Source organism: Orcinus orca, chromosome 2 (assembly GCF_937001465.1).
Source record: "Orcinus orca chromosome 2, mOrcOrc1.1, whole genome shotgun sequence".
Taxonomy (NCBI): domain Eukaryota; kingdom Metazoa; phylum Chordata; class Mammalia; order Artiodactyla; family Delphinidae; genus Orcinus; species Orcinus orca.
In genome coordinates, this window is record NC_064560.1 from 104,989,078 (window position 1) to 105,061,166 (window position 72,089).

Below are 72,089 nucleotides of genomic sequence, written 5' to 3' on the forward strand. Positions count from 1 at the left end.
TTACTCCCACTGTAAGCATACTTTGAACTAAGGCATTAGGCTTTCCCAGAAATGTCCTGCTGCCACTCTAGAAGCTCTTGGCATGTAAATGCCCTTCTCTTTCTCTGTCTCATGAATACACACACACACAAGTGTGAGCGCGTGTGTATAAGTCATCTGGGAGTAACTACTGGTTTGTAGGTCAGAGGAGATAAGAGAACCCTAAGTCCTTAGCCTAAGGCCTTAATGGCCTGATAATTGTCTACTCAGGGGCTAGCAAAATTTGCAGGTTGCTACCCTTCTCAGCTTAGCTTTGGAACTGTAACAACCACTGAGTTCAAAGGAGACCCTGGCCTCAGAGGAATTAAGGGGTGCCATTAGGAAGCTGATGACCTCGGCAGCTGTCAGAGGTGAAAATTGGCTGCCTTGTGCCTCTTGGCCAGCCCCCTTCACATCTGTGAAAGAAACTAGTCACGCTTGAATCACTCCTCTTTTGTCTTCATGGATTTGAAGCTTTCCTCCAAGCCTAGGGGTGTTTATCAGGGTATCAGAGAAAGGAAAGGAAAATATGATCTGTACCTCCTCGCCCACATATCTCACTCCTATATTCTACTAACAAATAAGGCAGCCAAAGCGGAAAGCTGAAATCAAGTATTTTCTATGTCTAGAGTCTGTCACCCTCAAAACACTGACTTACCAGTAAAAAGTTTTTGCTACTGATAGCCAAGAATATTTCTAATCCAAAATTAAGAGGTGGTACAGCCATTTTAAAGAGAATGCTTTGCTTCACTGGGTAATTCTGAGCATCCTCTCTTTTCTGACCAACTCTTTCTGCAACGCCAGGGCCCTTGTTCTCCCATGTAACTTACCAAGTGCTCCCTTCACCTAAACGGCTCGAGCCTCTGTTGAGCATCTGCACACTACATCCACTTCCCTTCCAGTTCATAAAGACTCTAGAGCAGCTGCAGAACACTCACCTCCACCATAAGCCTTACCAGGTGGATTAGAAGGGAGCCTGGTAGAGGACAAGGAGGCCCAGACTCAAATGTAGGTCCAGGAGTTTTCTCCGCATTTAACTATTTGTGCCTCTTCCACAAGTCTCTCTAATGCCGCCACCCATAAAATGAGAGGTTTGAACCCCAAAGACCTTTCCAGCCCTAAAAGCTCATGCTCTATGGCACCACTCTAAATATGTATTTCCCACTGACTGTTCTACAAATTTTGAAAAATTATCTATCTGGCGCTCACACCTAGTTTACATACACTTTGCCTCATTTTAGGGTTTTATCTCTGTGGCCTTTTAAAACTCTATTGTTAATATATTTTTAATCAAATAAAAATATGACTAGAGCAGCTGCTTTCACTGGCATCTATATGACGTCCTGATGACTTCTGGACATTTTAGCCAAAGAGCATCTCTAAGGCTGAGCATGTGGACATACCTAAATATCTGGTTATTTTACCATGGGGAAGCAAAACATTCAGAGCATGACCCATTTGGAGGTTTTGCCATCAAGGAGGTCCCTGAAGAAACTTTGAACATCTGCCCACCACAGTATTTGCTGCTGCTGAAAAAAATCTGAATGGCAAATATTCTGGATTATGATGAATTGTCCCTTTGCCCTCAGAGAGGGCTCAATTTTGGAAAACCATCGAGACCCTACTGAAATAGTAAACTATGTTGCTATCATCTTTGTCTTCCAGATCCTGAAATTGAAATTTTCCAAGCTTTATTCTGTGATCTTAGCACATCCAAAAATTTGCCGTTTTTTTCATAAAATGCAAAGCTTATCTTTGTATGGTAAAAATTAGACAAGATAATGATTAGCTAAGTCAAGAACGCAAACTGAATACCAAGTACAAAATGTTTAAAGGAAATATCTCTTTTTAGATATCTAAAGTTATATATCTTTTTTTTAAGTTAATTCTTTTTTTTAACTGGGATATAGTTGTTCCTCTAAAGTTTTATTTCTAATTTTTCTTTATGCTATCCTTTCTTACAGACAGATTTTAAGCAAATAAAAGAAAGCAAAGCTATGTACTAAATTAGCTATCAGGTTTGCTTGTGGAATTCAGAATCCATAACTCAGTTTTCTTTTTTTAAATACTGTTGGCTTTTTCCACTATCCTGCCTTGTATGCCTGTAGGATAGGAAAAACCTTGGCAAGCATCCTCAAATCGCCAGGGGGTAGGCAGCAGAACGTGCTTCCAACCACTGAAATACTCTCATTGTTCACACACTAGCCACACCAAAGAGAGTGACCTCTTTCCAACACTGACAAGTGAACATGAACAGCCCTGCTGACTTTGATTGGCAGGTCACTGGGTCTCTGACCTTGAATGACATTGCTGGCAGATTTTGACTGGCAGGCTGCAGCACAGCAGAGCACCTCCAGTACACATGCCCCCTCTCCAGAAATTAGTCCTTATCTTTTCAAAAACGCTCTCGTGTTCCCAAAACATGGACTAAACATGAACCAAAATGTGACTGAGGGCGTCAAACACATGAAAAAAAAAATGCTCATTAATTTACAACCCTCAGATCCCACTGTAATTGACACATCCAGTGATGCAGTTAGTCAGTCTTTGGCTGCATTTCCATGAGGCCAAATACCAAAATTAGGTGAGAGAAATTCAGGCAGTCATACAGATACGTTGTCAACAGCACACCAAATATTCAGATACTTAAGCATCTCCGGATGGTTCTTGACATGCAAACAAAACATCTGGGTGACTGAACAAAGGTTCCATTTTTCTCTGGATACTTAGGCATATTGAAGGGAAGTCTTCAGACACTAGGGCTAATGAAGCCCTTCCCACTATTCTGGCGAATGAAAATATGGTGACTTTAACCCACTACTCCACATAGCATCCAAATCAAATTTTTCCCTTAATAAATAAAAATATTTTTTCAAATAAAAATGCCACAAATGTCTTAAGAAACCACTGCCTTACTTATAAAATAAAATCAAGATGTTCCAAAACTGGCAAAAAACCATGAACCTCCCATACTCCTGGTTAAACAGGGCATGTTTTACACCTGTGCTCAACACTGGTTCCTCCAGAAGCTCCACTAAAATGAGAGTGAAAGAATGTAAAATTTTTAAAACTTTCAAGTATAAAGAAAATGAGAAGGAGACAACACAAGTGAGGGACAGGAAAAAACTGGGGAAGTTGGAAACTAACTGGAGGAGTTAACAGAGGTGAACATTTTGACAACTAAATACCTACAGAGAATAAGAAATAAGCTAGTTCTCCCAACAGAACCTGGGAAGTTTCAGGAATTAGAGACCCCAGGTGCCATGGAATAAAGGGGGACTGAAAACAGGACAAGTAGATGAATGTTAGTATAGAGACATTCAGATTCCCAGGTTCCCTCCCAAACCACCAAGTTACCAGCCTTCTCTTACCCCACAGAGAAGTTTATTCTATGGAGAAAATGAACCAAAGAAAGTCCAATCTTGTGACACAGAGGCAGGGCAAGAGCACTGTAGTGAAAACAGAAGAATAAGAAAAAGCCCACATCCTAAACAGTAACCTCCCAACCTCCTGCTGCCACTCAGCTGAGATACTGCTGTCAGCCAGGTGTAGACCTCCTTGTCATAGGTCAGGGTCCCTGGGAAATAAATGCTGAAAGGAAGATTTGTGTGTGGAAAGTGTATTGGAAATGCTCTGAAGATCAGCACCTGTGGAGGAGGGCAGGAAGCATAACTAGACAGAGGAGAAAGTGTAAGAGCAATGCAGCAACAACAAACGACTCCATCAATCACATGAGGAGCTCTGGAGTTGGGATGGCCCTTCAGAGCTACCCCATATTGAAGCAAGGAACCAGACCTTCGTAATGCCTATATTGGCCAGTCACTGGATGCAGGCTGCTCTCTTCAGCTAGAGGCAATTCAAGAAAAGAGACCCAGGGGCTTCCCTGGTGGCGCAGTGGTTGAGAGTCCACCTGCCAATGCAGGGTACACGGGTTCGTGCCCCGGTCCAGGAGGATCCCACATGCCGTGGAGCGGCTGGGCCCGTGGGTCATGGCCGCTGAGCCTGCGAGTCCGGAGCCTGTGCTCTGCGACGGGAGAGGCCACAGCAGTGAGAGGCCCGCGTACCGCAAAAAAAAAAAAAAAGAAAAGAGACCCAGCTGAGAACTGTCAATCACAAACACCCCTAGCAAAGGGAGGAATGATTGATTTAGTCCTCAGGGGGAAAGGAAGAGATCTGGAGGTACAATTCATGGATGAGTAGGATGCCATCCCTGTCCTAATCAAATTCACATTTGCCAGCAATTCAGAATTAAAATTTTACACCATCAGGAAGACAAGCTGGTAACTAAATATTAATACAATGAGTCAAATGCTCACTAAAGTTATGGGACAAACGTTTAGTTCTACGAGGGGAAAATAAAAGTGTGGAGGTTCTGGGCTGTTTTTCCAGGTTAAAAAATATATGAACTGGATGTGGAAGGATGCATTGAAATGAATCAGTGGGGTAGTCAGGTAGTTACAACTGCACCAGATGTAAGGAAGACCCTGAATCAAGGAATGGAAATATGTACAAAAAACTAAGTGCAATGGGGGTAAGTAGTGAAGCAGAAAGGGGTGAGAGATATGTCTGTTAGGGAGCCTTGACTGAAATTAATTTCTCTGTGCAATGTGGAGCCACTGAAGATTTTTGAGCAGGGAAAGAAACTGACAAATGTCATGTTTCTAGATTTTACTGTCAGTGATTATAGAAATTATTGGAACTGGGAATGATTCCAGGCAGAAACGTGAATTGAAAGAAATATTAGAAAGTGCAGAGAGGCACTATAAAAGAGTTTTTAAGAATGTATGCTGTGGTCAGAAAGAGAAATACAAATATCATATGATATCACTTATATGTGGAATCTAAATTATGGCACAAATGAACCTACCTACAAAACAGAAACAGACTTACAGACACAGAGATCAGACTTGTGGTTGTCAAGGGGGAGTGGGGGAGGGAGAAGGATGAACTAGGAGTTTGGGGCTGGTAGATGCAAAGTATTACATTTAGAATGCATAAACAACAAGGTCCTACTGTATAGCACAGGGAACAACATCCAATCTCCTGGGATAAACCATACTGGAAAAGAATATTAAAAAAAGAATGTCTATATGAGTATAACTAAGTCACTTTGCTGTGCAGCAGAGATTGGCACAACATTGTAAATCAACTGTACTTCAATTTTTTTAAAAAATGCATGCTGTGGACTCGGGTAGGCTACGGTTTCAATTCTCATTCTGCTACTTAAGCTAGGAAACCTCACACAGATCACTTAAACTCCCTAAACCTCAGCTTCTCAACTGTAAAATATGGGATAATAATACCTGCTTTATAGGATTTGGGGGGACAAATAAATGAGATGATGTATGCAAACTGCTTAGTACAGCCCTAGCACAGAAGGAAGAGCTTATTACATAAAATCTGATTGGGAGCAGCAGCAACAGCACCATGCTATGGGATGGAATTATCATGTAGGCAGAAGGAAGGGAGCACTGTAAGAAAAACTTTTGAAGAAGAATCAAGGAGAGTTGGTTTTTTCTATGAAAAGGAAAAAAAAGGGTGGATTCAATGATGCCTTCATGGTTTTGAGCCTGGGTTCCTGGACCAATGGTGACACCACTGCAAGAATCATGGACATCTAAAGGGTGGGAAATTTGGTACGATTTTGAGATTTTTTATTTTAATAGGGCTAAGTTTTACTTACTCAGTGTCAGATTATGGATGGGGATGGAGCTGAAGATGTGTGAGGGAAAGAGCGTGTCAAGGAACTGTTTAGAGAGGAAGAATAGAGGCTCTGAAGGATTTCCACATTTAGGGATAAGAATAAAACTAAAGTTGTAGGGAAAATAAGCAGAAAAGCAGATAAGACAAATGTTATGGTTAATTTTATGTGTCAACTGGAGTAGGTTCTAACGTACCCAGATATTTAGTCAAACACTATTCTAGGTGGGTCTGTGAGGGTATTTCTGGATGAGATTAACATTTGAATTGGTAGACTGAATAAAGCAGATTGCCCATCCTAATGGTGGTGGCCCAATTTATTAAAGGCTTGAATAGAAAAAAAAAAAAGACTGATCCTCTCGCAAGTAAGAGGGAACTCCTCTTGCCTGAATGCCTTAGCTAGGATGGGTTCTTTGCCACCCTCAAATGCAAACTGAAACATCAGCTCTTTCTGGGTCTGCCAGCATTCAGAATGGATTTATACCATCAGCTCACCTGGGTCCCCAGCTAGCCAACTCTAGGTCTTGGAAATTGTCAACCTCTACAATCACGTAAGCCAATTTCTTATAATAAACATACATATTTAAATCATATATACATAACTAAATTACATAGATAGATAGATAGATAGACAGATAATCCTTTAGTTCTGTTTCTCTAGAGAACCCTGACAAAGAATGCAGTTCCAAGGAAGGAGATAATTTCGAGAAGGAGCAGGTACGTGATATACTAAGTGTCCATGTAGTTAAATGATAATGAGAGTTAATAAGTAACCTCAGGGTGGGATGACCTTGATATTAAAAGTTTTAACAGTCCAAGGAAGCTGGATTGCTATGTAGCAGGTTTATAAATTCTTTCATTTTTAACCTAACAAACCTCATCAAGTATTTTCAAACAATATCTCAGATTAAGGTTGAAGGTCAAAAATCACATTCAAAATTAAACTTGAAAATATAAAAATAGACACATACATGAAGGATAGTATAGCTGCAGTCCATCTGCCTGCAAGGTACATTTCTCAGAACCAGGGATTTAGTCCTGGCAGGGATGGTCTTGTTTGATATATAAGTTTCCTATGGTTGCTGTAATAAATTACCTCAAATTTGATACAACAGAATTTATTCTTTCACTATTCTGGAGGCCAGAAGTCCAAAATCACTTTTACTGGTGCTGCCAGAGCCACAATCCCTTCCGAGGTTCTTGGGAAGAACCTGTTCCCTTGCCTTTTCTAGCTTCTTAAACTGTGTTCCTTGGTTCATGACCCCTTCCTCCATCTTCAAAGCCAGTGGCCTAACATCTGCTTTCTCAGGCTCTTCCCTCTGCTTCCTCTACCTGGCTTTCTTTCTGTGTGTGTCGGTATCAAATCTCTCTCTTAAAAGGATACATGTAATTTCATTTAGGGCCCACTTGGACAATCCAGGATAATCTCCACGTTTCAAGATCCTTAGGTTAATCACATCCTCAAAGTCTTTTTTTGCCATATAAGGTTCAAGAGATTAAAATGTGAATATCTGTGAGGGGCACCATGATTCAACCTGCCACAGTTGATAATCCCAACACTGCATCCAGATGTGCACCCTGGCAACCCAGCTTATTTCATTCAGCCTACGTCCTAACCCCAAACATCTGAACTCAAGTACTTAAAAGAGAAGCTCTCTAAAACCCAAGCCTAAGCATAACCAGAAAAAAATACAGGCATTTTAAAGGGAGAACAGGAGATAAGATCCCTTTAAGAAAGATAATCTACAGTTGTGGAAGGCCTGTCACTTAGCGAGAGCTGCGAGCCAATCAGATGCTCTGTCAGGAGACGAAGCAACAGAAAACCTGCCTAATTGGATTGGCTGCCTTAATGGGCCAGAAGTCAACAAGTCAGAATGAAAAATATACTCAATTCAGCCACCTGGAATTGGTTGTAAAAAGGATGAAATAAAATAGGTCAATTTTCTGGAACTAGTAAGAAGGTCCATACCCAAATGGACTGAATGCTTCTGTCTTTATGCACCTGTTTGTCACTTTGTGACTATAGCTTTAAACCACTCAAGATGTGTGAATCTATCTTGTTTTTAAAGGGTTAAAAACAGTCAATGAATTTATTCATTTTGAGTTTCCTTCCCAACTACTGCCAGTCAACTAAATTTGTTATGAGTTTAACTAATTGTACCAGTTCTCCTCCTGCTCAATGACACAGCTCATCCTTTTTAATGCATTAACACTGTTTCAGTGCACGTCTTCACCAAGGTACATCTGGATGTTCCCTCTTCTCAGAACACTACCACACTGCATGCAATTCTGTTTTTATCTGCCTCCAACAGAGAAATTGTTTTTGTAGTGGATTAAATATTTGTGATCCAAATGGTTCACATAACCACAAAAGTCGACTCACAGTTTTGACTATTCATAGCACAGTAAAATGGCCATGAAAGAAGTGGAAATGGATATTTCTGAGAATAGCTTCAAACTCAAGGTCCTTCTCTTACTCCTGACCTGCCATCTCTGGTTTACTCTTTCAGAAAATATTTACTAAACTGCCATGCAAGCCTCTCTACACAAGTCCCTGCTCTGAAGGCTCTCACAGTAGAATGAACAGAGGCAGGAAGAGAGCCTCACACTGCCCTGATTCTGGATTTTCAGCATATGTTAGAGCTGTATTAAGCCTGCTAGCCCTGTGTGCTATAAAGGGTTGGTTGAACAGTGTCCCCACAACATTCATGTCCACTCAGAACATCAGAATGTGACCTCATTGGGAAAAAGGGTCTTGGAAGATATAATTAGTTAAGGATCTTCACATGAAATCATTCTAGATTTAGGTTAGTCCCTAAATCCAATGACCTACTGAGAGTATCATCTCCCTTTCTAATATAATGTAAGAGCATATCGCTTTATCTACACCTTATAGTAAACATATTTCCGGGATATTTTTCTAGTTCTCCATTGGGTTCTTTGAAAGTTGACAGTTCATTCCTGGTTTAATGGTATTGACCTTATTCCTACAAGCCTTTGCTTTGTGTCTTGTGTTAGTGGCAGTCCCACATGGTACCTGCTTATAAGACCAGCATTCTTCTACTTTCCTTTGGCCAACAGGTCTTTAGGTCTATTAAAGCTAAAGACCATGTTTATAGAAAACTACCATTTGGACAGAACTGACCAAATAGATGATACGACACTTCCCTATACTCACAACTGATCATGTGCCTGAGTGAAGAGATCAAGGTGAACAACTATTTTGACATTAGTTTAATTCAATGCCTTCAGTTTCACATAAATCACAGCTTTGAGCATCTAGCCAGGTGTAGGTATTAAGAATAAAAAAATGTTGCTGGCCAATTACAAGCTGATATATCTGCTAACTTGAGCTGGTTAGCTGATTCGTCCTCTGTGGGTCAGGTCACGGGAGCACCTGGCTCTTAGTTACTGACAGGTGGATGGAACAGGCAAGAAATGCCAACATTAGGAACCAAATCACGGTTGAGGAAAGAGATGCTTTAGCTGCAGACAGAGGAGAGATATGGCTCCAGCATTACTAGATCCAAAGTCCTGCAGGCCAAGGAAAGGCAAAGGGAACTCAAGTCTGCAAAGCTGCCCAAAGACCCAGCCCAGATGTGGGAATGCCACTAAGATGTCGTTGAGGACAGATAACTAAAAGAAAGAGCCAACGGTTGTAGGAATAAGGTCAACCTTATCTAGACAGGAACGTTTTTACAAGGGGATAGTAAGAGCAGGTGCCATTCAGACAGGAAATCAAAAACAGGCATGACTGAGGAAGAAGTTAAGACAAATTAATTCCAAGAGTGTACAATTCTCTGGAGTCCAAGAGAGCAAATAGAACCAGGGAAGGGGATGGGAATTTTATCATTTACGTAGCACATCCTACATATCAGGCACTGTGCTAAATACTTTCAATATATTATTAGTTCACTGTGTATTTCACAGTTGAGGCTCAGAGACATTAAATGACTTGCCCACATAGCATAACTGATGAGCAAATTCAAACCCAAGTCTGTCCGTGTCCAGAGCCCAAGCTCTTTCTACTGTATCAACATTTCTCAAAGTGTAGACGGAGACCACCTGCATCCAAGTCACCTGAGACACTTGTTAAATACACAGGCCCAGCAGTCCTGGATCAGGTTCTCTGTAGGTGATTCTATATACATTGAAGTTCTAGAACCACTGTACTCACCACAGTGTTCCTCTCTGAGGGAGGCCTGTCCTCTGGGTGTTAAGTATTCTGGGCCTCAGGTTGAATGATGGTCCTAGGTTCTGAGTGGGACTGAGCCCTAAGTGAGGGTAAAGTGCCACCGCCACACAAAGGCAAGACCAAAAATACAAACTGATTTTGCACAGAGCAGGGTGAGTCCAGCAGCCCCACCTCAAGTTTCATCCAAGAGCCAATACAAGAAGGAACCGACCAAGTGGTTGAGGCCAAATGGTCAGAACTGTGGCAGCAATCAGGAAGTCAGCTGTGGCACTGGACCCCAAATCCCTGATTCTGAGAGTCGGTTTTTTCTTTCTTCCTCTGTGTGAACTTCTCTGTGTTTCTTAACCACCCACCCCCCGGCCCCGACACACACCAGTCTCAGCTTCCTTGTCAATAATCATAGCAATAGCTGACATTTACTGAAAACTTCCAGTGTACTAGGCCCTGTTCTAGGACTTTTATATATGTTTATTCATGTGAAGCTACAACCACTTGATGAAATAGATAAGAATTTCTATCCCATTTTACAGATGAAAAAAACTCAGGCACTAAGAGATTAGGTAACTTTCTCAGGGCCACCCAGCTGGCAAGCACTAAGCCTGGGATTCTAATAGAAAGAAGCCATAATCCCAGTCACAACACTGTTCTTCCTCTCCAACAATGTCTACGGCGTCACCTTCCACGCAACTGGTGTTCATTAAGAAGTTTTATGTGCCATTTTAGGACTCAGATTAGGAGTCAAACACTACCCTGAGCACGTGTGTCTGAGCAGCTGTGATGGGGAGATGGGAGACTTCAGAACATTTGATCCAGTCACATCGGATTCTGTTGTGACATTGTGAATGGACATGATCCAAGACTGTAAGCCAACTGGGCAGAGTGGCCAAACCCAGCAGACACATGAATCCTGTTTTGTTTACCATGAGTTCAGAAAGCATGATGACATCACCAAGAGGCCTAATTTGGAACCCTAAAAAGAAAAAAAAAAAATACTCTGCCTTGGAAACAGAGAGATAAAATCAATAGGAAGGTGGATCATTCAGGAATTCCTGGGAACCAAAAAAAAAAAAAAAAAAAAAGACAGCTGCAGCAGGACATGCTAGAGTGTTGTCTTCAGTGGCTGAAGTGTCTACAACTGCCCAACAAGGTAAATCAAATCTGCTGCCAATACATTCTTCTGCTGTTCAGATAAAACGGCAGACTAAGCTGGTGAACTTTCACCCTTCACCCGTGCTCTTCAAGCCAAAGTACAGATTAAAAAAAATCAATAACCCCAATCGATGGGAAAATATTTTTAGTCTCTAACTGAACGATATGTTTTGACAAGGCCAAAGAGGAGCACAAAAGAATGGCAAAAGATAAAAGACAGAAAATTAGGAATTTGTTTTACTGGAGGAGGTGGAATCACCAATCACTTTCTTTTTCCCTTGCTGACATTCATCTAAATTACCTTGCAGCAAGGAAATAAAGTGTAAGGAGATGAATTTATAAAATGGCATGATTCACTGCCAAGCAACTTAAAACCTATTATTGCTGCTATTTTCTGTTGCCATTTCCAAGAAAGCAATCTAGAGAAATGCCCGTGTTCAGAATAGAGTCAGAGGAAGGAGCATTTCCCCAAAGTGGATAGAGCAGTCAATGGGACACAGCCTCTGCCCCCACCCGACCTGGAGATCACATCCAATACTAAACAAGTTGGAAAGTGTTTAAAATCCACCCAATCTGGCTCCACTTTCTCTCAAAATAACCACTGTTTTTCATAACCTAATACCCTGCAGGTCCTTTCATAACTGAGCAAATTAACCACATAATATCACCTTGTCTTCTGGCCCTTTAAGCAGTCATTTATTTTTGTACATAGAGCCAAGCCTAGTAGAGTTCCAAAGTTTATTTCTTTTTTTTTCTATATTGAATAAAGATGATGAAGAAACATGAGACCCTGAATAAAATAAACAGAAATTATCCAGCATTTGTTTGCTTTTTTTGTCCAAGGAAATTCTGAACATAGAGAATCATCTTACCAACCAATTAATATTTTCAACTGTTTATAGCAATAACAATTGGTGAACAGATAGATTTATGGGATTCAAAAATCTGTATAAATCCAATAGACTGACAGTTGGAATAGCAGCAACCTTTTTTACTTATTAATGTATTTCCTTCTCTTCCCCCCCACCAATATCAATCCCTTGTCTTTTATTTGACAAGCATTTGGCATGAATTTAATAACTATTGTTTTGCTATAATTTCTTATTTGTCCCTCTACCATAAGTTAAATATACACATTTCTCATATATATATATACCAGGCTGACGGCTACATCTATGTAATAGCAGCCAATTCAACCCACAAAAATCAGTCAATTAAGTTAAAAAATGGTTGCCAAACCAATGGCTTGGCATCATATATTTTGGCAGTCAAAGCATCTATTTAATAGTTGATTAGCCAACTTTTTACACTGTTAGTAAGTTGTTTTCTGTTGAGATTGACATAGACTCTATAATGGCAATCATTCTGGCAGGATGAAAAGATTTGGACAGTCCTGCTCCCTGGGACTCTTCCATACGATCAGGTGACCAGTCTTGAACACTTATGTTCTATTTATGCAAGTGATAGAAACATTCACAGACTGTTGCTACCCTCACTTCACAGACGCCCCAGCATACTTTGATCTACTCATACTTTTGTAATACGAACAATGTACTTCTCTGTCTCTAGTAATAAAGATCATATAACACTTGCTTCTCTTCCCTGAGCATTTACTACATGCCATGCTCTCTGTGCTTAGCATTTTTTACAAACCTGATCTCATTTATCTTCAGAATAAACCTACAACTTAGGTAATATTATCCCTACATTACAGAAGAGAAAAAAGTCTTAGGGAAATGAGATAATTGCACAAGGCTACAACAGCAAAGAGGTAGAGCCAGGGAATAAACCCATTTCTGTCTGATTCTGATATCTATACCTCTAGCTCATTCAGCTGACGGTACCACCACCTAGATGGAATGGAGCTGATAAGATTCATTAACAATAGTAGTTGGAATGATCAGAAAACTACACTTGATCAAGGCTTTAGTTCACAAACCATTCTGTCATATTCACATGGGCCTGAAAATCCCTTTTATTTATTAAGTACTTAGTTATAATACATTTATTAAGCATCTTTAATTCTGGCTTATTTATGTAGATACAGTTCATTAATAAATTTCCAGTAGGTCACCTTGTTAAGGAATACTACACAGTGAAAGATCAATAAATCATAAGCACATTATAAATACATTATAAGTGCATTCTGTGTGTACTTCAAAGACAGGTGGTTTGCCAAAGAGTGTAAGGTATATTACCCATGAAGACTCATTTCCTTAGACTCTTCAAAGATAATTTTGCAATGTCGAATTCCCATATTTCACAGATTTCCCCCAAGTGGGTGTCAATAAAATGCCATGCTTTGGGTTGCCCATTTGTCCACTTCATTTTTCACACAATGCCCAGAGGGCTTAGGACCATTGCTCCCTCTTTTAAAAATTCCCTTTAAGTAGTTACCATGGTGGTTGTTGAAGCACTAGAGATTAAAATGAGTGAGTAATTATGATGTTGAAAGCATTCAAAATGCCCAGGGAAGTGTGATGACTACTTGAATTAGCTGACAAAAACATGCCAAGTCACTACCAAAAGATCTGTCACAAAAATCCATTCTTTGCAGTTGGGAAGTTACCAACACTGTGAAAACCCAGAATGACCCTTTATAACTTTGACTAGATAATCTGTGACTCCATCATTTAAAAATAAAGTTGAGTGTACATGTGAATCCCAAAATTTTCAGAATGGGGAGACATGCAGGACTCAGTGATTCAAAACATTACAATGTTCAAAACATTCATTTCCAATGGGGCTGACATTTCCTTAGTGCAATTAATTTATTAGCTCTTTTTCTCTTTCCCATAAACCCCAATGCTTGTTTCAGATTAATAAATAACATTAATAATAATCAAGATGCTAACATTGTACAAGGCACTTTGTTAAGTGCTTTATATTTATTATATTAATTCACTTAATTCTCACCAAAATCTTATCAATTAGCTACTATTATTCTCCCCATTTTAAAGATGAGCACTGAGATTAAGTAATTTGCCCGAAGGCATAAAGCTAGTAAGCAATGTAGCCAGGGTTCATTTACTTATGCATCATCAGCCACATACCAGGCACTGGGGCAGGCCCTCCAGAAGAGCCAAAATGAACAAGGAAGACACAGCTCTATTCTTGTGAAGCTTACAAATTAAACCCAACACTAGATCGGACTTCAAAGTCCAAGTTGTTAATCACCATATCAACCCATCAGCAGGTGTATATTGATGGCTCTCTGTAGGGAAGGCAGTATAATGCATGCAGTGTTTCTTGGGCCTGGAGTACTTCCTTAGCAAGAGATAAGAAGCCACTCACAGCCTATGCTGGGCTTATCACGTTGTGTGGGAGCAGTATTCCCTGTTCAGCCTCCATGTGTGTTCCTTTGTTCTGCTTAAAGGTGTGTCTCGGGCTTCCCTGGTGGCGCAGTGGCTGAGAGTCCGCCTGCCGATGCAGGGGACACGGGTTCATGCCCCGGTCTGGGAAGATCCCACATGCTGCGGAGTGGCTGGGCCCGTGAGCCGTGGCTGCTGAGCCTGCGTGTCCGGAGCCCATGCTCTGCAACGGGAGAGGCCACAACAGTGAGAGGCATGCGTAATGCCAAAAAAATAAAAATAAATTTAAAAAAAAAAAAAAAAAGGTGTGTCTCATATGGCACCTGACCAGCCCACTCCTGCAGGGAAGGGATGGGGTTCTTTATATATATATATATTTTTATATATATATATTTATTTATTTATTTATTTATTTATTTATTTAATGTTGGCTGTGTTGGGTCTTCGATGCTGTGTGCAGGCTTTCTCTAGTTGCGGTGAGTGGGGGCTACTCTTCGTTGCAGTGCATGGGCTTCTCATTGCGGTGGCTTCTCTTGTTGTGGAGCATGGGCTCTAAGTGTGCAGGCTTCCATAGTTGTGGCTCTCAGGCTCTAAAGCACAGGCTCAGTAGTTGCGGCGCACAGGTTTAGTTGCTCCACGGCATGTGGGATCTTCCCAGACCAGTGATCAAACCACTGTCCCCTGCACTGGCAGGCGGATTCTTAACCACTGCACAACCAGGGAAGTCCCTGGGATAGGGTTCTTTTACTACAGAACAGGAGGGGTGCATACAGGCCAATGGCCCTGCATCAGGTGCCAGGATGAACTTGCTGACTACAGGGGACTGACACCCACTACTGAAGTCGATCTTGTTCTGTCTTTTTTCTATGTGAGTAAAGCATTGTTCCATCCAGTGCTTAACTGTGTTGTGTTTTCCTTGGCGACTCTAATACCAAGATGCAGTGAGCAGAAGTGCTCAGACTTCTACCCCTGGTGATAAGTAATAGATGCCACCTGCTCAATAAACTTCGTTCAGACACTTTAAATATGTTCTTTCTCTCAATCCTCAAAACAGCCCGGTGAGTGGCAGAACTAGGATCTGCAACCACAAGTAAATCACACCAACATCCTCAGGGGCAGTGAAGGCTCCCTTTGGCGTGGGAGGCCATCCAATGCTCTGTCCCCTCTCTGTGCCTTCCCCTCCCATTCCCACCACTTCCCCTGAGAACTCATTACCTGAAGCCCAAATTGTGAAAAATCCCTCCTGGCTTCTCTCACACATACTGGCTTCTCTCTTTCGTTCTTGAGGTCCTCAAGGATCAGCTCAAGCTTCCTATGTGCTTCATCATCACTCAGAAATCCCCATTGGTTCTCCTTGCTGCCTACCCACTAAATTCCCACTCCATATCCCAGCATTCACAGCCCTCTGCCATATGGGCCCAGCTCCCTCTCCAGCCATATAACTTCTGCTCCTGGGCATGAACTGCCCCCTTGGGCACACTCTTACCCCACTGCCCTTCACCTGCCCCACTCACACACAACATGCTCAGTAGGGACAGGAGCCTCTGCTCACCTGGAGCTCCTACCTGGAGTGTTCCCCTCTCAACTCCAGGGGCAAACCCAAGTACCTTTGTCCATGAGGCTCTCCTCCACTCACCAGTCCATGTCCATGTTGCCTCCCATTCACAAGTCAGTGCCACACAGCTAGCATTCACTCATTCAACACACACAGGTTTGAATGCCCATTTTGTTCACCTAGGGCACGGGGGAGACAAAAGGATAGTCTCTGACACGGGAGCTCTTTAATTTAAAAACTCACACCATCAAATATGTGAAGAATTCATGCAGTAAAAATGTGTATGCAAGGTAGAGTGATATCTTGGGGTGGAGCTAGTGAATAGGGGTAAGGGCCAGACAGGAATGGCTTCCTGATGAATCAGTAGAAGTACCCAAGGCAATCATGTAGGAAGAAGAATAAGATGAGAATCAAGGACTGATTTGTATAAATAATGTATAGTTTCCTTATCTGTCCTGCTCAGTTCGGAGGATGTTTCGAGATTCAAATATGTTAGAAAAGAGAGTTCATCAAAAACTCTAAGGCAAACCTAACTGTATTATTATTGTGCACAGGTTTGACCTCTCCAGTTAAATCCTAAATTCTTGAGAGGTAGAGACTGATACCAGAAGTTGATGCTCCAAGTCTAGCTTTCTGTCTATTTTCCTTAAACCTTCCAATACTTCTAATGGGACTGGAATAAAATCTAGATTTCTTTCCATGGCCTGAGGGTCCTGGCACCTGTGTGGCTACTGCCTGGGATACTCATAGACATTTACATGGCCTGCTCTTATGGTCATCATGAAAGTTTCATGTTTCAGGTCTCAGCAGAAAGTCAACCCCTCAGAGACACACCTCTGTTTCACCATCCCTCACTTCCTCTTTATTATTTTGCTTTCTATCCTTCATAGTATTTGTCATTATCAGAAGTTATCCTACTAGACCTCAAGTTTCATGTCCACCATTAGCTCTCCACTGTCTGGATCATAGCTTAACAAAGGGAAAGTATTTAGTATTTGTGGAATGAATGTCTCCAGTGCAATGATGGACAACTTGGACTGAATCAAATTTTGTATTAAGCCAGTTTGTCTGTGTTTAATCTACATACTCAGATCCCTTTACTCCAGGAACAATGTTTCCTCCTTAGAAATTCTTGCTTTAAGGACTTCTGCAAAATCCCAAAATGTGGGAAGACAATGGCTCTTCCCTTCTATGCCAAAATCCTCAACTCATCAAAGTGATAATGCACTGAACCTTTGAGGGCAACCAAAGGTAGAGAGAAATATTTCCCTCCAGAAACAATGTTGGGAGGGGAGAATAGAGGTCCACACCCTGTAGGGGAGCATCCAAGGAAGGCAGCAAGATACCAGGGGTCTTGAAGGTACATTTAAGGAAGTGAAACCACAAAGATGGATACCTTAAAAGTGGCAGCAGGAAGAGACCTTCAAGATGGAGGAGGAGCAAGACATGGAGATCACCTTCCTTCCCACAAATACATCAGAAATACATCTACGTGTGAAACAACTCCTACAGAACACCTACTGAACGCTGGCAGAAGACCTCAGACTTCCCAAAAGATGCCCTCAGGCGGCCTACATGCAGAGGCGGGGCCCATGAAAGCTGAACCCCAGGAGCTGTGCAAACAAAGAAGAGAAAGGGAAATTTCTCCCAGCAGCCTCAGGAGCAGCGGAATAAACCTCCACAATCAACTTGATGTACGCTGCATCTGTGGAATACCTGAATAGACAACGAATCATCCCAAAATTGAAGCAGTGGACTTTGGGAGCAACTGTAGACTTGGGGTTGGCGGTATGTGACCAACTGGTTTCTGGTTTTATGTTGATCTTAGTTTAGTATTTAGAGTTTATGATCACTGGTAGATTTCTTTATTGACTTGGTTGCTCTCTTCCTTTTCTTTCTTTTCTTTTATATATAGATTTTTTTTTCCTTTTTTTCTTTTTGTGAGTGCTATATGTGTATGCTCCTTTGTGTTATTTTGTCTGTATAGCTTTGCTTTTACCATTTGTCCTAGGGATCTGTCTGTCCTTTTTGTTGTTGTTGTTAGTATAGTATTTAGCACTTTTTATCATTGGGGGATTTGTTTTTCAGTCTGGTTGCTATCACCTTTCTTCCTTTTTTCTTTTTTTTTATTACTTTTTAATTTTTAGTAATTTTTTTTATTTTAAAAATTTTATTTCCTATTTTTTTCTTTCTTTCTTTTTTCTTTTTATTTTATTTAATAACTTTATTTTAATAACTTTTTTCTTTCTATTTTCTTTTTATTTTCTTTCTCCCTTTTCCTCTGAGCCATGTGGCTGACAGGGTCTTGGTGCTCCGGCCAGGTGTCAGGCCTGTTCCTCTGAGGTGGGAGAGCCGAGTTCAGGCCATTGGTCCACCAGAGACCTCCTGGCTCCATGTAATATCAAATGGCAAAAGTACTCCCAGAGAGCTCCATCTGAACACTAAGACCCAGCTCCACTCAATGACCAGCAAGCTACAGTGCTAGACACCCTATGCCAAACAAGAAGCAAGACAGGAATACAACCCCACCCATTAGCTGCCTAAAATCATAATAAGGTCACAAACACCCCAAAACACAAAACCAGATGCAGACCTGCCCACCAAAAAGACAAGATCCAGGCTCATCCACCAGAACACAGGCACCAGTCCCCTCCACCAGGAAGCCTACACAATCCACTGAACAAACCTTAGCTACAGGGGTCAGACACAAAAAACAAATGGAACTACGAAACTGCAGCCTGTGAAAAGGAGACCCCAAACACAATAAGTTAATAAGCAAAATGAGAACACAGAGAAACACACAGCAGATGAAGGAGCAAGGTAAAAACCCACCAGACCAAACAAATGAAGAGGAAATAGGCAGTCTACCTGAAAAAGACTTCAGAGTAATTATAGTAAAGATGATCCAAAATCTTGGAAATAGAATGGAGAAAATACAAGAAACATTTAACAAGGACCTAGAAGAACTAAAGAGCAAACAAACAATGATGAACAACACCATTAATAAAATTAAAAATTCTCTAGAAGGAATCAATATCAAAATAACTGAGACAGAAGAACTGATAAGTGACCTGGAAGATAAAATAGTGGAAATAACTACTGCAGAGAAGAATAAAGAAAAAAGAATGAAAAGAATTGAGGACAGTCTTACAGACCTCTGGGACAATATTAAACACACCAACATTCGAATTATAGGGGTTCCAGAAGAAGAAGAGGAAAGAAAAGGTTTGAGAAAATATTTGAAGAGATTATTGTAGAAAACTTCCCTAATACGGGAAAGGAAAAAGTCGATCAAGTGCAGGAAGCACAGAGAGTCCCATACAGGATAAATCCAAGGAGAAACACGCCAAGACACATATTAATGAAACTATCAAAAATTAAATACAAACAAAAAATATTAAAAGCAGCAAGGGAAAAACAACAAATAACATACAAGGGAATCCCCATAAGGTTAACAGCTGATCTTTCAGCAGAAACTCTGCAAGCCAGAAGGGACTGGCAGGACATACTTAAAGTGATGAAAGGGAAAAACCTACAACCAAGACTACCCAGAAAGGATTTCATTCAGATTGGACAGAGAAATTAAAACTTTTACAGACAAGCAAAAGCTAAGAGAATTCAGCACCACTGAATCAGCTTTACAACAAATGCTAAAGGAACTTCTCTAGGCAGGAAACACAAGAGAAGGAAAAGACTTATAATAACAAACCGAAAACAATTAAGGAAATGGTAATAGGAATATACATATCAATAATTACCTTTAATGTAAATGGATTAAATGCTCCAACCAAAAAAAAAATAGACTGGCTGAATGGATACAACACAAGAACAGTATATATGCTCTCTGCAAGAGACCCACTTCAGACCTAAGGACACATACAAACTGAAAGTGAGGGGGTGGAAAAAGATATTCCATGCAAATGGAAATCAAAAGAAAGCTGGAGTAGCAATTCTCATATCAGACAAAATAGACTTTAAACAGAGTATTACAAGAGACAAAGAAGGACACTACATAATGATCAAGGGATCAATCCAAGAAGATGATATAACAATTGTAAATATTTATGCATCCAACATAGAAGCACCTCAAAACATAAGGTAAATGCTAACAGCCATAAAAGGGGAAATAGACAGTAACACAATCATAGTAGGGGACTTTAACACCTCACTTTCACCAATGGACAGATCATCTAAAATGAAAATAAATAAGGAAACACAAGCTTTAAAAGATACATTAAACAAGATGGAATTAATTGATATTTATATGACATTACATCCAAAAACAACAAAATACACTTTCTTCTCAAGTACTCATGGAACATTCTCCAGGATAGATCATATCTTGGGTCACAAATCAAGCCTTGGCAAGTTTAAGAAATTTGAAATAGTATCAAGTATCTTTTCTGACCACAATGCTATGAGACTAGATATCAATTACAGGAAAAAATCTGTAACAAATACAAACACATGGAGGCTAAACAATACACTACTTAATAACCAAGAGATCACTGAAGAAATCAAAGAGGAAATCAAAAAATACCTAGAAACAAATGACAATGAAAACAAGACGACCCAAAACCTATGGGATGCAGCAAAAGCAGTTCTAAGAGGGAAGTTTATAGCAATACAACCCTACCTCAAGAAACAAGAAACACCTCAAATAAACAACCTAACCTTACACCTAAAGTAATTAGAGAAAGAAGAACAAAAAAACCTCAAAGTTAGCAGAAGGAAAGAAATCATAAAGATCAGATAAGAAATAAATGAAAAAGAAATGAAGGAAACGATAGCAAAGAGCAATAAAACTAAAAGGTGGTTCTTTGAGAAGGTAAACAAAATTGATAAATCATTAGCCAGACTCACCAAGAAAAAAAGGGAGAAGACTCAAATCAATAGAATTAGAAGTGAAAAAGAAGTAACAACAGGCACTGCAGAAATACAAAGGATCATGAGAGATTACTACAAGCAACTATATGCCAATAAAATGGACAACCTGGAAGAAATGGACACATTCTTAGAAAAGCACACCCTTCCAAGACTGAACCAGGAAGAAATAGAAAATATAGACAGACCAATCACAAGCACTGAAATCAAGACTGTGATTAAAAATCATCCAACAAACAAAAGGCCAGGAACAGATGGTTTCACAGCCGAATTCTATCAAACACTTACAGAAGAGCTAACACCTATCCTCCTCAAATTCTTCCAAAATATAGCAGAGGAAGAAACATTCCCAAACTCATTCTACGAGACCACCAAAACCCTGATACCGAACCAGACAAAGATGTCACAAAGAAAGAAAACTACAGGCCAATATCACTGAAAAACATAGATGCAAAAATCCTCAACAAAATACTAACAAACAGAATCCAACAGCACATTAAAAGGATCATAAACCATGATTAAGTGGGGTTTATCCCAGGAATGCAAGGATTCTTTAATATATGCAAATCAATCAATGTGATAAACCATATTAACAAATTGAAGGAGAAATACCACAGGATCATCTCAATAGACACAGAAAAAGCTTTTGACAAAATTCTACACCCATTTATGATTAAAACCCTCCAGAAAGTAGGCATAGAGGGAACCTACCTCAACATAATAAAGGCCATATATGACAAACCCACAGCCAACATTATTCTCAATGGTGAACAACTGAAACCATTTCCTCTATGATCAGGAACAATACAAGGTTGTCCACTCTCACCATTATTATCCAACATAGTTTTGGAAGTTTTAGACACAGCAGTCAGAGAAGAAAAAGAAATAAAAGGAATCCAAATAGGAAAAGAAGAAGTAAAGCTGTCACTGTTTGCAGATGACATGATACTATACGTAGAGAATCCTAAAGACACTACCAGAAAACTACTAGAGCTAATCAATGAATTTGGTGAAGTAGCAGGATACAAAATTAATGCACAGAAATCTCTTGCTTTCCTATACACTAGTGAGGAAAAATCTGAAAGAGAAATTAAGGAAACACTCCCATTCACCACTGCAACGGAAAGAATAAAATATCTAGGAATAAACCTACCTAGGGAGACAAAAGACCTGAATGCAGAAAACTATAAGAAACTGATGAAAGAAATTAAGGATGATACAAACAGATAGAGAGATGTACCATGTTCTTGGATTGGAAGAATCAACATTGTGAAAATGACTATACTACCCAAAGCAATCTACAGGTTCAGTGCAATCCCTAACAACCTACCAATGGCATTTTTCACAGAACTAGAACAAAAAATTTCACAACTTGTATGGAAACACAAAAGATCCCACATAGCCAAAACAATCTTGAAAAAGAAAAACGGAGATGGAGGAATCAGGCTCCCTGACTTCAAACTACACTATAAAGCTACAGTTATCCAGACTACGGTACTGGCACAAAAACAGAAATATAGTTAAATGGAACAGGATAGAAAGCCCACAGATAAACCCACGCCCCTATGGTCACCTTATTTTTGCAAAAGGAGGCAAGAATATACAATGAAGAAAAGACAGCCTCTTCAATAAGTGGTGCTGGGAGAACTGGACAGCCACATGTAAAAGAATGAAATGAGAACACTCCCTAACACCATACACAAAAATAAACTCACAATGGATTAAAGACCTAAATGTAAGGCCAGACACTATAAAACTCTTAGAGGAATACATAGGCAGAACACTCTTTGACATAAATCACATGGACACGCAGAGGGGAAGGGTAAGCTGGGACGAAGTGAGAGAGTGGCAAGGCCTTTATATACTACCAAATGTAAAACCGATAGCTAGTGGAAAGCAGCCGCATAGCACAGGGAGATCAGCTAGTTGCTTTGTGACCACCTAGAGGGGTGGGATAGGGAGGGTGGGAGGGAGGCGCAAGAGAGAGGAGATATGGGGATATATGTATATGTATAACTGATTCACTTTGTTATAAAGCAGGAACTAACACACCATTGTAAAGCAGTTATACTCCAATAAAGATGTTAGAAAAAAAAAAAAAGTACAGTGAAGCAGACCCTCCTGGCTTCAAGGTTTATCCACTGAGGGGCTCAGTGACAATGAGGATGGGCTGGACGTAAAAGACCCTGGCAATGTTTCCCAGGTAACACATAGCCTTCTGGGTTACTTAGAGAGGGGAGAGTTCCAGGTAATGATTAAGGATGAATTTTCCAGCAGCCTATCCAGATGGATGTTCTGAGGCTGTTTCAAGAAAATTAAGATGTGGTCATTTTCTTTCATGCCAGAAGTATGGACTGAGGCTCTGACCTGCTGCAAAGGCCTCCACTGATCAGTGTGGCCTGAGCCACGAATATACAGCCTTCCTTTTATCTTTGCAAGGGAGAAACTGGCTGATATAGGGTTCTTCAGCTTGCTTTTTCCTTATGGAAAAGCAGAGTTTATAGATACACACAGAGTGCCGCAAGTCTAGGATTTAGGGTTTGAATCCTGAAGTTATGTGGCCTTGGGCAACTCACTATATCTCTCTGAGCCCCAAGTCACTAAAATGCCATCACCTCACAGGGCTGTGCAGAAAATGAAATAATTTCAGGTGTAAGAAAATGCTATGTGAAATGAAAAGTCATAACATTAACACTTTTTTCCCCATGAAATGGAGAAAAGAGTCAAAATTAATTTCAATTTTACTTTCTAGATCTGCCTATAAAACCAGTTTAGAGTGAGCCATAAAGATATCTGTTTATCAATGTGTATGCTCAATATCATGCAGAGGATGGAAGGTCTCTCTGTTCATCCCTGTAGTTCTTGCAGTAATGAAGGCAACTTGATGCAAAGCACCTGCGGCAAACCAGCTCCAAACTACATCCCCATGCTCCCACTCCCACTACTTCTTTATATGGACTATATTATTTAAGGTAGGCCAACATCTGGGACATACAAATCCCAAAGTTCCAGTGGATTAACACTGCAGAAGCTTATTTCTTGATCACGTAGTCATTTAACATAGGTCCAGGTAGGAGGAGGATGGAGGGATGGGTGCTGTGCTCTATGCAGTCATTCACGAACGCAGGCTGCCAATGAGACTCTACCATCTTCAACATGTAGCTTCCAAGCTACATGACATTGACATCCAGTCGGTAGACAGGAAGAGACAGTGAGTGGATAAGATACATACTCAATTCTTAAACATCTCAACCTGGAAGTGATATATACATTACTTCTACTAACATTCTGTAGGTGAGAGCTAATCACATGGTCCCACATAGATGGCCAGGAGGGTGCAGGGACCAAGATATGTAGTCCTTGATTTCCCAACCACTTCCCAGGAGCAATTTTATATTATGAAAGGAGATTAAGGAGCAAAAAGTTTCAGTGGGTAGCTAACCATCTCTGCCACATACTCAAAAATCTGATCTACTGACTTGACACTTCAGATTCTCCTTGACATTCTCCAAAGATACAATATTCTCCCTCCCATTTTCCCATTCTTGTACCTTTGATTTTACTACTTCATCTATGTGGAGTGCCTTTTCCTCCCTGTACCTATCAATATAAATCCTTCAAGCCCAGCTCAGTTCTGACCTCCTCCATGAAGTCCTCCCGATCCATTCTGTAGGAAGTAATTTCTCCCATCTCTGACTTTCATATCTTTCTGTACCTTCCATTATGGTACTGGTGGTCTACTTCACATTTTGTATCTATTTATCCAAATCAGCCCCTTTACTGAATCACAAGCTCTTAGAGAATGAGGTCTGTCTCCTTCATCTGTCTGTCCTTTGCAGGATTCAGTATCATGCATGGCATGTAGTGGGTGCTCCATATATGATGGCTAAAGTGATCCTTCATGGGCCTGAAGCCACTCTTATACTTCACTTGCTTGAGGGAAGATCCCTGCCTGTGAAAAAATGAGGGCAAGAATGGCTATGGCTATCCCTTCACCATTCAAAGGGAAAAAAAAAAAAAAAAAAAAAAAAACCTTGTAAATTCCATCTCAGCTATTTCTACTTTGTCCACTCAAGGCAGCAGGTACTTCCTGCCATGCAATTCAAAGCTGCCTTTTATGCAGTATAATTAGAGCATTTTGAGTGATTGGGCTTCTATTTTACTCCATCACAGATACCCAGGTAACTAAAAGACAACCTCAAGACCACCAAACAATCAGAACCAGGGTCAGCAGCCTGTGCAGGAAGAATGAATGAGTCATTCTCCAGAGCACAGCTCCCCACATGTTTGGCCAGGAAAATAAGATTTGTTTTATTTGTTCAGAAAAGTCATTTGGGAAGCCCTGACTAGTCATACTTTTAGCATTTAAATAAATGCTCTAAATCAAGAGAGAATTTGGTAAATAAATAATTGTGGTATATCCCCATGATAGAATTTTCTATTTTTATTTTAAAAGATGATGTACTTACACCTCAAGGAACTAAAATAAGAAGAACAAACTAAACCCAAAGTTGGCAGATGGAAGGAAATAATAAAGATTAGAACAGAAAAAAATTAGATAGAAAATTAAAAAACAACAAAAAAAATCAACTTAAGAGATGGTTTTTTTGAAAAGTTCAGTAAAATTGACAAATCCTTAGCTAGACTACCTAAGAAAAAAGAGAAGAAACTCATAATAAAAATCAGAAATGAAAAAGAGACATTTTAACTGATGCCACAGAAATAAAAAGAATTATAAGAGACTTCTATAAACATTTATATACCAACAAATTGGACAACCTAAAAGAAATGGATAAATTCCTAGAAATATACAAGCTAACAAGAATGAATCATAAAGAAATAGAAAATCTGAACAGACCAAAAATGAGTAAAAAGACTGAATCAGTAATTAAACCCCACCCCCAAAATAATAAAAGTCCAAGACCAGACAGCTTCACTGGTGAATTCTACCAAACATCTAAAGAAGAATTAATACCATTCTTCTCAAGCTCTTCCAAAAAATTGAATAGAAGGGAACACTCCCAAACTAATTTTGTAAGACCAGCATTACCCTGATACCAAAGCCAGAAAAAGACACCACAAGAAAAAAAATTACAAGCCAGTATCCCTGATGAACATAGATGAAAAAATCCTCAATACTAGCAAGATGAATTCAGCAACACCCTCACACCCATTAGGATGGCTGCTATCAAAAAAACAAACAAAAAATCCAGAAAATAACAATTGTTGGCAAGAACGCAGAGAAATTGGAAAACTTGCATACTTGATGGGAATGAAAATGGTGTGGCTCCTATGGAAAACAATATAGAGGTTTCTCAAAAAATTAAAAATAGAGTTACCATATGATCTAGGAATCCCACTTCTTTTATATACCCAAAAGAATTGAAGACAAGATCTTGAAGAGATATTTGCACACCTATATTCATTGTAACACTATTCACAATACCCAAGAGGTGAAAGTAATCTAAATGTCCACTGACAGTTGACTGGATAAAGAAAATGTGGTGTACACCTACAGTGGAATATTATTCAGCCTTAAAAAAGAAGGAAATCCTGCCACAGGCTACAACATGGGTGAATCTTGAGGACATTATTCTAAGTAAAATAAACTAGTTGCAAAAAGTCCAAAACTGCATGATTCCTCTTAGGTGAGGTGTCTAAAATAGTCAAACTCTTAGAAATAGAAAGTAGAATGGTGGTTATTAGGGGCTTAGAGGAGGGAGAAAAGGGAATGTGTTATTCAATGGGTAATTCTTCAAGATGAAAAAGTTCTAAAGATCTGTTACACAACAAAGTGTATGTAGTTACCACTACTTTACTGTACATTTAAAAATGGTTAAGATGGTAAGAAAAAAAATAGTGATGTATATGTATATTTATTGAAATTGAGATATTGATGATACATTATTATGAAAAGAAAGTTACAAAATAGGATATGTAATACAATCCCACTTTTGTAAATGTATGTATATATGATATATGTATACTTATATTTCATGCATATATATTTATAATACATATATTGTATGTATGCTTATGTATTTTATACATATATGTACATATGTGTATTTTATATTTATATATTTATATATATATATCTTTATATGTTATATACAATAGAATATCAGCACAATCTGACAGATTTCATGTGTATCTGATCTGTCATTTTATCCCTAGTGCTCAGCACTTAGATGGCTAGAAATATTTGATAAATGAATAAGAATATGTGCTATAAAAAAAAAAGACTGGAAAGTTATACATCAAAATATTAACAATGGTCATCTCTGTGTTGCAAGACATTTTGTATTTACCAATCTGTATTTCTAGAATCTTTTCTAATGAACAGTATTGTTTGTACTCAAAAAAAAAGTAAGGTAATGGATGGAGAGGAAATGGTCTGAGTCCAGATGCGTACATAGTGAAATGGTGAATTTTTAGTCCAAACATGTTTTACTTAAAATTCCCTGATAAAGTGCTTAAATTTCCTTTTTTTACTCAGAGGGAGAAGGAGAGCCCTAGAGACATAAAGTATGATGATAAGAGAGGGAGGTTATGTCTACATGGTAAGGTCAGGAGAGAGCTTGAAGAAGAGGTGTTGCCAGAGACAAGTCTAGAAGGACATGTGGACTTTCAATGAGTAAACAGTAAGGAAATTCATTTCAAAAGGGAGACAAGACCAATAATGGCATGAACACTGGGATGTATGAGGTGGGCTTTCAGTGACAGATAGTTGGGGTAGACTTGCGTCTTTAAAAGAAATGAGATTAGAAGAAGGGTACTGTCTGATTGTAGATAGTTCTGCCTTTGGAAAGTTAGATTTTTGGACTTTGTTCTGTGGGTGGTAGACAGCTATCCGTAATTTGTTAACAGAGGTGTGGCTTGGTCAGAGGGCTGTTTTGCAAAGATTTACCTGCCAGCTATTTACAAGTGGCCTAAAATTGGAGAGATTGGTTAGAAAGCTCAGGCAATATCCCAGGTTTCAGGTGATAGAGATCTGGACCAGGGGAAGAGGAGAGGAGCAGAAATAGACAGCAAAGACAGATGTAAAAGACTGTGAAGAAAGAATCAATCAGACTTAGAGATCATCTGTGGCAGCCCAGGAGGTTACAGGCCCAAAGAAAGCACTATGTACCCTCGCCTCCCATCCCCCACCCCCCACCCTCACCTGAGGTAAAATTATGTTAAAACAAACATCCAGAGCATCTTTTAAGGTGGAAAACAATTTCAAAAGGAGGTCTGTGTAAGTAGAAAGGCCAGCCCAGGACTTTGGGTTTGTGGCGGGGGGTGGTTTGGAGAGGGGGGTGGGTAGGGAAGTTACTTTTTGTTTTCCAACTTTTTGGAGGGAGTGCTGTGGGGATCTGAAGGTAGAAAAGAATCAGACAATGGGGAGAGAAAGACTGAAGACTAAGAAGGGGCGGGATGCCTGAGATGGATCTCCCAGGCAGGAGCAGAGGAGGGGATCCAGAGTAAGGCAGAGAAAAGGGAAGACACCCCATCTCTTGAGTCTGAAAGAAAGATGAGAGGGTACAATTTTCTGAGACAGAAAAAAGTGGGGACTGTGAGCTCACATGCCATCAGATCATCTCCAGTTTTGCTGTAAAAGAGTTACAGAGGTTGCCCACCTTGCATGGAGGGGGTAAAAACTGAGTAGAAAAGAACGCATCTAAAGCACCAATGTGGAAAGGGCCTCGGAGAAGCACAAGATGAATAGAGTCAGACAGCTAGGTTTGGCTATAGAGTCAGGCTCACAGGACTCACCAACTTGAGTGGGTGCCATGGAGCCCAGGTCCCTTAGCAAGGATGGGCCAGGGCTGGGAAATGCTTGACAAGCCAGGAGAAAGTCATGGAAGGTTCAGGACACACAGATGGCTGTTTAGGCTGAGATGGACAGATAGGAGGTGACCCAAGACTCGGGTGAAGAGAGAGGCTGACCGATAGAAAGTTGATCTGTTTTCAAACCCCAATCATAACCTTTACTGATTTAGGATGACAATGCTTCTTGCACAAGTCCTTAAACAGGATCATGGGGGAAGACAGGTCTCTGCAAAAATGGTAAAAAGGCCCCTTTGGCTGGGCACACTGAGGAGAGCAATGGTCTCATCAGAAATAGGAAATAGCATTGCATTGCTTATTAGAGCTTATTCTCCTCTGCCTTCAAGGAGACTGAAGAAACACCAGTAAACATATATGACAGTGGGGCCCCAGAGGGGCAAAAAATGTGGTAATCAGAAATATGTTTAGGCAAAGCCTATACGAAGTGATGAAATAAAAGAAGGCATTGGATGACTTACTAGCAAAGAGCTGAGTGTAAAGCCAGAGATCTGAGCACACAGACTGACAGAGGCTCAGCACAAGAAGGAATCCCTATGTTTCACCCACAGTCCACGAGTGGTCTTAGGAGCGACATGTGAGGCATGTGCGATTCTCAGATTCATTCGATCTCAAATCTCATGATAGCTAAGACTAACTAGATACATTAAACTCAAGTTGATATTTTTAATAATAATAACAACATGTGTTAACATCTCTTGAGTGTTTTCTATTTGCCAGGATCTTTAAAGGCATTATCACATTAAATTCTCACAACAACCCATTTTCTGGGTAAGGAAATTGAGACTTAGAAAAATTAAAATTAACTTTCACAAGATCACAGAACTAATAAGTAGGAAGTCAGGATTTGAGCCCATGTCTTTGTAGAGCCAGAGCCCAAACTCTGAAACAGAAGGCTTTTCTGTGGTGACTGCAAGAAGGAAACACCGGCGAGGCCAAGAGGTGAGGGCTTTCCAGATAATTATGTGATAATTCAGGAGCCTCCTTGCCAGGGGCATCTGCAACACTCAGGTTACCCAGATATAGACCTAAAAGCAGTTTCTAAATCAGCTACAACTAAAAAGAAAAATTGATCGAAAAGCCTGTTTGGTAGAATAACTCTGGCAACATACCCAGCATCAAAGACAGCCCAGATTAAAAGAAGACAATGTTTAAAGAGCTTCCCAGACACACACCAGCAACCCTCACAAAGCCAGTCAGGACACACTTCAAGGTGATTCCATTTATCACCCTTCTCAAGAGATCCCAGTGTAGACCTCCTAATATCATCATATCCTCAGGACTATAGGTTCCCAGGTCACCACCTTTAATATTGGTCGTGACTGCGAGTTATTTGGAGTGTATGACACCTTGTATCAGCTGGGACTGGAGGAAACCAGGAGAGACAGATATGGGTTCGAACAGCATTTTTCCAGCAGCTTCTTACATATGTGTATTCTCCACCTGTGTGGAGAATCTTCCTGCTCCCCCCACCAATGTAGAGGAAGAGGCCCAATCCACAGACCTCTTTTTAGGATCAAGAGGCCAGGTTTTTAGGAATGGATGCAAGCCAACATTTCATAACCATCAACAGACTAAGAATACTATGTGCCAAGGTCTGAGCTTGAGCCAGTGTGTCTCCATCTATGTAAGTAAGGAGGTAAGTAGAGATGGGCAACGATAATGGGATGAAACAAGGCAACAAGGCTCTGACATCTTTATGTAAATTTTTTATGGATCAGTTCTGCATTTAGTGTACATTAATCAAATATGTCCAATAATTTCCATTTTCATATACAACATTTTTTTTCCTAAATTCAGCTAAATAGATCTGTGAAGACAGAATTCTGGTCTGATTCATCATTCCCTCCCTCACCTACTGAGCTCAATACCTGGCACACAAGTATTGATAAATGTTAGTGTTTCTAAATGTAGCCTATTGCCTACTTTTTTCTTTTTTTTTAACCAGAAATTGAAGTGTGGCAATCAAACCTCACATCTGAATCATACACAATCTAATCTACCTCAGTCTTTCTCCATGGTGCCATGAGTTGTTTGGACCAGGACCCAGGCCATCATTTTTAGGACCATAGTAAGAAGCCATGGTAAATAACACTATCTGTTTTAACATGACTGGCTCCACTGAGATTGTATACATTAAAAACTCTGAATTCTTTTGCAAATCATCTGAATCACACCTGAGAAAGCTATTTCTAACGGGCATAGGTTTCATGTAAATAGACCCTTTTAAAGAGTCATAATACTTCAGAGCCAAAAGCTTCATGTGAATTATCTAGTCCAGCCCCCTTATTCGGCAGATGGAGAAGCACAGGCCCAGGAAGACAGGGGTCTTGCCTGTGGTCACACATCTGGTTGGAGACAGGACCAGGATGAGAGGCCCTGCCCAGATCCGCATATTCTCCACTCTAACTCTTTTTCCTTCTTCAGGTCTCAACTTAAAGCCTTTACTGACATCCACCTCTATCTAAATTAGATACTCCTCCTACTCCCCTCATAGTGTTCTATATGTTTGTACATTTGTTTTTAAGATTCTGTGTTAAATGCCTGCCCTCTACCAGGACTATCCACTATCAGTAGCCTGCCAGGCACAGAATAGTCAATAAACATTTGTAGAATAAATGAATGAATGAATGAGTAAATAAATCCTCTCCAACGCTTTTCCCATTATACCATACAGCCTTCGTTTATTTATGTATCTAATGTATCCCTTTTACTTTTTCTGCCTATCCCCCAAAATTGCCTTTTCTGTCTATCCAGAAACATTGATAAGAAAACCTCAAAAATTAAAACAAAATAATTGAGAGCTTCTAGGCATACTTGAAACAGAAGTTTTATAAATCATTTTCATGAACCCCCTCATTTCTCAAGAACTCAGACCATACTTTCTTGATCTTTTGGCACGCTGCCTAGCACATTGGAATGGCAAGTAGTAGGAAATCAAAAGGCATTTACTGAATAAAAGAATGAAGAAATTAACAAGACATGTACATTGTACATATGACCAAATATTGGTAAATTATCTGAATGATAAGCTGAAATATCACCCAGAATTTTTTTATTTTACATATTCTCCAGGATGAGCCATCCGTGCCCTCCGGATGGAGCCACATTCTGAGAACTAGGCAGGAGGTTGATGGCACAGAGTTTGAACCGAAAGTGACTACTTGGTCTCTGTTACAAGAGGTTAGGGGCCCTGTGTCCTCAAAAGTGAGAATAAGTTGGGGGTCACAGAAAGGACAAGGAGTACAACATCCCCTGCCTACCGCAGTAGCAGGGACTCTGAAGCCAGGCTGCTCCCCTCTCTTTGTCGAAACCCAGCCAACGCTGCAGCCCGCTGGCCAAGCAGCAGCTGAAGAGAAGCCACCCACCGCTCCAACAGAGGCGCTGCACAGCCAATAGGGCAGCAGTGCGGCCCCCCGCACAGCCCAGCAGGCCTGACCTCAATGCCCTCCAAACAGAAAGCACTTTTCTGAATTTGAGAGAGAACGACTGCAACCACCCCTGTGGTAGCTTTAGGTTAAGTCCACGAAAGCAAGGGTTAACATAAAGTGCTGTGCCGTGAAAGCACTGCCTGTATTATGTTAAATCCCCTTTATAAAAGGAAAATCCAACTGTTGTGCAGAAAATCCCTACCCTTTCCGATCGATGCTTCCTACCACTAGGGCATCTAGTAATTTCTGATTCAGACTCCTGTAGCCTTTACTTCAATGACAGGGCACAGCAGGCCAGGGGCAGACAGCAGCCAGGCTCCGAGGGGCAAACCCTCAGCCCTGCCAAGAGGTGTGAGTGTTGGGGGGTGATGCACAAAGCAGAGGGGATGTCACTGTGGGTCGCCCTGGGACTCTTTTAAGCCATGCCCAGGTCCTCAATCATAGACTCAAGAGTTCAAAGGGCTATTAGGCTCTTGGTCACTGATCTCATCTCAAGGTGATAGTCACCTCTGGCCTTTCGGCAGACAGCAAGCCCACTGTCCATCCATCTTGGAGCAGCTTGACACTGAATTCTCTACCCATTTTACAGCCAGTGAACATTCCCTATTGATTTATTGATCTGTGTCTGCCTGTGGAGGGAACTCGGAACAGACCCTGTGTGCACTCATAGCCTCCCACATGGATTTTTTTCCCTCCTTTCTTTTCTCCTTTTTATCAAGGCATGTTAGCAGTCCAGGGTACAGCAGGAATTAGAGCGTGCAGGAGCACAATTTACCAGATGTGAATGTGCCCAGCTCCAGTAGGTTGGTCAAGTCTGCTTGTCTTTTCTTTCCTTTTCCCATTTTTTAAATTTTGTCTCTAACTCTGAAATACCCACCCCTCACTCATTCTTATTTTGTCCTGTGAGTCCCTCCTTTCCCTTACCTTTATTTGAAATAGTTCTTAAATCCAACACAGAACAAGCAGTGAGAAGGGGGTTAGGAGAACCAACAAATTCTTTTTCCCTATTGTCTGTTTGCTGTCACATCCCATTACAGGCGAGTACCTTATTTCCAAAAACGAAAGAGTTCCTCCTCACCCTTGGCTTTTGAATAAGCAATATTCAATTGCTTTGGATCATTTATAATTCAATTCTGAGTCATTCTGATTGTACCGGTTTCTCTTCTAGAAAAATTAAATTTTTCCAGCACACTCTTCCTTACTGGAATTTCATGAATGAGCACTGTGAAGTCATAAAATCTGTGTGGTCCTTAAGCTTTTTAATCAGCACAGCAAGGTTAAGAAATTGCCTATGAAGCAAATCTCTTTATTCAAAGGAGAGACAGAAAGTGCAAAATCCTTATAAACACCAAACATCTACAAGGTATAAGGTGCAACAACAGAAATCACTGGAACAACAGCTAGTGTGTCTTAAGCAGAGCACATGGCTATGCTTAGCAGTAATTACTTCCAAGCCATCTCAGATGGGATCTACAAATCACACCTCCAGATCCCACAGTTCTTACTGTCTTTGGAGTTTTCCATGAAAGGAATCATTTATCTCCTGATAGTAATTAGATGGGAAGATGACTATGGTATTTTATAAGCAAAATATTGCATTGATCAGGACACTGGTTATCCAGGTCACGTTTACTCACAAATATATTTTCTCAAAAAATAATAATTTGTTTTGCTTGAAATAAACAAATTGTTACTCACCAAAGCAAAATTTCCCAAATAGACACACTGGAGGGTAAGGCTCCTTTAAATGCCTGCTATCCAGCTTCAGAGTTCTAGAAATTTCTGAACATGTATTGACTGATTTCAGACCCAGTAGCCCCATTTTAATTCTCCTCCCCCCAAAAAACCTCCTCATTTCACTTACAGCTATCAATTGTCCAAGACACCTAATGTGACCAATATAAGCTAGTTTCCTGTTTCCGTCTGCTTATTTAATCATATAGGTGTGTTACAAATTTTTGTCTTTTTTAATTACCTGTGTTTAATCTGTTACAATTTTTTACCTATCAATTAGCAAAAAAATTTAATAATAATTCATAAGACTGGTAAAATATGGTAAATAAAAATCATGTAGGTAGTATAAGTTGGTAAAACCATTTTAAAAAATAATTCAACAGCATATATCAATAGTCTTTAGAATGAATACATCCTTTTGATCTAATCTAAGAGACAACTTTAAACAATGAAAAATATTTATGCTAGAAGAGGTTTAAGCAGTAGCACATGAAAATAGCATAAAAAAGAGGAAAAATTTTCAAAAATATGGAATGATTAAGTTGTGGTATGGTCACTCAATGTAATGAACCATTACAAAGCATGAATGGCTGTGAAGAATGTAATAAAGAAAAATTCCTCTACTTTAATAATAAGTGTAGAGGACTACCAAATATCATCAACAACATAATTATAACTAGATGAATGGAAGTGGGTACAGAAAAAAATACATTGGAAAGTAATTCCCTAAATGCCAGAAATAATGTTAGGTTGGAACTATAAGATAAATAATTATTTTCTCACCCCAATGTTCTTTCAACTTGCATATATAATATTTCTAATAAAAATAAGCATAAAGGGACTTCCCTGGTGGCTCAGTGGTTAAGTATCCCCCTGCCAATGCAGGGGACATGGGTTCGTGCCCTGGTCCAGGAAGATCCCACATGCCGCGGAGCAACTAAGCCCGTGTGCCACAACTACTGAGCCCACGTGCCAAAACTACTGAAGCCCATGCACCTAGAGCCCATGCTCTGCAATGAAGACAAGCCACCACAATGAGAAGCCCATGCACCACAACGAAGAGGAGCCCCTGCTCGCTGCAACTAGAGAAACGAAGCAACGAAGACCCAACGCAGCCAAAAATGAATAAATAAATTTTAAAATATATATATATATATATATATATGAGCATAAAAACTTGTAAAAAGTGTAATGACCACTTGCCTTTGAAATAATTTGGGATGGTTTTCAAACATGTAATGAAAGTTTCACATTTTGATTTGCCTAACGTATGGAACAGAGGTAGGGAACTGGGCTATTTGCTTTGGTAAAATGGTTTTGAAAGTTACTGGACTTTTTTCCCATAAGCAGTAGAAAACTTTTCACCAGTGGGCAGCCAGCAAACCAACAATAACACAGGGCTGACTAGGTATCTTGAGATTGTGTGGTGCAGTAGGAAAAGGCTTGTGGTCAAATATTCTGGATTCTAGACCCAATACTGCTATCAACTAACTGAGGAAAATATCACTCAGCTTCACACTTCAGTATTTTTTTTCCATTCAAACAGATAAAATCACTTTTAGTACATAAACCTAAAAGGTTATGATTGATCATTGGATAAAATACCTGACATTGGGTAAAATACCTGACATCACTCAGTTCCAGCTCTCACTTCTCCCCTCTAGAATAATAATTGATTTTTTCCACTCTTATTCTTGTTGGACTGGCCACTTTAAGTAGTCCCTCAGTTTCGTCATCTAGAATGGTGCCAGTGTAGATGTCATTCACCCTTGTGGCAGGATGGTTGTCCAGATTTCCACTACACATACCCAGACTGATGGCAAGCCCACCTCCTTCAGAGCGAAGTGCTGACCAATGGCACAGGCCCTAAGGGGGGTGTGACAGGAGGACAGGCTGAGTCAGTCCACTGACCTGCATATATCTGGAAACTGGGCTGCAAGAACAAACAAAAGTGAACTGTAAGCCGAGATGTCCCAGCAAGAAAACAAAGGTTAAAGCTAGGCATATCTTTAACAAGATGAAGTCAACAGTTGGACAGAACTTTCTACCTGGGATTCTCTTATGAGGGAGAGTCACAGTCATCAGATCCAAGTATCACATGAACACATTGTCCACAAAAATGACCAGAAGTCTAAGTGAACATCCTCCTTGCCGAGAACAAATACCAATGCTTTTCCCTGAGCCCCCCTAAGAGTCCAGATGGTAAAGTAGCTTGTAAGAGCTACAGAGGCAAGTCTTAAACTGATTTCTTTATTCAACTAGCATTGATCAAACTCCACAAAGTGCTAAACAAAGAGGATGCAAAGAAGAATAGGCACAATCCTGGTCTCTAAAGGTCTGCGGTCCATGGAAATATCCAAATGTTACACACTTAGCATCCTGTACAAGATCTAGTGCTTTCAATGCAGCGCTGCATTTAAACTTCCAGCAGCCGTTTGAGGTTTTGATTGGCATAGGCTGCCAGACTGAGAAAAGGACACAATTAAGACTAAAAAAGCCTCCTCTGTTCATATTTGGGATAGGCAAATATTCAAAGAGCAAGAAGAAAATGGGCACAGAATGTGGCAAGTCCACAAAGTTGAAAGAGTATAAGAATTAGAGTGAATAAATCCCAGCATACTTTTCTCTTGTGCAAAGGAGGAAAGAAATGCATTTGCATGTTCCCCACCACAGTGTGTCCTGAGGGTCCCAAGTAAGAGTGCTAAGGAGAAGCAAAGTCCCTTGAGACTCTCAGTTCAGAGGGAGGGTGTTTGCAATTCCTATGAGTACTTCTTGTCCAATTCCTCTGGCTGCAGGGTTCCAGCACCATCAGTCCCAGCCTTGAGGTCCAAAGAACCTAGAGTTAATAAGAGGAAGCTCCAGGAAGAGTCCTGAAGTTGACCCACTCAGCTGCAAATTTAGCACTTTTTTTTTATCAAGTAGTCCAGCAATCACAAACCAGGAAACTTTTCCCAGGAGGCAGAGAGCCCTTTACCACCTCCATTCTGCTCAAACCAACTCCCTATCCTGCATCTTGTTGCCCTTGAGTAAAACCTATGGAAAAATAATCTTAAAATGTCAAAACTGGAATGGACTTTAGAAATCATTTTGTTCAGTCTCTCATTTTATAAGTAGAAAATGGAGGTCCACAAAGAGATCACACCTTGCCTAAAAGGCCACACTTTTTGTGACATGGGCCAAGGTAGACCTATCTACTCATACACATCCATGCATCCATTTGTACATGCTATCTCAGAGCAAGTGAGTGACACACTAAGTCACTTGTCTAGACTGTATGTTTGTCATTTTAAGGACCACCTGTACTAAATATAAGTATTGTTTGTGCTGCAAAGGAAATGCAGTTGGGCATGTACTTCTCTTCCTTATTTGTATTGCAAATAAGATCGTGAAGACAAAAAGCAAACACTAATGTTATCTTAAAATGATTTCACCAGTGTTGGTATTGGTATTCCTCATTGATTAGAACTTGCTTTTGACTTATTCATGGATTAATGTTGCTTGTTAAAGAAAATAAAGCAGACTCCTAACCATCCAACATACCTGAGGTGAAATACTTACAGCTTTCAACGTTGTACTGGTTAGACAAGCTGGCCATGATACAAAATCATTCAATCTTGCCACCTTTCTGCCAGACTCTTCCTGCACACACACACACACACACACACACACATATATATATACAAACACACTTCTGGTCCCCTCTGTCCTGCCACTTGCTGATGTTATTTGCCAGGGAGTAAAGGTGTCAGTGAGCTCTGAAAATTGGATCACAGGGACAGCTCCACACTGGCCACAGTCATGCTGACGGCAAGACTGATCAATCAATACCCTGTGTGACACTTTCAGAATTCACTGGAAATGATGCCCTTTTCAAATGACACCCACATTTTATCCAGAGCAGCTCTAGTGGGGAAAAACACCATATCAATGTGTTTTTCTTAGATATATTTGGTTCCAGTAAACTTTGTTGGTTAGGACCAGTAAGTGTATCTTCAACCTCCCTGCTCCTATCCCAGAGCCTTTGAACCAGGAGGAGATAAAATGTTAGGCAGCACAGCACGCTGACATTTTTCTGAGCTGCTAAATCTCACATATAGCATAGAAGATGCCCACACTTTTTTCAGTGCAATAGGTCTTTAAAATTCTAGGTTTGTTGTGGACTTCCAGCACACCAGGCTCATAAAGAAAACATGGAAATTTCTTCCAGAATGAAAGCTTAAATTGCCAGGCTGCTGTTCTATATACTACTTTGAGGGAGCTGACCCTTACCTCTCCCCTACGATGCCAGGGGTGGGGGGCCAGGAGGGGTGGGGAGCACAAAGGCAATAGTTTGCTTTCTTTGCAGTAGGTGTGCAGCTAGCTAGGCCAGCCTAGAAAGTTAGCAATGCTGCCTAACCATACCAGATGGGAAGCTCTGGTTTAACTGCTAAGTTCTAGTGAGCTGACAGATCATGTTCCCAACACATCCTAACATCAAGCAGCCCATTCAGGCCCTCAAGAGGAGAGGTTCCAAAGGGCCTTGAGGAACTGAAGAATTAGACAAGTGACTCTTCTGACTCTGGAGGACTCGGGAGGAAAGGGTGAAAGAAGAGAACAGACAGAAATAGGATTCCAGCTGCCACCATTTCAATAAAACTCCAGATAATAAGAGTTAATAGCAGTTATTCTCAACTTGAGCATGCTCCAAGATGACCTGGAGGGCTTGTTCAAACACAGGTTGCTGGGCCCCTTCCCCAGAGGTCTAGATTTAGTAGGTCTGGGGTGGGGCCTCCAACTTCGCATTTTTAACAGCCTTCCATGTGATACTGCTGCTGTTGCTCTGAGGACCACATTTTGAGGACTACTGGTTTAGAGTACCTTTAAATTACCTACAAACCAAATAAACCCAGCTGTGTAAAGAGCACTTGCATTTTTTTATTTTATTGTGTTTATCAGGGTACATATGATAAAGCATCTCTTTAATGGAACAAATTTCTCAAAACGTTCTGGGAGTATTTGGTTGGTTGGTTTTTATTTTTGTTTCTTGCTTTGTCTTTTCTACTCGGCACTATGGAAGAACAAATGTGGACTGAATTTTCTTCTCTGACCATGACAATTCTGCAAACAAAACAGGCATGTGACTAGTCCTTGGCAGTTCAAGTTCCCCTCAAGGTTCAGGGAACAATCACTGGGACCTTTGGTATCCAGGTCAACTGAGTTAACCAGACGCTAGTCAATCACAGGGCTTTGGACTGTCACAATGAATGGGCAATCAATGGGCCATCCTGTTCAGTTGTTGAAACGCAAAATCTAATGGCTGGTCATTTCAGGATCTGGTTATCATGAAATCTGAGTGAGCTTTCTTTAAATGGCCAAGTTCTCAAATATGAAGCAATTTGATTGGTCTCTCAGCCATTTTCTCCCTCAACCAATCAGGTTAATTATCAAGAACTACCAAAAAGTCCCTAAAATAAAACAATTAAATAATCCCCACCTTTCTAACAGGAGTTCAAAAATATTTATAAGGAACCACTATTTTCTTTTTTTAGGAAATCAAATCTATGAGCACACAAATATTAAAACTGAATATAGAGTAACCCTCTCTAGTCATGAGTGTCCTTTTATAAAGAATTCCAATATCTGTGGATTTGCTTCTGAGCAGCTCAGCAGCAACTAGGAGAATTCAGTTACAATGCATGAGATTTATGATTCCCTCCAAATGGGGATAATTAGAAGAAGAGAAAGTGTTGTAGGGAATAGGAAAAGGAGCACAAAAGACAGTAGAACATGGGCAGGAGTTTTTGCAATGTTTTTCTCTCTCTCTGAGGATATTGAGAGAAGGTAAAACCCATCTCAGAACTGCTCTCCTGTGCCCATTCAAAGGAAGGAAGCAAAGATATGAGTATGGGGGCTGAGCATAAAGCTAGCTGAGCAGAGGGACGCTCTAAGTCTCTGTGCCTCTATGTATTAGGGAGAGGAGGTGAGAAATAATTGGTTAATGAGAATGAGTTAAATAAAATTTTCCCTAAGGCTCAGAGTTTGTTTATTTGTTAGTTTCTCTCTCTCCTCCATTTTTAACAACCAAGTCACTATACATTCCTAAATATAAATAGGACCTGAGATGAGACAGGCAAGAACTCTAAGCCACTATATCAGAAAAGACACTAAATATCTGGATAGTGGGGAAGACACAAAGAAAAGCCCAAGAGGAAGGAGGTGATATCAATTTTTTAAAAGTGTTAAAACAATGGTAGAGGAAATCCTAAAATATTTTGCAGTAACCAAAGAGTGGCAAAAAAAATTAACTATAATGTAACTTTTATAACCAATTAATGATGAGTAGTATGTCATTGGTGTTCTCTTTACTTAATGGATTAATCTTACTATTTTATTTTCATCTCAAAATAGTTAAAATGATTTTGTGTGTGTCCACCCACTTTCTCAGTTCCCCGACTCTTTTTTTTCTTTTCCAGTTTTATTAAATACACCTAAGAGTGATACTCATTTATTTATATGTTTTCTTGATTAACACAGGTATATTTCTCACATTAGTGAGAAATTTTATGTGATTAAAATAATTAATAAGATGTTAAAAAGTTGATGCTTAAATTGCTTAAAACTAAATTTAAGATAATGTTTTAGACATGTATAAAATATTCAGCATTTCTAGAAGGACAAATATCTAATCTAAGATAAATAAGCTGGCATATTTCAAAATTTTAGTAGATGTACATTTTGGTCCATTCTAATGAATATTGACCAAACTCCCTTATTTTTTGTTTTATCATTTTTTTAATCATTTGATATTTTTATAGATTATACTCCATATAAAATGCAGCCCTTTTGCCTATAAGATCATCTGATTCTCAACCATGAATCCTCCTACCTGGGGGCTTTCAATAACCTAATCCTTATGAATTTGGAAGCAACTCCTATGTTGTATATGCAAGTCAACAAGGTCGATTACTGGAGCTTTGCACAGCACTGTATGAGGCAGGAGGTGGAGGAACAGGGAAGGACAGAAAAGACAGTAAGACATGTTCCTGGACCTTAAAGAGCTCACAATCTAGTGGTGAAGACAGATTAACAAACACCAAACTATAATTCCAGTAAGAAGTAAAGAAAAAGTGTCCAAAGTATTTTAGGACCACTTTTTGTGTGAGATTGGCAAGGAGGAAGGTTCCAGAAGTTTTCACAATGGAAGACAGACTTAAACTGAACCTTGAAAAACAAACAAGACTTCCCCATGCTAGAAATAGGAGTAAGAGAAGGGAATATTCTAGTCAAAGTTTGTGACCTATTCAAGAAACCCCGCTGTATCAATCAAGGTTCACAGCCACCATGAGCATTACGGACATAAGGGATTTGCTTTGAGAATCAGACCTTACACAAATGTGGGAGGAGCTGGGAACGTGAAGTCTGGTAGGGGCAGCCAGAAGATCAGAGAAAAAGTCATTAAACAGTCCACCTGAAGCACTGGCAAGGGAAGACAGCCAGAGCTTGCAGGGAAATGCAAGAAACCAATCCAGCCAGCCACCAAAGTGAAATGACAAAGGAGGAGCTTGTGGGCAGTACCAGGGAAAGCTACTGCCTTTTAAAAAGCCAACATCTCTGTGCATCCACAGTCAGAAGTATGATAGTGGGCTTGAGGCCATTATGTGTCAGCAGGGCAGCAACTGGGAAAATGAGCTGGACATAGAGTGGAGGACCAGCAGAACCCATCAGGTTTTGCAACTGACCATGATCTGCTACTTTTCTCCTACCTCCCAAAGTTCATTCAAGTTCTTCTTTTGAACAACTGTAACCAGGAACCATACAGAGAGGGAGTTCTAGGAAATACAGTTCTTAGATTAACCAAGTTGATATAGCCTAATCCCAAAGTAGTTGTAAGAAGAAAAACTGGAAAGAGTGCTTTGAGACCAAATAACTTGTCCTCCGATTTGAAGAAACTGGGCAGTCCTTAAAAGTTTTAACAGTAGATTGCACATCCAATTTCTCTTTATAAAATATAACTTGAGCGGCTGTATGCCATATATCACAAATGGGGAATAGAGAGCGGATTCTTTCTTTTTCTTCCCAAAAAAGCAATCTATTAAAAGCAACAATGAAGCAACTTACTGCCACATTTCTTTGAGAGCAGGTTCTTTCACATCTCTCTGAGTTTACTCATTTCCTCTCCCTGAATTTCAGTTCTTCTTGCCCATCCAGTGAAAAATTCTTCCTCCTCACAGATTTCTCTCAAACATCACCACTTCTGTGAAGTCTTCTCTGACTCCCCACTCAGAATTCTTTATTTCCCCCTCTGGTTTCCCATAACATCCAGTATATACTTCTATTGAAGCACTTTTCAAATTACGCTATAAGTTTCTGTTTTCATATTTCTTTTTCTTCAGTTAAACATAAGGTCCTTGAGAGGAGGGACCATGTTTTATTAGTCATTGTATACCCAAGATCTGGTTCATAGCAAATGTTCAATAAACATGGAGTGAATAAATGAATGAATGTAACCCAGTGATGACATTAATGTAATAGTCTAGGTTAAAGATCCAGAAGGTTTGGATTAGAAGAGTGGCAATGGGGAGGCAGAGAGTGAGGAGTATCCATATAACATTTTAAAAACAAAATGGCAAAAATTTGGTACCAACTAGTGGAAGATGTAGGAGACAGACTCTGATAAATGCTATAAATGAAATAAAGTGTAAGGTTGTAGAGGGGATCATGGTTAAGTTTCAGCAAAGGGATGGAACTGTTATAACATTAAGAAAACTATAAGTCCATAAAGTAAAAATAGTCAAAGCACTATCCAACAAATGGGTCCTACTTATCAGGTAGTCAGACAACTAAGAGAAGTAAATAATACTATATATTAGAATTTTCTATAGGAAACATGAATTTCTAAATTTCCACCTCTGTTCTCATTTTGTTTCACTTGGCAGCTATCACCAGGCAACTTTAATGGAATCAAAAGAACTATAAAAATACATAATAACTTTTGTTGAAATTTTAGCATGAAGCATCTGGCATTGTTGGTTCACTACAGGTTTCCAAAATGGCTCCACACTGAACTGAGCAAGACAGCGAGCTCCTATTTATTTACTTACTTGTTTATTTATTTATAGGCTGAATCTCTTTTCTCACAGGCTTGGGATTATACTCCAGCTCTGCTCCACATTAACTGAATGACAGATAATACCAAATTGCTTTCCAAAGTGATCATACCAATATACAATTTAGTGTATGTGAGTTCCATTGCTCCATATCTCAAATAACACTAGGCATGTGCCAGTCCTATTAATTTTAGCCATTCAGGAAGAAGGCTATTAGCATCTTATGGTCTTAATTTGCATTTCCCTGACTTTTAAGGAAATTGAGAAAACTTCATATATGTTTTGGCCATTTAAATTTTATATTTTATGGAATGCCTGTTCAAGTCTCCTACTTATATGTTTATTAGGTTGTTTTCCAGTTTCCTCTTCTTTTTCCTTTTCTTTTTTTTTTATATTTTGAATATAAGTCCTTCATCCATAATATTTGTTGCAAATACATCCTTATTTTTAACTCTCTTATGATGAAAAAAAGTTTTAAATTTTAAAACAGCCATATTTGTCTTTTTTCTTTTATAATTAACACTTTTCCTACCTAGACCATATTCTCCTACATTATCTTCTAGACTGTTACTGTTTTACCTCTTACATTTACATCTAAAATCTATCAGGAATGATGTTTTATATGGCATGATACAGGGGTCGTTTCCTTTGTTTCCATGACTTTTTTATCCATATATCCCAGCCTAATTTATTGATAAGACTGAGCTTCCCAAATATTTTGGAGCATCACCTTCATAATAAATTTAATGATCATAAATGTGTAGTCTATTCCTGAACTTTCTGTTATATTCCACTATTTTATGTGCTTATAGCACATTGGCTTCTAACTTGTTCTTCATCAAGAGTGTTCTAGACTATTCTTGACTCTTTGAGTTTTCATATAAATTTTTAAATCAGCTTGTTTATTTAAAAAAAAAAGGCTTTTTATTGAGTTTTTTGTTTTTTTTTTTTGTGGTACGTGGGCCTCTCACCGCCATGGCCTCTTCCGTTGCAGAGCACAGGCTCCGGACACGCAGGCTCAGCGGCCATGGCTCACGGGCCCAGCCGCTCCGCAGCATGTGGGATCTTCCCGGACTGGGGTACGAATCCGTGTCCCCTGCATTGGCAGGTGGACTCTCAACCACTGCGCCACCAGGGAAGCCCTCCTTTCATTTATTTGTATCTTCTTTTTAATTTTTGTCACTCATGTTTTGAAGTTTTCTGTATAGATGTATTACACATAATTTCTCAGATTTTTTCCTAGATAATTAACATTTTAATGCTATTGTAAATAATATATTTTTATTCATTTTCTGTTTATTGCAGGTATATACAGGTATAAAATTGATTTTTCAACTTTGACCTTACATCCAGTAGCCTTGCTAAGGTCATTTATTAATTATAATAATTTATGTAGATTTTTCTGGATTTTTTTACGTACAATCATATCATCTTTGAACACCACCTTTGTTTCTCCCTTTCCAAACTGTATACTCTTTTTTCCTTTGTTCTTCCTGACTTTTTGCACTGGAGAGCATTTCCAATACAATACTGAAAAGAAGTAGTGATATGAGGGATCTTTATATTATTCCTGATTTCAAAGGGAAAACTTCTAACCATAAAGAATAGATATTTTTATAGTTACCTTTGATAACATTAGGGAATTCTTCCTCTATTTCCTATTTGCTAAAATTTTTTGTTATCAACCAATATTAAATTTTATCAGGTGTAATTTCTGAATCTATTGAAATGGTCACTTTTTTATCACTTATTCTAAGTGAATGATTCTTATTTCAAATGCTAAACCAATCTTTCCTTCCTTTTATATATTTCTGGGTTTAGTTTGCTAATATTTTGATTGGGTCTTTTTTTATTCTATGAATCAGTGAGATAGGCCTTATGATCAACTTTAAAAATACGTCAGGAATATTCTCTCTTTTGTGTAAGATTGGAGTTATTTTGTGCCTAAATATTTGATATAATTTACTGACTAGCCATCTGGTTTGGAGTTTTCTTTGTGGGAAAAATTTTAATTATGAATTTTATTTCTTAATAGTTAAAAGACTATCCAGATTTTTTTCTGTCTTCTGATATCTTTTTAAATAAATTATAGTTTTTTAACAATATGTCTACTGTGCCCAAAGTTCCAAAAAATTGCTATAAAGTTATTCATAATAGGTTCTTGTTATCATTTTATTATCTGTAGGATCTGAGATAATCACTTTTTTATACTTGACCTTGATATCCCCCCCCTCCCTCCCACCCTCCCTCCCTTCCTCTCTGCCTCACCAGGGACTTCTCAGTTTTATTAACCTCTTCTAAAACCAACTTTTGCCCATGCTGATCCTCTCTATTGTATGTTTGTTTTTTTGTTGTCTTCCTCTTCATTACTTTCTATTCTTATCTTATTATGTCATTCCTACTGCTTTCTTTGGTTTAATTTGCTGTTATTTCCCAACTTCTTAAGATGGATGCTTAACTCATTGATTTCAGCCTCCCACCTTTTCTAACATATGCACTTAAAGCTATAAATTTCCCAATAAGCAAAGCATAGGCTAATATCCTAAGTTTGGGTGTGTAAAATTTTCAAAGTCATTCAGTTCAAAATATTTTCAAACTTCCATCATGATTTCTTCTTAAACCCGTGGGTTATTACTTAGAAGCATATGCCTTAACTTCCTAAATATTGGGAAATTTTCTAGTTTCATTTTTGTTATTGATTTCTAGCTCTGATTTTTTTTCTTGTTTCACTCAGTGAGTTGATTCCAGTCCAGAACAAGTTTTTGTACTTCCAAGCTTACTGTCCAAATAATTCATGAGTGGATCCAGGTCACAGGTGAAATTCAAGTTCACAAACACATTTCAAAGCTGACCCTGAAGCCAGTATATCTCTCTAGCTTGAAGTTGCCTTAATAAATGGTGACTCCCAATGTGCAGGATTCTGGTGCTCAGAAGAGAAACTATTTTCCCACTCTAACTCCACCCACAAATGATTTCCTGGGCCAAAACCCCCAACATATAGGTGCTAGAATAGTGTCCTAATACCAGGCCCCTAGTACAGGGCCTCTGTGTGGCACAACTCCACAGACAACCACCATAGGCATCATCTATATAGATGGTGCCCCCTGGAGTTGTGCAGGCACTCTCTATGCAGGCATCCACAGGAGCCTACTCCTTTACCATGCTGTGCCTCAGCCAGAGGTACTCATATTTCTTAGCCAGAATGTCAGCTGTTCTAGGTCAGAAACTATGTGTAGTCAGGGTTCCAGATCTACAGGTTCAGCATCCATGGATATGGAGGGCTGACTGTACTTCACTATTTTATATATGGGACTTGAAGTCTTTGGATTTTGGTATCCTCGGGGATCGTGGGACCAATCAATCCTCAGTGGGTACCGAGGGACAGCTGATATATATATTAGCCCTTGTGTCAGCTGTGATATTTAGCTCAGTGCCTAGCACCTGTGTTCATAAAGTCTGTTGATGGATGAAGTAAAGGATGACTATCTGGACAGAGAGATTAATGATAGAAAAAAACTGGGCAATTTTATTTTCTCCTACAAAGATTGGGGCAGAAATTCAGTGGAACTTAAGGACCAAGATAATTTTTAAATAGAGGTGGAATAAATACAAATTTAAACCAAGTTTCAAGTATCATAGAAAGCCAGCATCTATGAAAAGGACAATAACAGTATAGTCATTGTCTGAAATAATAGGGCTTAAACCTATAAAAGCAAACATGTAAGCAAAACTAAGCTTTGGTTGAAAAGGCAGTTGGATTCAAATGAATTTAAAATGATGACATTTGGGACTGCAACCCTGATTACACAAACAATCATTTGGGCAACTCAGTTGTATAAATATCAGCCTGCATGTTTAAATTAGACTGTTCCTAACCACTTTGACATGTTTCTTCATAGTAGGAAGTTTTGAAAAAAGAAAAAAAGTTAGGCATAACTGAATTCAAACTCAAGAAGATTGAGTTTGGTAAATTTGGGTAAGTAGCCTCACTTCTCTGAGTTTTTATCTTATCCTCGAAGTATGAGGTTGTTTAGTCAATATTTCTTCTAGAATATTCTATAGAACCTCAGGCCAATAAAATGTTAACATGACAAAATAGGTTTGATGGCCCAATAAGTTTAGAAAATGCTAGCTTAAATAAAGTTAATTTGCTGCAACATTACTCAGTTATTAATACACTGTGAATCTCCAAAACTGGGATATGCTATACAGTGCTCTTTGGTTTTTTTTGTTTTGTTTTGTCTTGTTTTTCTCTATGGTATGACTTTGATTGATATAATAATAAATTTACAGATGAGGAAATGGAGGTAGAGAGAGGTCAAGGCCAACAGTTGGATAATACATTATCACATAGGATTTTTGCTATACACTATAATGCCTACTAAATTTTGTATTAGTTCAGCTATGTAACTCATTTTATTTTTTTTGCTAGATCACCATTTTATTTATTTATTTACTTTAATATCTTTATTGAAGTATAATTGCTTTACAACGTTGCTTTAGCTTCTGCTGTATAACAAAGTGAATCACCTATATGTTTACATATATCCCCATATCCACTCGCTCTTGCATCTCCCTCCCACCCTCCCTATCCCACCCCTCTAGGTGGTCACAAAGCACCCAGCTGATCTCCCTGTGCTATGCAGCTTCTTAGCCTATCAGAACCTCAGAAATTATCTCCAGAAAAGAATGAGGGTCCTTTCTGAGGACATCTGAGGACTTTCCGAGTAGGGCATCAATGTTAATATTCCTTCCAAGGTTCCTCAAAGTGTGTGTGTGTATACATGCATACATGCATGTGCATATGCACACACATATGTGTATGTGCTATAAGAGATGTTAATAGGTTTAAAAAGTGATTCCCAAATAAGTCTGGGAAACACTGGGATCAAACACAGTTAAAGAATTTCTTTATCATTCTAAAGTGCATTGTAACTCTATAAGAGGCAAACATGCTATGTGGTATTTATGTGACCATTAGACTGTATAATATCTTGTAGAACTTGTGTTCCACAGAACACACTTTGGGAAATAGCAGTCCACTCCATAGAATTTAGGGTTTCCGTTAAGTGTAAGTCCTGAGAATGGAAGAAGAAAATATTTCTGAATCTGAGGGTAAACAAACTAAAGATCCTAGAATAATGGTTAGCAGAAACCAAGGTTGGAACATTTAAAAGCAGATGTAGGGCTTCCCTGGTGGCGCAGTGGTTGAGAGTCCGCCTGCCGATGCAGGGGACACAGGTTCATGCCCCGGTCCGGGAAGATCCCACATGACGCAAAGCGGCTGGGCCCGTGAGCCATGGCCGCTGAGCCTGCGCATCCGGAGCCTGTGCTCTGCATCAGGAGAGGCCACAACAGTGAGAGGCCCGCGACAAAGCATATGTAAATTGTCATATATTACTGATGGGGGTATTCTATGAAGGGCAATTTGGCAAGTTATTCTACACATATACATGTACTTGTATTAAGTGATGTTTACACATGGTTATTAATTTCAGCATTGTTTGAAATAGCTAAAGATGAGAAAGTACCCATGTGTGTACATGATAGTTGTTAAACTGTGGTACATACTTAGAATGAATTCTATGCAGCTGAAATTGTCAGTTAAGATATAGGTTAATAAGCTAGTGGGAAGCAGCCACATAGCACAGGGAGAGCAGCTCGGTGCTTTGTGACCACCTAGAGGGGTGGGATAGGGAGGGTGGAAGGGAGGGAGATGCAAGAGGGAAGAGATATGGGGATATATGTATATGTATAGCTGATTCACTTTGTTATAAAGCAGAAACTAACACACCATTGTAAAGCAATTATGCTCCAATAAAGATGTTAAAAAAAAAGATATAGGTTAATAAATGTGACATCCTCAAAGACTGGTCATGTCTTGCTAATTTTTTTAACTCAAGGATCTAACACAGGTCCTAAAATATTACAGGTGTTTCATAAATATTTGATGAATTTAAAAGTAAATAAAATGACTGAATAGATGACACTTCTAAAATTATAGCCCTCCATACCAATGAACTTACTTTCCAAATTTTCTTTTCTTGGGACCCAAATAACTGATCATTCAAAAAATTTATTGAGTACCTCTTATGTAGTATACATTACACTGGATATACAGAGATAAATCGGATAAACAGATCCTGCCCTTCAAGAACCCAACTCTCTTGTAAAAGAAGTTAATAGAAATAATAAAAGATAATAGAAAATAAAGCACAATGACTGGAGAAAACCATAATTCAAAAAGATACATGCACCCCAATGTTCACTGCAGCACTATTTACAATAGCCGAAACATGGAAGGAATCTAAATGTCCATCAACAGAGGAATGGATAAAGAAGATGTGGTACATATATACAATGGAATATTACTCAGCCATAAAAAAGAAAATAATACCATTTGCAGCAATATGGATGGACCTAGAGATTGTCATACTGAGTGTAGTAGGACACAGAAAGACAAATATCATATGATACTGCTTATATGCGCAATCTAAAAAAAAGGGGTACAAATGAACTTATTTACAAAACAGAATTAGAGTCATGGATGTAGAAAACTAACTTATGATTACCAAGGGATAAGGCAGGGAGGGATAAATTGGGAGATTGGGATTAACATATACACACTGTTATATATAAAATAGATAACTAATAAGAACCTGCTGTATATAGCACAGGGAACTCTATTCAGTACTCTGTAATGGCCTATAAAGGAAAAGAATCTTAAAAGAAAAAGAGTGGTTATATGTATAAACTGATTCACTTAGCTGTACACCAGAAACTAACACAACATTGTAAATCAACTGTAATCCAACAAAAAAATTTTTTTTTAATTTTATTTACTTTTGGCTGCGTTGGGTCTTCGTTGCTGAAGACCGCGGGCTTTCTCTAGTTGAAGTGAGCGGGGGCTACTCTTCGTTGCGGTGCACGGGCTTCTCATTGTGGTGGCTTCTCTTATTGCGGAGCACAGGACCTAGAGCTAGAGGGCTTCAGTAGTTGCGGCACGTGGGCTCAGTAGTTGTGGCTTGCAGGTTCTAGAGCACAGGCTCAGTAGTTGTGGCGCATGGGCTTAGCTGCTCTGCGGTATGTGGGACCTTCCCAGACCAGGGATCGAACCCAGGTGCCCTGCATTGGCAAGCGGATTCTTAACCACACTGCACCACCAGGGAGGTCCCTCCAACAAATTTTTTTTAAAAAAAAGAAAGCACGATGAGAATCTGAGAAAAGAAGCCATTACCTGATCTTTTGAATCATTACCAAATTTCTAAAATACAAATATACAATGAAAGAATTAGGGAAGTTTCTAAAGAAGCACTATCTTCTTGAAATACTTTTGTCTACTTCTAAGTGACTAACTATAGCCCCTACCATCCTGCACAAGAAGTAGTGTCCAGTTATCAGAATGCTGTCCAGGGATCCAGAAGTGGAAAAGGAAGTCTAACTTGCAGTAGTATTCTTTTGTGGTGTGACTACTTTTATGTTTTTTTTCTCCCTTATCCCATCAACCCCTCCACAAAAACAAGCAACTGAACTGTTTTATGTTTATTGTCTCAGAGTAAATTTTATAAAAAGGGGTTTTCCTAACTCTAAACTCTAAAAACCTAAACTTGTAGGGAGGTGGAGAGGACTCTGGGCATGAAAAACAATGTTGGAGAGAAGTGGGATCTGTGGAATGTGGGGGCTTCTGAGAGAGACCATAAAAGGTTTCCCCAGAGGAAGAGAAGGTAATGAAATTTAATGTTGGTCCCTGCTAGAGCCAGAGCCCTAACAGAGCTCAGGGAGCAGAGAGGGGAGGAATCATAATGAGTCCAAGTAGCCAACACTTTAGGAAGCCTCAAAGAGATCTCTGTGCTCCAGGACAGCAAAAATGAGTAGAATAGTAACAACACATAGGAGTAGCAGAGAGCCTCTAGGCTTGAAGGAGACATGAAAGAAAAAAAGAAAATCTCATGGGTGTCATGTGGTTCAATGTCAGTCAACCAGATGAAAAAATGGATATCTCAGCAGATAAATGTGTTGAACAGTATCGAAGTCCACAGGCAATCCTGCCATGCCCAGGTACCACATAACTATGCCCACAAAAATCTTAGACCCCATCACAAAACAAGGGAGGGGGATTATATTTCTGCCAAACAGCAAAATGGAGGCTCGAAAAAGATATTAAGCTGAGTTACAAGGAAAAGAATGAACAAAGTTATGTGTCCACCTGGGTTGTGGACTGTCATAGAATCTGGCTACAGCTAGCCATACATGCCTGAGGATTCCTGCAGTGACCATGCCTCACATTCACACAAAGACTCCAAAAGTTCTGGTTTCAAACCAGTCCCAGAGATCCCTCTGTGAATAGTCTCAGACATCACCTGGGCCTCAATATTATGGCCTTACTAAAGCTGACCTGCTTTCAACCAGGGGGTTCTCCGCCTTCAGAACAGCTCAGACACAATGAGTTGAGAACCAAAGTCACTCCCTCTCCAAGAATGTGGTCATTAGAGCTGTAACATCTGTCACCTTTGGGTGGTAATTAGAAAGGGGAAGTCAATAACAATAGTACATAACACTACTTTACCAAGATCTGAACAAGTTGCAGTATTGTTGAACATCTACTGATGAGTCCAAATGTGCCACAGGCTACTGAGCACAAGGAGGGCTTTGATGGGAGGCTTTTCATTATTAATTTGATGGGGTGAGGTTTATAGACATCACCGCATACATTTTCATCTGTTACACGAGACCCAGCCTCTCGCAGCCATCAAATCTAATCAGCATCTTGTGGTGTGACAACCAAGGCTGGGGAGGATCCCTCAGAGGTCTGGGTCTGGGACTTGTAACTCCATGAATGGAAAAGAGCCAAGCCTTGTTTACTTTGCATAGCTCTTTTCCAAGTGTAGGAAATATTCTAGAAAAGCAAAAAAGAAAAGAAAGAAAAAGAAATCTGTGATCTTTGGTAAAAAGAATCTCTGAGCTGGGAATCAAGAAGCCTAGGTTTTAGCTAAGCTCTGCTAGTAACTAGTTCTGTTCCTTGGGTACAGGCCTAATGTCACTTTACCTCTTTGGGCTGGAGTTTTTACATCTATAAATTGATAATCTCTTATGGTGAGTTTCAGGCACAATATTCTACGAATTTTCTCTCTTGGGGCATCTCTTCCAGTGTCAGTTTAAATAGCATCTATATGCTAGAATTTCCTATTTTATCTTCATCCCCAACCTCTCTCCTGAACTCCAAACTTATATGTACAACTGCCCCCTTGACAAATTCATTTGGATGATATCTCAAACTTCACATATGCAAAACCAAACTCTTGCCTTCTCCCTAAAGCCTGCTTCTTCCCACCTCATCCCAATTTTACCCCAGTCTTTCTCATCGCAGTAAATGGCAAGTGCATTCAGGAGCTTTCCTTTGAATCCCCTTCCTCTCACACTCCAAACCTAATCCTTTAGCAAATTTTGTTGGCTCTACCTTTGAAATATGTCCATAATCTGACGCCCTCCACCACAATATCCTAGTCTAAGTGCCCATCTTCTCTCAACCTGACTGGTGTCTGCTCCTCCACTCGTGTCCCTCCCTGGACTGTTCTCCACACACCAGCAAGAATGGTCACTCCTCTGTTCTTCCTTCCAATATCCTTACAGTTTGCTCCTCACTTCCTTCAAGTCTTCAATCAATCAATCAAGCAAACTCACCTTATCAGAGAGGCCTTTCCTAATCATCCCATTAAAAATAGTATTTGTATTAATTTTTTATGCTGTGTAACAATTACCACAAACTAGTGGCTTAAAACAACATGCATTAATTTTCTCACAGTTTCTGTGGGTCAGGAGTGTGGGCACAGCTTACTCTCTCAAGGCTGCAATCAAGTATGGCTGGGCTACATCCTCATCAGAAGGTTTAACTGGGAAAGAAATCACTTTCAATTCATTTCCTTGTGGCTCTATGGCTGAGATTCCTATTTTCTTACTTGCTGAAAGCTGGAGGCTGCTCTCAGCTCTAAGAGACTACCCTCAGTTCTTTGGCATGTGGTCCTTCCATAGGCAGTTCTTCTTCAAGGCCAGTCTGAGAATTTCTTCCTAACCTCTGGTAGGGCCAAGCTCCTCTTTTAAGGGTTTTTACCTGATTAAGTCAGTCCCGTACAGGATAATCTCCCTTCTGATAACTCAAAATCAACTGATTTGGGACCTTAATTACACCTTTAAAATGTGTCCTCCTTTGCCATAGAACATAATCTAATTATCCAAGTGGTACTCCATCATATTCATAGGTTCCATCACACCTAAGTTGGGGGTGTGGGTGAGGAGTTATTATACAGTGTAACCAGAGGCAGGAATCTTGGGGACCATCTTATAATTCTGCCTATCGCAGCATTTCACCATAACCTTTATCCTATCTCTTTTTGTATCCTTTGCCCCCAGTATGTGATTTGCTTGTTTAGCTATTATTCTATTTCCCCTGAATAAATGAAAGACTCCTGTGAGCAAGAACTTTATACTGCTCACTGTCATTTCTCTGGCAACTAGAACAATATCTGGCATATAAACTGAGCTCAGTGAATATTTGTTGAATGAAAACATGAATGAATTAATTTAAACATAAATCTCTTTGACCCCTTCTCATCCCCAGAAGTCCAGTATATTATCTCCAATAGCTCATTATTCCTCTAACAGACACTGGTCAAAGCAAGTCAGTTTTAGTGAATACTTATTGAGCACTTACTCTTTACCAGCCACTTGAACATGCTACAGTTAATCCTCACAATAATCCTCTCTAAATCACACAATCTCTTCTGAGCCTGGCTGGTGGGAAATTGAATTTTAGGCATACTTTTGGGAGTCCTATATTCCTGTAGTGGGTACTAAGTATTTATCTTTTCCCTCCTTCTTCTGTTTACTAAAAAAACTCCTCAGTTTTAGCTGGGTACATGGTGACCTGATTACAGACCCCCTAACAGTTTTTCTTGAAGCTAGGTATGGCTATAAACTAGGCTCAAGCCAGTGCAATGTGAGACTGATGAGCACAACTTCATCTCCATAAAGACAAGGTCCCTTGCCCTGGACTTCTCTTTTTCCTTTTTGTTAGGGCTGGATCATAGACATGGAGGTGAGCTAGCTTCAACACTCCAGGACAAGGTCCTTAACCTGGGGTTGACAGATCTTCAAAGGGCCCATGGAAGGAATTCAGAAGGTCCAAGAATTTGGATGGGAAGTTACATCTTTATTTTCAATAACCTCTAATTGAAATTCAGTATTTTCTTTAATTATGAATGTAGGTAACAAACTACAGTAGTATTCACAAAATCTGTGACCTTGTCACCATCAGAACCCATAGATATTTCCATATCACACGACATTTATTCAGATATCATGAAATAATATGTTCATCATATTATTGAGCATCAATTTATGCTCATCAATATTTTGAAACTAAAGTACTTACTGGACACCCCACTGGTTCTTGTTAATAATGAATAAGCATATGCATTAGTCTTTTCAAATTTGTCTTTTCTAATATCTTTATAATTGCATTTTATGATAATTTACTCCCTTTATAATCTTTCTACATATTTTTTATACACCTAAAACCATTTTTTTTGAGACAGAGCCCACACACTTCACCAGATTTCCCAAAAGGGCCATGGCATAAGATTTTAATATCCTGTTCTAAGAGATGGTAAGGTAATAAAATGGAAGGAATATGGACTTCTGAATGTCCTTGTAGTACAGATCTCCTTACCAGACTTGAACAACTCACTTACTTCCAGACTATTTATTATAACAGAGAAAAAAAATTTTCTAATTTGTTTGAGCCTCTGTATTTTGAGGTCTCTGCATTATAGCAGCTGAGCTTATACCTTAGTTAACATCTCTCTCCTAAAGTCAAGATAGAGTCCTGGGGTGCCCTATACTATACAAAGCACTTAGAGAAGGTTTTTCCAGTCTTCAGAATGTCGTGTTATAACTGATAAGCTCACTGTCTAAGTCTGTATAGTTCCTAGAAGACAGCAATAATGGACACTGGGACATTTTAATGCCTGCTGGTCCTAGAGCAATAGCTTTTAAGGTGTGGCCCATCCATCACCCCAGCCTTACTCATCAGAGGCCCCAGCAACTCCACTGAAAGGGAACACAGTAGTGTTCTTGACTTCAAGGAACTCACCAAACTCCACATTCTTCTTTGTCTCAAAAGGAACTCTCTAAAAGCCCTCCCTCCTCTTTAGCTTGGCCCACTTCTACCTCCCATATTTAATCATTTACCTCTATCTCCCCTACCCTTCTGCAATAATCCAAAACAATTCTCCTCAATGAGCTTAGGCTTTTGCAAACAAAATCCTGGTTGGGTACTGCCTGGAAACTTCTCTTTTTGCTGTATCCATCCCCCTTCACAATATTTCCAGAGGCAGAGAACATAAAAGCTAGGTTGCCATCTTGTCATGGGGAAAGAAAAACTCCTAGAGCAGTGAGGAAAAGGTTATTATCTCATTATGTTACATGATAGCTACGGCAACAATCCAAATGCAAGGTCTTAAAAACTGATTCTGAGAAGTGATGAGAGTGGAAAGTGAAAGGAGGGTAGAGACTGGAGAGAATTTATGGAGGTGACTGGTTAGATATGGATGGATCATGGAAAAAGAGAAACCAGCGTTGGCTGCAGAGACTGAAGTTTAGGTGAGCAAAGAAGGATAAGTGAAAGAGAAACATAGGAAGGAAGACCAGTTTGAAGAAGACAACAGCTTTTAGATAAGTTGAGCTTGAAAATCCAAGTGAAAATTCCCAAGAGGTATGGAATAAGAGCCCTGAGATCAGTATCTAGAGATGGTGAAAGAGGCCAAGAGAATGAAGGAGCTCTCTGAGGCAGATAATTAAGAAGGGGAAAAGAAGGCAACCTCTGATCCTTGAGCAACACTCACATTTAGTGAACAGAAGAAACCATTCAAAGAGACAGAAAAGAAACAATTAGAAAAGGAGGAATAAAGTTAGAATAGTGCAGTGTCACAGATAGCATGGACTTCAAGCAAAATGCATAGAGAAACTAAGGAAAGAACTGAGCAAAGGCCAGCGGATTTTGCAATGAAAAGATGGTTGATTAGCAGATAGCTTACTAATAATAGGTATCCATATAAATAAGACACCCAACTCTTAGAGGAAAACATAGGCAGAACACTCTATGACATAAATCACAGCAAGATCCTTTTTGACCCACCTCCTAAAGAAATGGAAATAAAAACAAAAATAAACAAATGGGACCTAATGAAACTTAAAAGCTTTTGCACAGCAAAGGAAACCATAAACAAGATGAAAAGACAATCCTCAGAATGGGAGAAAATATTTGCAAATGAACCAACTGACAAAGGATTAATCTCCAAAATTTACAAGCAGCTCATGCAGCTCAATACCAAAACAACAAACAACCCAATCCAAAAATGGGCAGAAGACCTAAATAGACATTTCTCTAAAGAAGATATACAGATTGCCAACAAATACATGAAAGAATGCTCAACAACATTAATCATTAGAGAAATGCAAATCAAAACTACAATGAGATATCATCTCACACCAGTAAAATGGCCCTCATCAAAAAATCTAGAAACAATAAATGCTGGAGAGGGTGTGGAGAAAAGGGAACCCTCTTGCACTGTTGGTGGCAATATAAATTGATACAGACACTATGGAGAACAGTATGGAGGTTCCTTAAAAAACTAAAAATAGAACTACCATACGACCCACCAATCCCATTACTGGGCATATGCCCTGAGAAAACCATAATTCAAAAAGAGTCATGTACCCCAATATTCATTGCAGCTCTATTTACAATATCCAGGACATAGAAGCAACCTAAGTGTCCATCAACAGATGAATGGATAAAGAAGATGTGGCACATATATACAATGGAATATTACTCAGCCATAAAAAGAAATGAAATTGAGTTATTTGTAGTGAGATGGATGGAACTAGAGTCTGTTATACAGAGTGAAGTAAGTCAGAAAGAGAAAAACAAATACCGTATGCTAACACATATATATGGAATCTAAAAAAAAAAAAAAATGGTCATGCAGGATGAGAATAAGGACACAGACCTACTAGAGAATGGACATGAGGACACGAGAAGGGGGAAAAGGTAGGCTGGGACAAAGTGAGAGAGTGTCATGGACATATATACACTACCAAATGTAAAACCTATAGCTAGTGGGAAGCAGCCACATAGCACAGGGAGATCAGCTCGGTGCTTTGTGACCACCTAGAGGGGTCGGATCGGGAGGGTGGGAGGGAGATGCAAGAGGGAAGAGATATGGGGATATATCAGCATATGTATAGCTGATTCACTTTGTTATAAAGCAGAAACTAACACACCATTGTAAAGCAATTATGCTCCAATAAAGATGTTAAAAATAAGACATCCTGAGGTACAGATATTTCCAGGGACAGAGGCTGTCAAGATTCTTTTCAGAGATATAATGGAGCCACAATCTTCCTTTAACAACTTTTTCATTATTTCTGGCAAACTCACTACAAAAAATATGTCTACTTGCTATTTATAATCATAAAATGTCCCTGTTTTGAAAAATATCTGCATCCCACAAGGCATCATTCAAAGGCAAATGGGCTTAGAATTACTAAATGTATTCCATTGGATCAATATCATGGAGAAAACTTATTTTCATTTCACTTATCAGAAAACTGCACGTATTACATATAGCAGCTCTTAATATACGAAACATTTTCCCCCAAGCTGTTCAGATGAAGATATTTCCCCCCATTTTCATCCTATATTGAAGGAATAATGTAAGTCCTATTTAGGACACTAGCTAGTGCTTGCCTAAACCCTGCAAATGTTCACCCGCGATGGAATCAATAGATGGAATACAGAATTCATCTCACAGATGAATGACGCCTATTGGACCCTAGATTTTAATTCTGAGACAAGAGCCCAAACTGAAAAGCTAAAAGAAAAAGGGAAAAGGGGGGAAAAAGAGGAAAGAAAGAATTAAGTCCCTCTCTAGGTCAGAAACAAATAGAAGTATACATGTTTAGACAAAGGAAAAATTATGCAATTAACAATGCCCTCATAACCTTTCTGGTGAGCATGAATAAAACATTCACAGAAATTATACAGATTAAATATTGAGGTGCTGGATGCTGACACTCAGCACAAATAATGAAAGCTTTTATACTGATCCGTTATTTCCTTATTAAAAGATTTACAAAACTCAGAAAGAACGATGATCAGAGAAATTGAAAAAGCCTCTTTTCCCTACCATTAGCTCTGAAAGAAAAGGAAAATGACAAATTTAGGTTATGCTCAACTTGTCTAACATCTGGTCACTCAAAGCATTCTTATGGTTGCATGAATTTTTCAATTTTCCTCCAGATATCTGGCAGCATTTGGATGCAGGCTTGTGTTCGGTCTCCACGTTCTGTTTTCATTAAAATCAATTGTGTTGTAGCTGGCTATGGGATCAGACCCTCAGCAGTAAATGGCACTGGGCAAGCTATGATCTGATACAAGTTTCTGGAAACTGAAATGAGGGAATCTTGTGATGTCCCTAATCACAGCGCCCATAGTGGTTATTGTACACTTTTCAACTTCCAGTCCCAAGATCTACTCTACCCTTTCAGCCATTGATATACATTGCTGAGATGGGAACTACCCAGCACTCACTTCCTCACCAACCCTTGACCTCCATATGTCTTTGCACCAATCCTTTCTTCCAGCCTCATGATAAAATGAGCCTCCCTTTCCCCTACCGCAAATCCTCCCACCACTCAGCTTCTAGTTTTTCCTTTATCCATTCCTAAGGGATGATCATCATAGAGTCATCAATCTTTTTCAAGCATCTTTACTGGCTCCTTACCCTCTACTGCAAACATCCACTGGCTTCTCCCATTTTGGTTTTGGGGAAGGAAAGACCCTCCTTAATTTGCAGGGAGGCCTCAGTTACCTACATATATTTCCAAATATTTCCACAGACCTCCTTTTCTTCTCTGTCAACATTTTCTAATAAGTAAACTACAATAGAAAGTAAGATAAATATCAGCATTAACAGTTAGAAAATAAAAAGAAAAAATCCCATTCATAAAATCAAGAAGAGCATTTAATATAAAGAAAAATTAACAAGAAAATATGCCTACAGGAAAAATATCACTTACTGACAGACATTTTTTTAATAAATGGACATGTATTCTGCGTGGGAAAAATGATTATCAAAAAATGTCCTCCAAATTGATGGAATTTAAATTGGAGAAGTTGTACTGGAGTGCATTTTGCTTATACCCATCAAGAACCTTAAAAAGTTGACCATCTCTTTTTGACTCAGTAATACCATTTCTTGGAATCTATTTGACAGAATTACAGATCAAAATGTATGCACATTTTGTATGTTCATGTGTATGTTTATTTCAGTCTTATTTATGACAGTAAAAAAAAAACTGGACACATCCTAAAATTCCAACAAAAGATGAATGATTAAGAAAATTTATGGCACATCTAAGCAATAAAATATTTGCCACTATTAAAACTCAAGTTGACTAAGTATACAGGGAAACACAGATATGAACCAGAATAAATTCAACTACATGAAACACTGTACAAAGTAACAGATAAATGTAGGCTAACATCTTAATAGAAATGGCCTCTGAGGAAAGGATTTATGATAACAAACTTTTTCTGTTTCTTGATACTTTTCCAGACTTCCCAACTTGTCTAAAATGAGCATATCTTATTTTTAAAATATAAAGTTAAGAAATTGGAAGAAAAATAAAAAGGAGAGGGTGAGGAGCTCCCAAAACAGTAGAGCTTTGTGTTAGGTACATGGTTTTGGCATCAAGCAAACCTGGTGTCAAGTCCTATTTCTGCCCTTTTCAGTTTTGTGACTTCGGGTAAGATACGTCACCCTCTGGATCTCAGTTTCCTCCTTGGAAAAGGGAGGATAACAGTACTAACCCAAAGGTTATGATTAAATTTTACATCATTCATACCCTGGCTGTGTATAGTAAGTCCTCAAATTAGGCTGTTATTACTGCTAATTCCCTAATTCCCCTGCTGTTGGAACAGTCTCTTCCCTGCAAGGATCCATCCCCTTCCCCCACTGCCAAACCCCCACCATTCCTTTTCTGAAAAAAAAAAAAAAACTCTCATAAAGGGCAGGAGAGTAGATTATCTTTACAGAAGGAAAAAGACAGATGCACTTCCCATACTGACAGGAGGTAGGCTTCTGGGGTTTGAGTGGTGGGTATCAAAGGACTGAGAAGGCAAGCAAAGAGGACTGAACTGTAAAATTCACCATCATTTCACATGGCTGCATGGGCCTGACCCTTCAAGGGAGAGCGCAGAGACAGAATCTATAGTCGGCCTGGACGGGAATCCAGATTGACGGTTACTGAAACAGCCGTGGACCTACATTCTCATTTTTCGAAGGGAAAAGTGGTTCCTGTTCATATGACCTACCTTAGCCCTTCCACCCTCTGAGTGTTATTCACAGACTTCCTCCTGCCCGGAGGAACCTCCCTTTACTCTCTACCTGATGCCATCATCCTTTAAGGACCAACTCCAAACCATCTTTGCCCAGCAATCCTTCCTAGTCACCCAGCTCACTGGACTCCAACTTCCTTCACCTCTGCTTCCCATTGTGGGGACTATGGCCCCACCCTCAGGCCCTGACTGGCTCCCTGCTCTTGCCTGTTAATAAGCTGTTCCTTATGGCCTGTATCATTTCCCTGCTGGATCACAAGAAGTGATCTTCACTGTCGTTGCAACAGTGGGACACACAAAACAGGTGTTCAGGAAGACTTTGAATGAATAAACTAGGTTCCTGTTCAGGCTGAGATTAATAAAACATGTTCCGTGGGTAACCTCCCTTTTCTTCAATTTCCCACTTACAAGAGAATACAGAAGTAAGCCACCTTCTCCTCCATTTTTCATTCCAACAAAGAATCAGGACGCTGGTGGAGGTAAAACGTTCCTTCTTTTTTGTGACCTACAGCCCTGCAGTAGCTGCCTTGAATCATAGCCGACTATATGGATTTTTAGTTTTGAATCTGCAGTACATACAAGTCTCCTCTCTCAGAAACCAGATATTGATCCCTGTCTCACTGGGTCTACACAAACTGGATAGCCTGAATCCAGGGATTGTCTCTTAAGGAACAAATTCAGTAAATTAAATAGAGTAGGTTGTTTTTTCCCCTACGCTATACCAAATAGCAAATTTGACTGTGTCTTTTGCTTTGTATCTAGTTTTTCTGGTGACGCAAAAATCAACAATACACAATGGTTGTAGGGAAGCCATTTTTTCATGGCTCATCAAAAAATGAGCCATAGGTGTAATTTTGCCAACTTTGCCGTAGGTGTAATTGTGCCCCAAGGAAGCCCTGTAATTGGGAGTATATATATAAAGAGAAGAGATAAAGAGAAAGAAGGCCAATCCAGTGGCTGGTACACAGATCGGGAACAAACATCACAGATGTTGCCACCATGATAAGCAAGCCACAGTGCCTGCAAATATTTTTTGCACACCTCAGGATTTGCCAGATGCAGGGAACAAGACAGACATAGTACCTATCCTCAGAAGCTTTCAGTCTAGTGGGAAAACTGAACCTTACATCTTCGTCACTATGACTATGATTTGGAGAGTCTAGGTGAAATAAAAAAAAACTGTAGATATTCAGCCAGACCTAGCCTAGCCTGGAGAGTAGTCTTTAAGGACTTACCATTTAAACATAACCCTGAAAGATGACTATAAGTCAGCTAGGTTAACTGGGACCAGAATGTGGGTGGGTGTTCAAAGGAAGAAAGAGCATTCCTAAACAAGGAGCAGCATACAGCAGGGTCCTGGGATAAAAGAAAGCATGACCTGTTTAAGAAACTGAGAGGTGTCCTCAGGGGTCAAATGATACAAAAGCAAGGGAGAATTATTTTTCATTAAACCTGGGGAAAGAGAGGGAAGTGAGCCATGAGAGTCAAAACTAGAAAGGTAAGTAATTTAGAGAGTACAGGATCAGGTAAAGAGTCTAAACTTTTTCCAAAATGCAAGGAGAAGGCATTTATGAGTTTTATGTTTGGTTGCTTTGGCTGCAATAAAGAGAACTGTTTAGAAAGGGAAAGGTATGGTTAAGGAGATGACTTAAGAGACTGTTGCTGTAGCCCAAGCAAGAGACAGTGGTGGCCTGGGTGGTATAGTGAGAGCAGACATGGAGAATGGACAGATTTGAGGAAGAGTTCTAAAACAGAGTCAATCCTCAGAATCACATTGCTCCCTCCTTTTACTGAGTTAACCTCCCAACTCGTTCCCACCCCCAGCCTCCTAAATCCCACTATTCACTAATACCCTGAGAATATGAAAATGGGGAGAAAAGGTGTCCTTCCCTTCAGCCATGAAGCATTTTTGAGAACTTATCTATCACATTTCCAATATCAACTGGAAAGAGGCCCTCTGACATGAAACATGCATATCCCCACTTCCATATCAAATTAACCAATGGAGACCCTCAGTCTTTTAAAAGGAAATAAGTCAGTACCAGAACAGCTACAAGGTACCAGAAGTGAGCCTGAAAATTGAGTCCTCATTCCTCCAAGCCCAGGGTTATGTCTGCTTGACTGTCCAAAGGGAACGTGGTTGCCAGTGTCAGGCTGCCCTGAGGAGGTGGGAGGCTAACTGCCCTTCCCCTCTGCTTCTATAAACCTCGGACCACTTCAGGACTAAAATAGACATTGATCATGGATTCTTAACAGGACTTTTAAAAGAAAACAAGTAAGATGCTCCCTCCTATATTGTGTATTTTCCCTAAAAACCCTCTATGAAAGATTTTTATTATCCAAGGTAGCTTTTTAGATATCACTCCAGCCCTAAGTGTGTTTGTATTAAGATGCGGCTTATTTCTTGAGTCCCCCAGAACCTTGCCCTCTTGCTATTAGTACATTTACAACTCCTCACACTCACAAAAGAACAAGAGAAGTCAAAGTAGATGAAAGGGACCAGATCCATTTGCTCCTAACCAGGCCCCTTAAGAGCCTCTTAGAGGATCCCAGGTTACAAAAATGTTCATCTTTTTCATTCATGAATACCTTTTTGAAGGCAGAGATGGGTCTATAAAATGAGACAAGAATAAAGTCTGTTTTTCCCACTGCCCCTTCTAGAATCCTTTCTTCAAAATGTTTTTATCTGCCAGCCACGAGAATGTATACATTTGTTCCCTGATGTATTTTAAACAGAAACCCATATTCCCTGGAGAATATGGGTTTCTGTGGAAATCAACCTACTAAAAGGTGTGAACAGGGAAAGAACTTGATACTCTTGTTTTGAGGGACAGAGAGAAAAACAAGAGCTTTATGATCACATCTCTACCAGCAGAATTGCATGTACTTTCTCAGAAACTTTGTATTGACTTCAAAGCCTTTTCAGGGACAATTGCTGGTTTCCATGACAACCACATCTATGCATCTAGCTCTCCCCCTGCACATTGGTGACACAGGACAGAGGAAGGCCACATGTGATGGATTGAGTTATGCATCAGTTACAATTATGGTTATTCAAGAAAGACCACAATTTACCCCATATCTTAAGAGTTTAAGATGTTATGTAGTTGACATGATGCTATGGACAAAGCAGGAAGGCATGTAAAAATACAGATCTACTATAAGCTTGACTGTGAGCCTTATGTGACTTGATCTGTTTCTCACATCAAAATGCATTTTTTAGTGAGCCCCAGTGCCTGAATGCAAAATACATGAGTGTTTAATTTCCCTTGATTTTTTTCCTTCTTTTTCTCAAAGGACTTTTTTCATTTTTAGAATGAAGCAATAATGAAAAATACATGAAACATGAGGATGAGAGTCCTAATTCTGAGCTATTCTTCCAGTCATTCTAATGGAAATACTCTCTGAATTAGAGGATTCCTCATGAAAAACAGCTTTATGAGAAACATAAAATAGATTCTGGGAAAATTATTCTCTCCCAGGAATTTGACTGTTGATTTTTGTCCTGGTCATACAGAAAGAGCTACACAGTGGTGAAGCATAGACACTCTTGTGTAGGGCAGAAGAGCTGGGCTCCATCCAGCTCTGTCATTTATGACTGTGAGATCTTTGCAAGTTACTTAACATTTAAGTTCCAATTTCTCTTCTGTAAACTGGGAATAACAACTACTTCATAGGATTGCTGGGTTAATCTAGTGTGCATAAAGAGCTTAGCATTGTGCCTCACAGATGTATTATTCATATTCATATTAACTATTATCTTACTTATTATACTTCAGTGCAAGGAAGAATCTTCATGTTCTTTTAGACTAGTATGATGAAATGCTGAAAGTTTTAATTATTATACCCATAATCCAGTTTTAAAGGATCCAGTTTTTCAGGATACCCTGTTAGTAAGTGAATGAAATACTTTTTAAAATTCAATTCAAAAATATTATTTCAATTAAATTCTCAGAATAACTCCTCAAAATCATATTAAATTACCCAAATAATGGCTTCAGTTATCCACATTCCATTGCAAGAGACTTTAGATCTGTCAATGACATCTTAAAGTGTTGCTCTAAATTAGCATTTTAAAAATTTGTCTACTTGGACAAACTTTAGCAGAGCAATACCAGGACTTTTGCTAATCCTGGGGAAATTTTGACTATCCAGCCCTTAAAGTCCCTTTATATTTCCTTTATGAATTTAAAAATATTTTAAAATGCCATAAAAGTAAAATAAGAGTCTGATTTAACAGTTTATTTTCTTAAAATCTAAACTCGTTATTGAAAGAGAATTCCATCATCCCTCCCAAACACCCTAAACCATATTTTGCTAAATTCAATTACTGAGGAAATTTCACTAGACTAAATCTGAATGCAAACTAAACAGAATTAACTATGGCCTATTCTCCCTGGCTAGAGTTAAGACTGAACAACTGGGCAGATTTATCACTAGATCTCAACCCTTGTTTAATGCAGTACCCACCACCAAACCAATTGCCTGTGTTTGTTTGTTTAGAATTATCTGGGCTTCAGTTGATTTGCTTTGACCACCAAAGCTGCCTTTTAATGCCTGCCAAGTTTCATCTGATAGACATCATGCAAGTTGTACCTCAACTCTGTCTTTTGGTTGTCCTGGAATATCCTGAAGTCCCTTCTGCCCTGTGTCTGGAGCACTTGGGTGCTCTGACCTTGTTGAGAGACTCACCACTTCTTTATCAGTCAAAATGGGATAACTGGAAAAATTCAATAAAGAGACTATTTACATGGGTGTGTACAGCATAAGGGAAACCATCAGGGATTGGTAAAGCATCCAAGGGATTGACCATAGACCAAGGCCTGATGGAACAAGGAGAGGGGGCCATTTCCAGAACAGAAATTGTATCTGTAGCTTTGGAATGCCTCCCTGATCGAAGATATGGATTTCAATAAAAACAAGGACTGTCAACCCATGGTCTCGACAGAGATAGCAGAGTAATACCCCAACCTTTCCCTTTCTCTTCCCACTCTCTCCTCTCCAGCCAGTGTCTTTATTAGCCAAATCCAGCCAGAAGCCACAGCACAAGAGAATCAGATGCATGCAGCCCATGGAGGTCAACATTTCGGAGCAAAATCCGGGGTTAAGAAAGGTCAAGAGTTGATCTGGAAGGGCAAATGGAAATACTCAGCACAAAATTTTAGGATCCTCTCTGGTTGTCCACTTTCCCATGAGAACATCATTTGCAAGTAAGCCACTTTTTCAGAATCCAAACCAATTTTGCAAGCATCTATAAGGCAGATGTAATAGGGCACGGTTACCTTGCCTCCACATTTGTGAAGATGACCTTCTCCAATTTAGTGCTTGAAACAAGGTACAGAGACACTGAAAGTTAATTATTTCTTTAGTCAACCTACCTTCCTATTCTTTACATTAATTAGACACATGAGCACATACAAATGCATCAATGCAGGAGAAATGATCTCATCTGGTAAGAGTTTAAGCAGCTTTCTGCAGAGATCTTTCTACTTTCTGCCTCCCTAAGAAGTGTGCAGAGAATATTGACATCTCCCTAGAAATTCTGAGTCAGTAGCCCAAAGCTTTACCCCATTTCCTATGAAAGTTTCGAAAGTACTTAGGAAAGCAATGCACATATGCTACTAGACCTGGGGAACATATATTGTGATCCAGAATTAAATGCAGTGAAAGATTTAGGACAAAATGCAAAAAAAAGGAAACTAGAATAAAACCTTTGTATATGAATCCCCCAAGGAACACTCAGGCCTGCTCTGAAGAGGACTGAGATCACTACACATAAGCAAAAAGGTTTCTAAGAGAACACAGGTATTTTTCCTATTGAGAGAGCCAAACTGATGTGACCTTTTATTTTTTCCTTGGAACTAAGATTTAAATGGCTTTAATTTAGACCTAACCCACTGGATATGTGTAATATGATTGACAGACAGGACCAATCATGCCCCAACAGCCCCCTGTAGAGAGAAGCAATGGCTGCTCAAAAGTAGTTCAAATTTTAGAGCTTCCCTGGTGGCGCAGTGGTTGAGAGTCCGCCTGCCGATGGAGGGGACACGGGTTCATGCCTGGGTCCGGGAAGATCCCACATGCCGCAGAGCGGCTGGGCCCGTGAGCCATGGCCGCTGAGCCTGTGCGTCCAGAGCCTGTGCTCCGCAACGGGAGAGGGCACAACAGTGAGAGGCCCGCGTACCGGGAAAAAAAAAAAAAAAAAAAAAAAGTAGCTCAAATTTTATTTGTATCTAGCTCCAAGCTCAGAACTCTTTTTCTCCATCCCACTCCCACTCCACCCCAGATAGCTTCTTGGGATATCATTGCTTAATTCAGGGCCCTGGAAAGTATGAGACCTAAGTTAAAATATTTGCAGGTATCTTCCCCAATTTAAAAAACTGTATTTGTCCCTGAAAAGGCAGCCCCATAAGATGAGGCCCAAAGAAAGTCTTTGGTTAAAAGGAGAGAGTATATGTGTCAATGCACGCTCAACATGGGAGGCCATATATAATTTATTTTTTTCTTTCATTCAGAATCATGGTGAAATCATCATCACACCACTACCATGTAGAATTAGAGGACTTACCAGTCATGTGAGCATTTTGTTCATGGAAAAAAGATCTACCAACTGCTCAGATGATCTTTAAGCATATGAATTGTTCTTAGTCAGCAACTCATAATACATGCACACCTGGCTCCTGCCAAAGCAACTAACTGTGAACTTCTAACCACTAGACTTTTACAACAAGCCCAATTATGAGACGTTACACTTACTTCTCTTTTAGCATTGTGTCACTTCCACTGAATTATAATCCATCTGACCATCTAGCTGTTCAGTATTGCATCCCTGGGTAAATCACACAATTTAAAAGTTACCTTTCTTATCTTCTTAACCTCTCACAGAATAGTTTTCACTGAATTATGCCTTTGTCTTTTGCTTAAATAAAGACACTCTGTAGGTGAGGATGTGGAGAAAAGGGAACACTTGTGCACTGCTGGTGGGAATATAAATTGGTGCAGCCACTACGGAAAACAGTATGAAAGTTCCTCAAAAAATTAAAAATACAACTACCATATGATCCAGCAATTCTACTTCTGTGTGTTTATTCAGAGAAAATGAAAATGCTAATGTGAAAAGACATATGCACCCCCATGTTCACTGCAGCATCATTTACAATAGCCAAGATATGCAAACAACCTAAGAATCCATCAATGGATGGATGGATAAAGAAAATGTGCTGTGTATATATATATAATGGAATATTATTCAGCCATTAAAAAAAGATTGAAATCTTGCCATCTGTGACACTATGGATGGACCTTGAGGGCATTATGCATAGTGAAATGAGTCAGACAGAGAAAGACATACTGTATGATCTCACTTATATATGGAATCTTAAGAGAGAGAGCAAGAGAGAGAGAGCAGACTGGAGATTGCTAGAGGTGAGAGGGTGGGGTAGGGAGGTGAAATGGGTGAAGTAGGCCAAAAGGTAGAAACTTTCAGTTATAAAATAAATAAGTTGTGGGTAGCATGGTGACTATGGTTAATAATACTACATTGTATATCTGAAAGTTGCTAATAGATCTTAAAGGTTCTCATCACAAGAAAAAAATTTTTGTAACTGTGTCATAATGGTTGTTAACTAGACTCACTGTGGTGATCATTTTATAATATATACAAATATCAAATCATTATGTTGTACACCTGAAACTAATATAATGTTATGTGTCAATTATACTTCAATTTAAAAAGACACAGTATCAAAAGCAAGTTTATGAAATCTATTACTTTTTTTCCAGAAAGTCATTAAGGACATTACCTATTTAATCACTCTGTGACTCCTATATGTAGACAAGGATGAGAACTATCTTTGAGACATAAAGTAAGAAAAAGTTTTGTTTCCCCTAAAGAACAAGTATGCTCCATCCTCCCCAGTCTCAATACTTTCTCTCCATGTGCAATGAGAGCATGTAACTGATGAGGAATCATTTGGCTGCCAGGAAGCTTAGCACCAACTTCAGTGAACAAGTATAATATTTATATAGAACTCTAAGATCTGCATGTTTGTGCCCTAACTTTTACTCAGTCTTTATTTTCTATTATATTTATATATGGGGTAATTCTAATTTTAATTAAATTTTGTTGTATATATATTTTATAAGCCAATAAAATCTCTGAAAAGTGAGCTTCCCTGGTGGCGCAGTGGTTTAGAGTCCGCCTGCTGATGCGGGGGACATGGGTTCGTGCCGCGGTCTGGGAAGATCCCACATTACGCGGAGCAGCTGGGCCCGTGAGCCATGGCCGCTGAGCCTGCGCATCCAGAACCTGTGCTCCACAATGGGAGAGGCCACAACAGTGAGGCCCGCATACCGCAAAAAAAAAAACAAAACTCTCTGAGAAGTGAAGTAAAAGGTAAGAAAGTCAGGAAAAAATGGAAAATTAACCAAGCTTTATCAAACACATTTAGTGTAAAGGCAAGTGTTATGAGCTTATACCAACAGAAGACTTGTCATTCTTGTTCTCCACAGCCTGTTCACATAACCCTAAGAGTGAGACACCCTGATTCTGAACATCAGACTACTCAACTCTTCCTATTCCTTAATCTTTATAGTTGTAAAGGCATAGGCCAAGGTTTGCTGGCAGACACCTTCATTCAGCAACATTTACTGAGCAAATACTATTAGCAGGTGCAAGTACTGCAAAGAATAAGAAAGTAGCATATTTCAGAACACAAACTCTGGAGCTGGTCTGCCTGGATACAAATCTTGTATCCACCACTAACAAGCTCTGAGAGTGTGAGCAAGTTATTCAATCTCTCTGCGCTTCATGTTCTTCATCTGTATGATAGGCTTAACAACAGTACACATCTAATAGGGTTGTTGGGAGAGTCAAGAGAGTTGATGCTACAGAATGATGCCTAGCGGTAGCAGGTACTCTGTTAGCTCCTATTATTATCAAGAACAAAAAAATAAGACACATCTTGGCCCCAAGAATCTCAGTGTCTAGTAGGAAGACAGACACATAAACAGGATTTTTTTTTGTAAAAAGCAGTAAGTGCTTCACAAAGACAAGGACAAACTGTCATGGTGCAAAAGACAGTGTCATTGTTACTATGTCTGACAACCAGCTCATTCAAAAACTGTGCACAGCCCTTTTATTTACATTCTTGTCATTTTCTATATGCAATGTACATCCAAGAGAATTCTCTCCCTCAAATTCCAATCTAACAACATGTGGTAGTTAATATTTCATTGACATTTAATCTAATTGTCCATATGTAATAGCAACAATTATAGTATTTTGCCCCTGACAGTTATGTTACCTGAATGTTATATAGCTTAAATTGGCCCACAAGCTATAACTGTCTTCAATTGCTGTCTATCTTCAATTTTCCTGAGTTGAGAACAAAATTTCAGCACCAGAGTCCACATTCTTTCACATGCAGACAAACCCACATGCACAAGGACATGTGTACACACAAAGTGGGTATCTGGGTGCCATAACTGAATCCACCCCTGCCCAGTAAATCTGCTATTATCATTTTTCATCATTTCAATCAACTGTGCAGCAATCAACTGGACTGCTCATGTGACAGCCCAACCTGGTCATTAAGACAGATGTGATAATCAGATCAACTGGGAGATATTCAGTTATTTTGCTCATTTAGAGATGACAGGAATCTCCAATGTCAAAAACTTTGCATCCCCCAGATAGACTTTACTCTTTTAAACCAGTATTCATTTTTCAGGCCATTCACATAATTGGGATCTAATTATCAAGTTCACTTAAAGCATCACTTTTTGAATTGAGCATACAGGATGTGCAATCAAAACTTGGAATGTGCGTGCTACATCTGCAGAGGCTCTCCTGTTAAATAATGCATTTGGAAAGAGGCGCCACTGAGACAAGGCTTTTTGGCTCCTGCATAAAGGGCTGAATTCTTATGGTGTTTAATTTCCCAATTCATGATTCCAAAGTCTGTGCAGCAGCAATGTCTAGTTAGCTGCATCTTCATGTCCTGCAGGGTAGTGGGTGCAGCTGGACAGCAGCAGGCTGCTGGTTCAGTTTGATTGTGTGGCCCAGCCTGAAGAGCCTCCTGGGACCAGCAGTGTTCTGCAAATTAAAGTCGGCCTGGCCTGAAGGTCAGCAGCCATCCCCCAGTAGTCACTCATTGTCCCAGCCCACTGCCCTTGAGAAATTGGTGCGCTGCAAAACATATTTGCTCAGATACAGAGAGAAAGCAATTCTTCACCTAATTACATCCATTTGGCTCTGAACAGATAGATCAGGTCTCTTTGTGGGGGGAACAAAGCAAAAAGAAAAGGGATGTTTATGTTTATTTGTTTGCTAAATCTCTCCAAAATTTTTGTAAGGAAGCTGTGTAGCTAAAATTAAATAATGAATGTTTATGCTTTGTGAATTGTACACACTACATAAACAAAGGAAAGGGAGAGTGAGAGAAGGATGGGGAAGGGAGAGGTGCCTAGAGAGTATGCACCCTGCTGTAGGACTGCCTTACAGAAATGGCCACAGTGAATCCCCATTTACAAATAGCTCCCAAACACAAATGCCTTTCTCTAGTCTCTGCCAAAATAACAGTGCTTCTCTATCATTCAAGGGCCTTTTGAGTGCTGCTATCCAATCTTTCTCAGCTCTTTACAATGTCTTTAATCATTTGCAAAGAAAACTGAGTTTAAGCCAGGCATTTCACATCTAAATCACTTTGCCAACTAAGGGTTAAATCAGTGGACAAAGGAGCCCAAAGGAATGTTCTGAAAGGATTCATGCAGCAGCTTGAGAAACACACAACAGTGCTATGCCAGCCAATGAAGGTAGGGCCAATTGACCTCAGGTCTATTTGGGCAAAATTCCAAAGTAGGTAACATTCTCTTTCACCAAAAAGGTTTCCAAAGTCTTTCCACTATCTTTTCTTTCAGCTAGTGCCCAGAATGAGTTCCCTCATTCTTTGTCTATTCCTTCCCCACCACATTCCTCACTGTCCTTACTCCCTCAATTTTGTCCTCTTAGACCATTCATTCACACTGAAATATTTGACAGTTCTCCTGGGTTTGATTATATTTTAATTGGGGTCAACACCAAAGAGATGAAATGGATGGAATTTCAGGCCTTGATCAGGGAAGGATTTAGGGTCATAAGAGTCTTTCTAACATTCCTAAACATCTCACCCTGTTGGAAATCACCACTTTCTCTGCTCTGTGCTGTGCCCCCAGAATCACCCCCTCATGACTGCCTGCATGCACAGCCATGCAAGAGGGGTGACTTGGAAATTATCCTGAGCATAATATTTGGTCTAGGAGTGCTGTGAAAATATGGCTTTGATGAAATAAGGCAGATAAAACAGCTGGGAGTGAGAGACAACTTTCATCCCCAACTCAGCCAAATGCATCTGAGAAATGAGGATCTTCATTACCATCTCTCTACCACACTGTACCCTGTAGAAGGCAGTGGAAGCCTGTCTCATAAAGGCTTTGAAACGCTCAGATTAAAGGGATTGTACAGTTTAAGAACAAAGGGATACAAAGCCCTAATGTACAGTTTAAAATATTATTACTGTCCTGGTTTCTGGTCTTTAAGAGAAAGCCACAGCTTTTCTAGTTATTTTATCTTAATTTGCAAGCAGTCCTAGATGAATTGTTCAGTTATTTCCAAGATCATACCATTAGTTACAAGGTTAAGATTCAAATGGGCAGCGGAGAAGAAAAGAAGCAAACTGGTGGTAAGAAATACGGACTGC